Genomic DNA, 72,089 nt, shown 5'->3' on the forward strand with positions numbered 1-72,089 from the left:
GAAGAAATTACCATTGGAGATGTCAAGCACGGAGAACACTTGAGCCATTGCATTAATTTGTGACAACATATCAGGAGTCTCAGAGACAATGGGTGCCACATTTGGAGTATATTTATTTAACATTCCCATGTCAAAAAGCAATCTGAAAGAATTATCTGGTTTCTTTATGGTCCAAATTGGCGATGACGTAACAGAATTTGCTTTTCTAATTACTCCTTGTTCAAGAAACTCTTGAATGATTATTGAGAGTGGTTCAGTTAATTCAGGAGGCAATCTGTATTGTTTCTGTGGAGGAGGATCTTTACCTTCCACATTCACAATAGTATTCTTCACAAGTCCCACTTCATTTCTGAACTGAGAACACAACTTTGGATACTTATGAGTTATTTGTTGTAAATGCAAATTGTCTCCCCCCTCAGGCCACTTATGTTCTAAAGAAACTTTTTCAGTGACACATATACTTCCAATTGTGCTGTATTCTGAGGGATAAATCAATATTCATTTATGCTTAGAGGCATCTTTCCAGATAACACTATTGCCTAAATCAATAATCCGTCCTCTCTTTTTCCTAATGTCTGTTCCTATGATGTTCTCTGCACCTTGACAAAACCATATGTCTATGTCGGTATCCAAATATCCAGGAATTTCAAAAGAAACATCAGAAATCAATGTAGCATTTGAATTAATTTTGCCATCAAAACCCACAATTGTACATACTGTTGCATTTGATTTATATGGCAATTTACAACTTGTTACACTCAATCGTGCTTCACTGTCAATCAAAAACTGTGTGTTGCCCTTTTACACATAAAAAGATGACCACATTCATCTAGAGATACAGGGGCTATATACTCTAGAGGCTTAGGAGTTAAATCTAGTTCTAGTCATGGAGAGGGTAACAAACCTTGTGTCACACCTACCTCTTCCTCACTAAAGCACAGACATCCCTCTCCTGCACATGCTTGCAGTTCTGAAGCTGGGCGTGCCTCTGTTTCCAAGCTTTATCAATTCTGTCCAATTCGCTGGCCAATCAAAAGATAGCCTCTTGATCAGCCCTGGCTATTTAGCTGGCTCTCAGACTGCACTTTGTGTTCGTGCACCAAGTTGCGTCTCCTTTGTGCCAAGCCCTTAGTTCTGTGAACTAGTTCCTGTACACCTGCTGCTTAATTTAGTGTTTCCTGTGTCCAGCTCCTGTTAACCCCTCGTTGTCCAGTCTGTTGGTTCCCAGCCAACTTCCCTGTGCTGTTCCCGTCTGCCTGTGGATATGCCTGCTTCTCCTGTGCCTCCTGCTGTTTCCAGTTTCTCCAGTGTTCCCTGTGTCATTGCTGTATGTCTCCTGGATCCCTGGCTATTGACCCCTGGCGTGTGACCTGACCTCTCTTGCTTGCTGCCTGTTTCGACCCCGGCTTTCCTTGACTATCCACCTGCCTGGTGATTTGGTACTGTGCTTGCCGACCTTGGTGTGCCCAAGGACCGCAACCTGGTCGTAACCAGCAGCGCAACATCCTCACCATCAGAGGCTCTGGAGAAAACCTTGGGCCTTCTCAGGGCTCACACCACCTCCATACGCCCCCTAGTGGTCCTGTCTCTCCGTGCGTGACACCTTGTATGTTAATCCCCACATGTTTATTTTTCAAAGTGTAATTTTTGAATTGAATTGAACTCCCTTATCGGCCCTATCAATGGAGCATAAGGTGACTGAAAAATATGTCTCAGGATTTACAGGAGCGGATGGGACACAAGGAACCAATCCATTTTCCTTGCCCAAATTCTATGTTTGATTTACTCTTAAATATTTTCTACATTGATATCTCAAATGTCCAGGGTTTTCACAATAATGGCAAATGGGAGGTTTTGAATGAACAAAAGCTTATGACTTCCCTCTGTCTTGTTTTAACTCTTGCCTTGCCGTATGATCTGACATATGTTTGCTGTTAAACTGACCCCCTCCCCCTTCCATGCTCTGTGCTTTCAATAGCAGACACTCTGAGTTTGAAATGACTTGCCTTGTGCTGTCTTCTAACTTTTATTATTATTAAACTGGATTTATATAGCGCCAACATATTACGCAGCGCTGTACATTAAATAGGGATTGCAAATGACAGACTAATACAGACCGTGATACAGGAGGAGAGAACCCTGCCCCGAAGAGCTTACAATCTAGTAGGTGGGGGAATTTCACACACAATAGGATGGGAGATATGTAGTGGTGGGAAGTAGTGGTGGTTTCAAAAAACAGAAGAAGATGGGTAGGCAAGTTTGAAAAAATGGGTTTTGAGCGCTCTTTTAAATGAGCAGAAAGTAGCCAAGCCGAATAGGACGAGGAAGACCATTCCAGAGAGTCGAGGCAGCTCTAGAGAAGTCTTGTATCTGTGCGTGTGATGAGGTTATGAGTGAGGAAGTCATTAGTAGGTCATTGGAGGAGCGGAGAGAGCGGCAGGGGGAGTATTTTTTTACCAAGTCAGAAATGTAAGTGGGACAATAACTGTGTAGGGATTTGAAGGCAAAGCACAGGAGCCTAAATTTGATTCTAAGGTGAAATGGAAGCCAATGGAGAGAACTACAAAGAGATGCAGCGGAAGAGGAGCGGAGGGAAGGATGGATGAGTCTGGCTGCAGCATTCATGATAGATTGTAGAGGAAAGAGTCGGGTTAGTGGAATACCAGCAAGGAGGAGGTTACAGTAGTCCAGACGAGAGATGATAAGAGCATGTACAAGGAGTTTGGTGGTCTCTGGGGACAGGTAGGGGCGGATTTTGGAGCTGTTGCGTAGGTGAAAGTGACAGGACCTGGAAATGTTCTGAATGTGGGGGGCTTGATAATGTAAATATATTATCCCCTCTCAAACAAGGTTCAAGAAAAAAAAATCAATCTGGCTTGCTCGCCACTGAAGAAAATAATATCTCCTCTCAGAAGAAAGGATGTAGTGAATAAAGCATGTGTGCAGGAAAAGTCTTCTGTTAATAAATAAAAGGTATTTATTCAAAGACATACAAAATGGTAAGCAAGTTCACAAAGTAAATAAAAAGAAGGTGTATGAGGATATGACCTGCTTGATGTTACGGATCAGTCTGTGAGAGACTATGATGGAACAATCTCTACCTCACATCCAAAAGAGTAGTTCTTTTTATACAAAAGTTTAACATTGACATACATTGTAACTTTACTCTACTACATGTTATTGAAAACCTAAAGAATGAATAGACTTTACACAGCTGTTTCACATTGACCTCTGTTCCAATAGAGACTAGACAGTTCTTACATTCCCATGCTCCAAAATATGGAGGTCTTGAACCCTTACATAGATAACGTTAAAATACAAAGCTCTTGAATTAACATTCCATGACCTTTCATAGTTACATAGTAGGTTAGGTTGAAAAAAAGACATAAGTCTATCAAGTTCAACCACTAGGGAAATAAAAATATCCCAGATATAAAACCCTATAGGACATAGTTGGTCCAAAGGAAGGCAAAAAAACCCTCCATTCTTTTTATTAGTTTAGTTGCCCTTCTCTGCACTCTCTCCAATTCCACAATGTCCTTTTTGTGAACTGGTGCCCAAAACTGGACTGCATATTCCAGATGTGGTCTGACCAATGCTTTGTACAGGGGCAGGATTATGTCTCCATCTCTGCAGTCTATTCCTCTTTTAATACAAGAAAGTACTTTACTAGCTTTAGATATTGCAGATTGGCATTGCATGCTGTTATTAAGTCTATGATCTACCAGAAACCCCGGACCCTTTTCCGTTTCTGACTCCCCCTAGTCAGTATGAAACATGCATGTTAGCCCCCAAATGGATAATTTTACATTTATCTACATTAAATGTCATTTGCCACTTAGCTGCCCAATCAAACGGTACATTTTATTATTATTATACAGTATTTATATAGCGCCATCATATTACACAGCACTGTACAAAGTCCATAGTAGTGTCACTAACTGTCCCTCAAAGGCGCTCACAATCTAATGTCCCTACCATAGTCATATGTCATTAATGTAGTCAAAGGTGAATTTAAAGGGATGTACCTAATTGCATGCTTTTTTTGGGATGTGGGAGGAAACCGGAGTACCCGGAGGAAACCCACGCAGACACGGGGAGAACCTGCAAACTCCATGCAGATAGTGTCCTGGCTGGGATTCGACCTGCAAAGGCCGAAGTGCTAACCACTGAGCCACTGTGCTGCCCCTACATCCAGGTCTGCTTGTAGATTATAGACATCCTGTATGGACTTAATTCCATTACATAGTTTTGTATCATCTGCAAACACAGAAATGGTACTTTTAATCCCAAACTCTATATCATTTATGAAGATGTTAAACAGTAAAGGTCCCAACACTGAACCCTGGGGTACACCACTAAATAACCTTAGACCATTCAGAGTATGAATCAATAATTACAACTCCCTGGATGTGATCTTTAAGCCAGTTCTCTATCCATTTACAGATTGACTTTTCTATCCTATCGACCCTAACTTGCATAATAACAGTCTGTGGGGTACAGTGTCAAATGCTTTAGCGAAGTCCAAGTACACTATATCAACTGTCTACCTGTTTACTTATTTCCTCATAAAAGAAGAGTAAATTTGTTTGACAACTTCTGTCTTTCTTGAAGCCATGCGGACTATCACTTTTATTATTATTTTCTAGCAGAAACTCCTCCTATGTGGTTCTTTATCAAACTCCAAGACCTTTCCAACTATAGACATTAAACTAACGGGTCTGTAGTTACCTGGTAATGACTTTGCTCCCTTTTTAAAGATAGGAACCACATTGGCCTTTCGCCAATCCATCGGTACCTTGCCAGTGACTAAAGAGTCTCTAAAAATTAGAAATAATGGCTTTGAAATAACTGAGCTCAGCTCTTTGAGGATACGTGGATGTAATCCATCAGGTCCTGATGCTACCCTAATTTTTCCCAGCTGTTTCTCAATCATATCAATTGTGAGCCATTGTGAGCCACTCATTTAAGGCAGTGACATTGCTATTATGAATTTGGACTTTAGCTCTGCCATTTTCCTTTGTGTACACAGAGCTAAAAAAAGTGTTTAGTAAATCTGCCTTGTCTATATATATATATATATATATGTATACCCAGGAATATTGACAGCCCAGTCATGCGAAGAACAAATCCAGGATTCAGCAATACCAACTAAGTCAACATCCTCCTCACTCATTAATGCTTTTAACTCCCCTATCTTGTTTGCTAGACTTCTAGCATTGGTGAACAGACTCTTTAAATCATTGCTGCTTTTACCATCATTGTTTGCCAAATCCTTTTGTTTTTTAGTACAATTAGTACTGCACAATCCAATGTTTGTTTGTAACATGGGAAGCTCCTTACAATTATCCATAACCCTCCCCCCAACTATCCCCACTCCACCCTCCACTAGTGTCTGACCCCTGACTAACCTTTCCACCACTTTATTTAACTGTCCCACCCCCCTCTGTTCTAGTTTAATATCCCTCTACCATTCCCCTAAATCTTTCCCCTAGCACAGCAGACCCCCTTTCATTTAGGTGCAAACCATCTCTGGCATACAGGTTGTACCCCAAAGAAAAGTCAGCCCAGTGCTCTATGAACCCAAACCCTTCTCTTCTACACCAGGACTTAAGCCATGCGTTTAGCTGCTTAAGCTCCCTCTGCCTTTCCTGTGTTGCGCATGGCACAGGCAATATTCCAGAGAACATAGCCTTGGAGGTCCTTTTCTTCAGCTTGAAACCTAGTTCCCTAAACTGATTTTTAAGTATCCTCCATCTTCTATCTATATTGCCAAGACAGCTGGCTCCTGTCCAGCCCCTCCCAGTAGTTTGTCTACTCGGTCCACCACATGCCAAACCCTGGCACCGGGGAGATAACAAACCATACATACTCTTCAGTATATTTAATATATGATAATTTCTAACATGTAGCAAAGGGTGTAAATCCAGGAGATATCCAGTTCTTCCTTACTGTGGCAGACATTGCATTCTTACCTAAGTGAGTGATCCCATGAGAGGGATGAGCCATCATTGGGTAGCAAGGGATCTGACCATGCCGCCAGACATTTTCATTGTTTTTCTTAGCCCCCAGCTCCATCCATTTTTTCTCTTCCTCCTCTGAGGTCTGTTCTTGTAATTTTGCTAGGACTTCCAGGTTCGAAGGCTGGCTTTTTTTATTATTTTTATTAAATTAACATTTTTTATTCTTTAACAAGACAAAAATGCAATATACATACAACACAGGATACTCACATTTAGGTATACATTTAGTGAAATTATTATATTGAAGGTGTTCTAAATTTGGTTTAAATTCTTTACAAACAGTGTTACAAACTCTTTAAAAGGTGATTCCAAGGAGGAAATTCTCTATATCTTATATATTAATCTTACTAATACAGTTTATTTTAGGAAGGATGCTATTAATTCAGCAATCCTACATATAATAGTGCTCAACAACATTACAACCAAAACTGTAAAAGTGACTGTGTTAAGACATAACAACTCACACATAAGAGGATGTCACTATATTCAAATCTATTTATCATGAATCTAGTTTAAGTTTAAAGAATACATTGGGTTAAATTTAACCAAAATTACTCTCAACAGAAGGACCAAAACCAAGGCAACAAGTAGTCTCATCTTGATTTATAATATCAGAATATTGAACCTTATCTTTAAACAATATCCAGCGGGCCCAGATAGTGGAAAACCTTGAGGAGGTATCTCGATAATCATGATGACCTTCTTCTAATTTATATATTTTCCCCACACCATATAACCAGCCCTTTAATGAGGGTTCCCTCAAATCTTTACAAAACTTTGGAATCTGGGACTTGGCTACATTAGGAAGAATGGGCACGAAGGAACGTTTGTATCTACCCCAAGGCATTTGAGTGCAGTTATAAAGTACACTCCAAGGTGTGAACTCCAATGTAGAATGTTATTATCTCAATCAATTGGAGTACTTTTCTCCAATAGCTCTCCACTATTGGACAGGACCACCAAATATGTGACAATGTACCTCTCATTCCACATTCTCGCTGTTATGCAAGCGGGTGTGGACCCACTGTGCCACTGACCGGGTACACTCCAGAGGGGCGTGACTAAGCAGCTACCAGGTCTTCACTAGAGCCTCTGAGGGTGAGGATAGGTTTGGGCTGCGGGGTAGCTGCCAGGTGCCACTCCAGAGCAATCCCCAGGCCAGTGGCAGCTGACCACAGGAGTCAGGACCAGGCGGTAACAGGCAAAGTCCAAGAATGTATTCCAAGGTCAGGGACAGGCAGCACACAGGCAAAGTCCAGAAACGAATTGCAAGGTCAGGGTCAGGCAGCAAACAGGCAAAGTCCAGAAACGAATTCCAAGGTCAGGGTCAGGCAGCAAACAGGCAGAGTCCAATAAACGAAGGCAAGGTTCGGTACACAGCAGAGCAAACAAACAACACACCTTAGCAGTGAGAGTAACGCAGGTAAGCCAGAGATTGCTCAGGCAACTTCCTGTAATAGGAGGTGCCTTTAAATACCTGCAGGACATGAGCCATAGGCTGTAGGAAACAGAGGGCGTGTGTGTGTTACCTCAGAGACACACCCACGCCAGCTCACTCATCATAGCAAGTCCCAGCGTGAAAGAAATACTGACATGGAACATAGGTAGTGGGTTACCTGAGAGATAGGACCCGGCGCCCGTGCCTGCGATTGGGAGCAGCGGCACCGGCATGGCTTGCAGTGCTAACACTCGCCAGCATAATGGAGATTCTTGAGGGGACATCTGGTGTAAAATACAGGTACATATTACCATCTGGACAATAATTTAAAATTTCCTTCTTGTATCTTTGCACATATCGATGTTTTGTGGGCCAAACTTAGAATCGTCTTCTTCTGAGTCTTCAAAAGTGAGATATTAAATTCATTTTCCCACTTCACTAAATAATCCGGAAACTCTGGGTAAGCGAAGCCGATTAAAAGTCTATACAATATCGATTAGAGTATGAGGGGGTCTATTCTCTCCTCTAAACATAGCTTCTAACGGGGTGAGAGCTTTCTCAGTACGTAAGGGGCGTGGCAATGATCTCACAAAGTGGCATAACTGTATGTACTGCCACTGATGTATCTGTCTATTTATCTAAAGGAACCAGCCGTGACAGTGGACGAACAGAATCACCTGAGATAACCTGATGTAACAACAACCCCGTAACTAGGGACTGTCCCAAAAAATCATTTTGAAGCCCTAGAACGAAATAATGATGATCAGTAATTGGAAGTGGGAGCTGGTTAGATAACCACCCCTGTTATCTATGCAAAGCATCCCAACATCTCAATGTGGTTAAAGTAAGAGGCAAGGTATCCAATCATAAAGATCTATATTATTTGGGAACCCAAAATACCTTACTTAAATTAGTCGAACATAGCTCCATCTCTAATGTAACCCATCCCTTGGAAAGTACATCATACTTCCAATTAGGGACTCTATTCAGAAGTGAAGCAATGTGATACTGTTTAAAATCTGGAAGTCCCTGGCCTCCTTCAATTTTAGAACGAAAAAGTGTTTTCGAAGAGATCCTAGCTCTCCAAGGATGCCAAATAAATGTAGTTGCTAATCTGTTTAGGCACTTACAGAATGTGGAGGGTATCTGGATGGGCAACATTTAAAAGTAGAATAATACCCTAGGTAAAATATTCTTTTTTACCACGTTAACCCCCCCCCCATCCAGGAGAGCTGCAACTGTTTCCAGCGTTGAATATCTTCCTTGTTGGAATTTAACAATAACAAATAGTTTGCCCTATACAGGCCCTCCAACGAAGATGTAATCTCAATACCTAAATATGTTAATGATTTCTGACACCATGTAAATGGAAAGGCTGGCTGGTTTAATACACTATCAGTTACCACTGCATACTCAGTACCTGGTTCCCCATCATCAGTATAGTATCAGGAACCATCTATAAACATTTCAAAATCAGGATTCGTTACATATATGGATAGATGATACATTTGCTAATCTCTGTGCCTCGGTTTGTATAAATTCCTAGTAATCATGTACATCCACTTTTCTTGAGGCACCCTCAACACATGGAAATACTGTAAGATTTAATATATTACACCTTCTGATTGTTAAATTGGTAGGTGTAAGTAAAACAACCCCATATTTAGCCAATCTAACTGCTGACAAAAGCTTTGTATCATGTTTAATATTTCACATATAAAGTGAGTGTGTGATCCAAGACCAAGTCTGCTTTTTTTTACAGCAACAATGCGCATGCTGCCACTGCTCTAACACAACCTGGTGATCCATTTATCACATGATCTAGCTGACAGAAATATGCCAATGGTCCCTCTCTCTTGTCATGTCTTTGGCACGATACTCCTGTAGCATGGCCAGCATTCTTATGACAGAACAGCTAAAATGGTTTTCCTGTAGCCTTGAAGGGAAAGTGGAAGCTGACAATATAGCTGCTTTCAGATCTTCTATACCATTTACATGATATTTTAAGAAATTGGAAGTGTTTTTCTTAAGGTAATACATCATGAATAAAGAGGCATTTGGGATCCACTCTCAGCTGTACCCTACTACACCCCAGAAGGCTTGCAACTGTCTGACATTTATCAAATGTTTGTTAAAAATACAACTTTTACAGCTTACTTTTGCTTTATTACCTGTCTTAGCTAGGAAACAGTTTCTTTCATACATGTTTCCCCGTCATCACAGCACAGAAACAAATCATCCATATACTGTAATAATGCTGTACTAACTTTTTCTGGAATCCGTCTATTCAGTAGTGTTGTTGTTCGAATTCGGATCGTCCTAATGTTTGACCCGAATATGACCGTTCGAATTCGGGTGGACCCGACCCGAATTTTGCTGGATTCGAATACCCGAATTCGACCCTCCCACAATGCAGTCAAACAACTGGGGACCATGATGCACAGTGCCCTCCAATCGACCGAATCACTTTTATTAAAATGAATAAGGCTTGGATCGGCAATGACTTTAACACCCCCTCTGCAGAGTGTACTGATTAGTCGTCAACTGCTGTGGGGACATCTTGATGGGAAGAGCACGTTCACAGCCTTTCGGCATCTCCTTCTACTCCTCCCCCTAGTGGCCCTCTACCTCTACTCTTTCTCTGAGGCTTATAACTTGCAATGGAGCCGTGTAACTGGCAAATATTTTTTTACCGAGCACCCCCCTTAGGGCCCTCTGCCTTTATCTACTTTGAGTCCTATATCACTTGTAATGGAGCTGTGTGATTCATAATTAAGAAATTTGTATTTTTAGTTGAGAAATACATACATTTTTCTGTCCTTTTGGATAGATAGCAAGTGCTATCAAAAATAAATATCTGTATTTTTTTACAGAAATACAGAATTTTTTCTGGCTTTTTTGATAGGTAGCAAGTAGGATCAGAATTAAATCTCTGTATTTTTTTTACAGAAATACAGAAATTTTTCTGTTTATTTTCAAAGGTACCATGTGTTATCAGAATTAATTTTCTGTATTTTTTTTACAGAAATACAGAAATTTTTCTGTTTATTTTGATAGGTAGCAAGTGGTATCAGAATTAATTATCTGTATTTTTATTTTTCACAGAAATACAGAAATTTTTCTGTTTATTTTGATAGGTAGCAAGTAGGATCAGAATCAATTCTCTGTATTTATTTTACAGAAATACAGAAAATGTTCTGTTTATTTTGATGGATAGCAAGTTGCTATCTATCAAAATACACAGAAAATGTTCTGATTTGATTATGATTCATAATTAAATATCATTATTTTTTAGAGAGAAATACATTTTTATGGCTATTTAGATAGATAGCAAGTGGGATTAGAATTCAGTATCTGTATATTTTTTTTACAGAAATAAAGAAAATTTTATGGGTTTTTGGATAGATACTAATTGCTATCATAATGAAAGATCTGTATTTTTTATCGATATAGATTTTTTTCTGTTTTTTGTGATTTTTTACAAGAGGTAAAATTTAGGATACCTCTTGAATCTATCACAAAAAAACTAAAAATGTCTGTGTTTCTGTAAAAAAAAATACAGATATTTTATGATGATAGCACTTCGAATCTTTCCTAAAACCCATAAAAAATTCAGTATTTCTCTCCAAAAAATAAAGATATTTCATTCTAATCCCACTTTGCTATATATCTCCAAAGCCATAAAAATTTCTATATTTCTCTTCCAAAAATCTAGATATTTAATTCTGATAGCACTTATGATAAAAAATGTATGTATTTCCCCGCGTATTCCACCAAGTCCGTTACCTTTTATGTGGATTCACTGGATAGTAGGTATGGAAAGTGTGATTTTCGTTAATCCATTAATGTCCCAATTAGCTACAGCTTCTACACTGTCCATAGAGGTTATGGCCTCAACCACCAATGTGGTTCACGCTCCGTACCAGGGCCCAACGCCTCCTACTGTCTGTTACTGCTGACGCCTTCCCAGTACCCAACTCAACTGCAAGATACTAATGCAGTCTACGATCCATCTCAGAGCCCACCGCCTCCTCCTCCTGCTTGTAAATTATGCTGCCGCCTGCCCAGTACCTGACTTTAGATGCCAGACAATAATGGTGTCCATACTCCGTCTCAGAGCCCACCGCTTCCTCTTCCTGCTGTAAATGATGCTGCCGCCTGCCCAGTACCTGATTTTAGATGACAGAAACTAATACCGTCCATACTCCGTCTCAAAGCCCACCACCTTCTTCTCCTGCTGTAAATGATGCTGCCGCCTGCCCAGTACCTGACTTTATTTGCCAGACAATAATGCCATCCATTCTCCGTCTCAGAGCCCACCGCCTTCTCCTCCTATTGTAAATGATGCTGCCGCCTGCCCAGTACCTGACTTTATTTGCCAGACAATAATGCCATCCATACTCCGTCTCAGAGCCCACCGCCTTCTCCTCCTCCTCCTGTAAATGATGCTGCCGACAGCGCAAACATTTTTTTTAGGGCTATGGGTAATGTGTGTGCCATTAGAAAGAATGATTTTTTAGGGGAACAGTGACTTTTAATACAAGCTCGCCAGTGTAAAGCTGCCGGAGATGCGCGGCTCCGGCCGCAATCTTTTCCAGTTGCTGAATAGCGCGATCGCGTACGATTTCGGATCGCGAATACGAATGCGCGACCGATAATCCGATTCTGCTTGATGAATCAGGGGCATTATCTCTACGTTTCTGTGACTTTGTTTATGCTCTGATAATATTGGTCCATCGAACTTTGCTTGGTCTAAACTTGGTGTAACTTTGGTACTTAGTCTAAAAAATTTTTGAGTCTTCAGGATAATGCCCAAATTGAATGTAGTGGGTGGGGGCAGATTAAGGGTTATTGAAGGTGGCAATAGGGTGGGTTGGGGGAGAGGGATGTGGTCAGCGGTGGTGTAGTAGAGAGAAGAGGGGTAGTGTGGGAGATTTGCAGTGCTTGAAAGTTGAATGTTAAATTGTTAGTTTCTGAGGTTGGGGCTGGAGAATAAATGGATGGGAGAGCAGATAATTCTGTAGAGCTATGAGGGTGGCCATAGATAATACTGTGGGTAGAGATGGGTAATTGGGTGGACTTGACAAAGGAAGTTTGCACTGAGGTTGTGATGGGTGCAGACATGTTCGATACAAAGGAACCTTGGTGGAATGAATGTGGTGAATCTACATTAGGTGCTCTTTTTGGTTTCAAGGTGAGATCATTGTGGTCACTCTTGTATCTTTTCTTTGCCTTTAGTGTAGTTGGTAGGGAACATGGATAATGCTGAAGTGGGAATGTTATACTGAAACGGAATAACCCGGGTAGGGTTCAAGGTAGTAGAGGTAGGTGGATGGTTTGATTGTGTTGTATTGTTTTGTGTAGTAGCACGGGTTGTAGAGGTAGAGGTGTCCCATTTGTAGGTTTTTCTATTGATGAACGACCTCTTATCGCGATGTAGTTTCTTATCCTTTATGTTAAATACGTTAGTGTTGAATTTCTCAAGCTGCTTCTTGAGTTCCACAAATTTCTCCTGTAAACTGTTAAAGCCAATCAGAGTGATATTGTGGCTCTGGGGTGTCTGTAGTTCCGCATCTAGTTTGGCGAGGTCAGTCTCCGTAATAGGTAATCAATAGCCTCATTAATTCCTTTGAGCATCGATTCAAAGCTTCTTCCCATTTCTCTTTAATTAGTTCTGTATTTTTCAGATTTGAAAATATTTGAATGCATAATCCATATGCATTACATTTTTCAATAATATATTTTTCAAAATATTTGATGTGCAAAAAAAGTAGAGATTTTTTCTCATGCAAATGCCTAAACTTGAAAATGAATGTGTCAATCTGTGGTTCAGTATGTTTCTGCGCATTTTCTTCTATGCTAGACATAAAATTGTCCCATTCTGAGCCCAATATTTCCATTGGTGCTATAAGTAAAATGATCAATAATATGCTAGTAAGTGCGACTTTCTTAGCTTAATAATTCAATAATTCACAGGAATATTATGTGGGAATCTATACTTTATCTACATTAAGGTACACACCAAAAACTAATTTTCAATATACAGCATATATTCATAACAACACTAATACCATACTAACATAAACACACTTTCAATGAAGAACATCATTATCAGCGGTTTAAAATACAAACAACAATTTTATTATTAGGTATATTATTTGTTGGAATGCGCAACATGGGTGGCATGAAATTAGCACTCATATGCAAACTGGCTGTTGGTGGAACTTGATGGGGGTTGACTCTGAAAAAGCCTCTGGGAATGAAACTAACAGAATGATCACAGTGGGAGGTTGAGATAACACCTCTGTGAGCAGGAATATCCTGACAGGTGTGTAAACATCACTGTTATCAGATGACATCAAGGCAGAGAGGATTCACCCATCAGACTAGTCAATGTTTCTTGATGCGTCTAAAGGGAAAAAATGTCAAATTTTCTAGTTGTTAGAATTGTTTTGTTCCTTACTGTTATAGAAAGTTTTGCAACAAACCCCCAACTATCAATTATAAATAAAAATAAATAAGAGATGAATACATCATATCAAAAGAGAACAAAGAGATGTTTAGCATTTTTGAAATGAAACCAACAGAATGATCACAGTGGGAGGTTGAGATAACACCTCTGTAAGCAGGAATATCCTGACAGGTGTGTAAACATCACTGTTATCGGATGACATCAAGGAAGCCAGGACCAACTCAAAGGACTTGCCCTCAATACAGCAGCACCGCGTACTGTAGAATATCAGCGGACACCTGGGAGCAGGGTGTTTCCAGAATTGGGAGTACACCTGAGTAAGGGGTGGATGGATGGGTGTAACTGGATGTGGCCAGGGGTCCTAGAGATGTATAAAAAGGGACAACTGCCCTAAATCTCTCTTTTCTCTCTCAAAGGTGCAGGGTACAGAGGACGGACTCTTTGCGTAACGTATCATTTTACTTTGTCTATATGTAATTATCATTTAGCTTAATTGGAATAATTGTTGATTATTTGTTAATTTTGTTCTTTGTTAATAAATATCTTGTTATTTAAAATCTGTGTGATTATTAAGCTAATAGAGAATTAGTGAAGATACTGTCTTTCAAGAAAAGGGATAAGGGAAACAGGAATATTTTCTTACATTATTGGCACCCCAGAAGCAGGAACATAGAAATTTCTGTGTTGAACTAATTTCCCAGAAGCAGGAACGTAAAAATTTCTGTGTAGAACTCATGTCCTAACCTGTTTTCTCTCACATCCCTGAGAACCAAAGAAGTCCAGACCCTAATAAGGAGCACAGATCTGAAGACACCTCTCGGCTAAGGACAAGGTTTGCGCTGGATCGTGAGCTGAAAATCCAGGTGTGAGTTGTACAGAAGATCCTGTGAAATACTTCATCAGTGAGTGGACGCGTGTATCTGGTGAGTAGAAAATCTGTATCTTTGGCGGGTATATGTATTTGTGCTGCAGATTTTTGACTGTATTTTTGAGTACTAGGCCTGTTTAGCTGTTCTGTGTAAGGAGCCCACCGCATCTTCCTCCATCTGTAAATGAAGCTGCAACCTGCCCAGTACCGACTTTAGATGCCAGAAACAATTGCCGTCCATACTCCGTCTCAGAGCCCACCGCCTCTTCCTTCATCTGTAAATGAAGCTGCAACCTGCCCAGTACCGACTGCCTGTACTCTGAAGCCTGTGTATGGCTTGTAACGGAGCCGTGAAACCTGGTGGATATTTTTTGGACCAGAGGAACCCCCTCATGTCCCTCTCTGACTGTACTTGGATACCGTGTAAAATCCGGTATGTTCCCTTAGCCGCCTCATAAAATGGCCGTGCCAGCAACAGAAAAAAGACTTCCTTATTTTATTTTTACTTGTACAGTGTTGTGCAGAGATGGGAGAGTCTTGACATGTCTTTTTAAATGTATTTATAGGCTGTAGAAGCTCTCCACCGACCCGAATAACTACCCGAATTTTTCTCCCATTGACTTTAATGGGATTCGAATTCGGCATTCGACGACCCGAATAATTATGCATTATTCGGCCGAATAGCGGTCGAATCGAATAGCGACCTATTCGACCAACACTAATAAAGACGTACTACCCAACATGTACCAAGTACACACAAAATCAGGTACGGGCAATATACCAAATGGCTTGCTCCTAAAAGTACAAGAAAACCTATGAGGTCACGTAAGGGACGCTTGTACCTGAGGAACAACCGGGGGAGGAGAGATGCGGTGAGCACGATATTAGGGGGAATAGGAACTGGTATAGGGGTTCCTAATGAAGTGGATCTGAGAAATCTAAGAAATAAACTTTCGGCCCTAGCCTCGGATAGTAGGAGAGGGTTGGTGGCTTATAAAGAGATCAATGACATCATTGATAAGATCCAACAGCATAACATTAACACTCAAGTAAAAGTAGCAAGAGATTTTGTTAACCATTTTAAAGTATTAGTGAATACTGTGGTGGGAGAAGGTAAAAATGTATTGTGGGCTTGGGTATGCACACAAGGGCAGTTGGAATTATCTACTAATATTAAACTGATTGTACAGGCTTTACATAAGGGACAGTGGCCATATAAGTTAGCGACCCAGCTTGATAAACTTTTGCAAAGGCATATGCCATTTACTAATCCTAAATGGTGGGCAAATGCTTGGGTGGGTTGTCGTGATTTCGATTATGAAAACTGCTATGCTTCCTCCTTAGTGCCTTATGCAAGATCGCCTGTGGGAACCCTCTATTCAGTCGTATCAATAGGTTTGCTTACTGGGCAGTCCACTATATTGCATCCAAGGGTGAATTATCCACATGTGGTATGGGGGGAGGAAGGTTGGAAGCAGGTTGATGTTTCCCTCTGTTCTAAGCGATACAATGATGTCTTATGACATGCCAATATGAATCAGTAACAGGAAAATGTTGGGAAGATTCTTCAGTTTGTGTTCTGGGTGGGGAGATCATTGGCTGGAATAAAACGCCAATATATTATTTAGGACACAGAAGGGTTTGTTTCTTTGTCCTAAAGAATACAACTATGACGCTGATCATGGAACAGGGTTGATCAATGGAGGTAACTGTTGATAGAGGGACGTGGTGTACTCTGGGCAATGTCTCTGAAATCCAAACACCAGAGTGGAACTACATAGTTCCATCCAGTAGCAACATGTCACTTAGTATCAACTATAATAGCCCTGTAGATCTGGAAATCCTGAACCTGGGTATGGGTGGGAAACTACAGGAGTGGTTGGCAGAATGGGAGATGGATGAAAAACTTCTGACAAAACTGCAACAAGAGGGAGCCAATGTCACCTTAGTAGTATATCATAATCAGGAGGAAAAATTACCCAGGTGGTACATCAGTTCGAGAAAGACGCCGAAGGTTATTGGTGGGAGATTATTTTTGGACATTCCAGTAAAACCAACGGGTTTTGAATTATTTGATCCATCCTGTGGTGGTATTACTCATTTTTGCAATGGTGTTGTCAATAATACAAATTTACATGTGTTGCATAACCCGACATTTACCGTATTTTTCGCCGTATAAGACGCTCCGGAATATAAGACGCACCCAATTTTAAAGGAGGAAAATCTAGAAAAAAAGATTCTGAAAGAACACACGCAGGATCGGGTATCGGGTGAGTATAATATTTTAATTATTTTTTTTAACACATTTGTCGTATAGGACGCACTAACTTTTCCCCCTCAGTTTTGGGGAAGAAAAAGTGCGTCTTATATGGCAAAAAATACGGTATATAAAAAGGTAACGCTTCTGTCAAAAAGGGTAGAAGTACAAGCGGACTGTAAAGCCATTTCGTATGAGCTGGAAACATTACAACAGAGCAAAGATCCGGGAAAATGTCTAATATGTAGAAATTGCAGCAGGGCGGGTCATAATGAAAACAGTTGCCTGATACCAAGTCGTGGGTATAACTTAAACATTATTTGAAAATTTGTTATTAAACTAAAGTAGTAGTTTATTCAGTGAGGTTAGCGTGGTTATTGTTGGGTTGCATGTATTAGGTTAGATAGGCTTATGATCCAATATTAGGTTGTTGTTGTTAATAGTAGAATGTATGTATTAGGTTAGGGGTTGTTATAATGGTGAACCAGTCCCTCCTTTCGACTTAGCCCTAGGAAAGGAGCTAAGAACTGAGAATGTATGAATGATGGGTGAATGTGTATTCCCTACTTATGGTGATCCTGTGGCCCGGAAGATATCGACAGGGAGGAAGACAAAGAGTGACTCAAAGGGTGATAGTGCCCATGAGAGCTCCGCCTGAGGGTGATGGTGATGTGCCATTCAGGCACAAAGGGGCATATGTTGGAATGCGCAACATGGGTGGCATGAAATTAGCACTCATATGCAAACTGGCTGTTGGTGGAACTTGATGGGGGTTGACTCTGAAAAAAGCCTCTGGGAATGAAACTAACAGAATGATCACAGTTGGGGGTTGAGATAACACCTCTGTGAGCAGGAATATCCTGACAGGTGCGTAAACATCACTGTTATCAGATGACATCAAGGAAGCCAGGACCAACTCAAAGGATTTGCCCTCAATACAGCAGCACCACGTACTGGAGAATATCAGCGGACACCTGGGAGCAGGGTGTTTCCAGAATTGGGAGGACACCTGAGTAAGGGGTGGATGGGTGGGTGTGACTGGATGTGGCCAGGGGTCCCAGAGATGTATAAAAAGGGACAACTGTCCCAAATCTCTCTCTTTTCTCTCTCAAAGGTGCAGGGTACAGAGGACGGACTCTTTGCGTAACGTATCATTTTACTTTGTCTATATGTGGTTATTATTTAGCTTAATTGGAATAATTGTTGATTACTTGTTAATTTTGTTCTTTGTTAATAAATATCTTGTTATTTACAATCTGTGTGATTATTAAGCTAATAGAGAATTAGTGAAGATACTGTCTTTCAAGAAAAGGGATAAGGGAAACAGGAATATTTTCTTACATTACAAATTTAACAACAACATTACTATCATAGAATATGGTGAACAATACACTAATTTCAATAAGGCGCGTATATAAACAATTCTCATGCCTTGATATGTAATCTTTGTTCATTTTGAAGCAACTATTTGTATCATGAATCTATCATTGTTTATTTTGAAAAAAACTCTTTGTATCTTGAACTTATAAGTATCCTTACCTACTGTAATTTCATTATACAGTCCAATACAAGCTACTCAAATCCCTGAGGAAGCTGAATGGCAAAACGCATCAGGTATGAGATGTTAACTACTACCACATTAGGAATAATCATGTATTAGTTGACAACCACTTTTTCCACACTGACTGTATGGTAAAGTGAGCAAAGCATTGTATGTTCATGTTTTAATATGAATTGTAATCTCACTCAGCTATATTGATATGTTTTCACAATGTAATTTTTTGCCGCACAAAGAAACCCTAGCTTTCTTGGTCCTGTGGTCTATCCATTATGGTCACATAAAAGCAGGTAAAATAATTCCAACAAGTCTTTCAACTGGCAACTTGGTCAATGAAAAGGTTTTGCCAAGAGTTTTTTTTTTATCATTCTAGCAGCCAGTTCCACACCCTGTCAAAAACGTATACCCAAAGCAACACACAACAATGTTTTTTTTTTTACTTTTTTTTTATTTGTAATTTAAGGACCTCTTGCTTACAAAATTGGTAATTGTAGAATCAAATGGCCTGTCCAACATGCTGCCTGGCAGAGAGGATTCACCCATCAGACTAGTCAATGTTTCTTGATGCGTCTAAAGGGAAAAAATGTCAAATTTTCTAGTTGTTAGAATTGTTTTGTTCCTTACTGTTATAGAAAGTTTTGCAACAAACCCCCAACTATCAATTATAAATAAAAATAAATAAGAGATGAATACATCATATCAAAAGAGAACAAAGAGATGTTTAGCATTTTTTCTCATGCAAGTAATAATAATTTTTTTGTGTGTTTTTTGTCACTTTTCTTAATTTATTATGTATATAGTTTACATGCAAACATTAATTAATACAAAGTATGTTCAGTTCGGTCTGGTTCTTGGATGCAAAACAAAAGGTAGAGTGAAAGAGGCAACAGCTCCCACAGGCAGCTATTTTTTTTAGCAGGTAAGGTGCAAAGTGCCTTACCACCTATGCCAAGGAAAAAAAAGTAATGCCATATAACAAGCCATAACCACTTCTCAAAGTAACTGATTAACTAATACTACAAGGCTCTGATATACTATCTGGAGGATATTATATCATCCACAAGGGGAAATGTCAGCTTCATCTTTGTCATAGCAGAGGTCTGCAAGGAGTATTTTGAGGTCAAAACTACTTTATACAGCCTGTGGCTTTCAAGCTGTTAATAAACTATATTTTCCACGTGTTTCAAGTATTACTAGTCTTTGGCAGGTCTTTAGGGATCTAAGAAGGTTACACTGTTCAGAAAACCCTGCACTCGCATTCACACTGTTGATTTATGCACAACAATCCTCTTTTTTTACTTTCTCTCCAATAAACATAGTTGTTTTCTTTAAACAACTTTGTTTATTGGAGAGTTTTTTTTTGTAGCTCGGTGATTTAATTTTTGCAGTGTTTCATGTTGGCAATAGGATTGTTAGTAACAGACGCTTTTAGTTCACTGCTTTGGGACTACAAATCACAGGGCTGATTTACAAATCACTCTTCTATTCCATTGTAGCCAATGAGTGGTGATGAAAAGTTCACAAACTGCAAATCCTGTTAATAGTAATTCAGAGCAGCAAATATTAGCTGCTACAAAATCACCCACGTAATATGGAACAAAAGAAGGTCTGGGAACATATGAATCTTCTTCTGGGAAAATAAAAGTTCACCTTTCTCTTGTTTGATGAACTTTACAGTCAAAAAGTAGATAAAAATATAGAGCAGATTATATGCTCTCTTTAAGACCAAGTTCGGCATATCTACCAAAAGAGTTGGAGATTGTACAAAAAGGGGTTTCAGTTTTCATGTGTGCCTATGGTAGCTGGATGTCTAAATATAGCTCCTGGGTAAGGTATATTGAGCTTGTAGTTCTGATTTTACTCATAATGAGCGGAGATGTGTGTTTTACTTATTAGTGTTTGTTTTCTTACACTGTTTATAAAGTACTTCACACTGGGCAATCACCGCATGCACATTCTTTGCTGAATGCAAAAGGAAACACAAGAGTGAGAAAAGAGGGAGGAAGACACTGCAGTCTTTGGTGTAATCCATTTACATTGTGGGATTACGCCAGGTGAATAGAACAGTGTCAGAAAAAAAAAGTATCTACAAGTGCATCTATGAATTCCCTTTTACAACCCGTTTAACAACCGGGGTGGTTAACCCGACCTTAGTTCGGGGTAAAAATACTTGCAGAAAGCGTTAACCCCCGAACTATTCTCAGGTGGCTAAACATAGAAACAGGCGTCTCTTACCGCTGTCATCATCCCGTGTGCTGTTGTTCCATCCAAGTTCTCCAGCGTCGATCTCCGTCTCCAGCGTCGGGTGTCTGTCTTCTCCGTCGGCTGATGACGTCGTCGGCGCGTGTGCCCATCAGCGGGAAATTCAAATTCACATTTTGTATTGGATTGAATACAAACTCCTGTATCTAATCCAATACAAAATAATATAAAATAAATACAAAGTAAGTAACTGTGAAATTCAAATTCACATTTTGTATTGGATTGAATACAAACTCCTGTATCCAATCCAATACAAAATAATATAAAATAAAGACAAAGTAAATAACCGGGAAATTCAAAAATTTACCACACTAGGGAGGTGTTTTAGAATAATATAGTACTATACAATATACAGTCATTGCATTTTCAGTATTTTCAGTATTTTTTATGTATTTATGCATTCTTGTTTAAGCTGATTTTTGTGTTTTTTTAATTAATTTTATTATTAAAGTTAATTTTTTTTTTTTACATGATTGTGTGTTTCAAACTTTATTATATTCAGAATATCTACTAGACCCTTGTTCGGACATATTTCTGTAAATCACAGCTCTACAATTTAAAAAAATAAATTTCATGAAAAACAGTGTACCGCTTTTGGTACAGACATCAGTGAAACGCCCAGGTGGTTAAGCACAAACTAAGCTTTATATGCAGTCTAAACAATAACCCCCATCGTGCTAAATGGCTTTGGTTACAACAATGAAAATAGTTATTTTATAGTTCGTGGGAAAGAGCACAGACCAGATGTGACTATCTAGGTGAAAGTGAAGGCTTGTCACGCTGGCAGGGTGGTGACCGTGTCACCAGCCCAGATGGCAGAGACGTACACGGGGCGCAGCTTCTAAGCAACTGCCTGGTCTTCTCCAGAGCCTCTAGAGGTGAGGATGTTACGCTGCTGGCAGTTGCCAGGTTGTGGCCCCCATGCATGCAGAGGCTGGTGACTGCTGACATGTGCAATTGTGGTGCAGGAACGTGAGACAGGAGCGTGGTCAGACAAGCCAGAGGTCAGGGCAGGCAGCAAACAGGGGCAGTCAAGGGTCAAGCCGGGGGTCAGTACACAGGAGAAACAGCAGCAGGAAACAGACATGAACAGATGGAACTCCTTGTTTAGGCAACTTCTTCCCTTATTAGGGAAGTGACTGGCAACTAGGTCTTGTGATAACTGGAGACTGTGACCTGCAGGCATCCAAGCCACCACCAGAGGGAGAGCTGGAGAAGAGGCAGTTGAGACGGTGTTCACCTCTTCACCAATAGGTGCAGTGCGTTTGTAGAACACTCTAGTCCTCTGAGGTAAAGGGGCAGCTGACCGAGTCACATGATCTGGACCAGGAAGCGACCTGTGAATAAGATTCCTGAGGAAAGCTGTTGCTTGCAGCAGGGGAGTGCAGGGTGAGTGAAGCAGAAGAGGGCACAAATCTATTCTAATCTAATCTAATTCTAGTTCTATTTAGATTTTTTAAACAAAACATAAAAGTTGTGCCTATTTTTTTTCCTTGTCTCGGGGATGCAGAGGCACCAACAAGTAAGGAGCATTTTAAAGGACTGGGTAGTATACATCTGTCAAGTCATGAAAGGCCCAGATTTGTAGGTCAATGTTGGTTCTAATTTTTGCTCTTTCTTGCACAATACCAAATTTTTGTCTGCATGGAACAGAAATCTAAAGCATAATAGAACATTCTAAAACGTACATGTTGTTCAAACCTGCAATATTGTCTCAACTTGGGATGAGCGAGAATGCGTCTGACATTCTCGTGCAAATTTTCCTGAACTTTTGATGGGTCCGCGAAATTTCGGCAAACTGAATTCACGAATTCCATTGAAGTGCATGTTCCCACGCTCCCTGGGTTAATAAATACAGCCCAGGGAGCATGGGAACCTGCGGTCACAGCTGATTGGAGGCACTCGCATGGCCTGATTCGCCGCAAGATCAAAATTATAAATCGCTCGCTCATCCCTAGTCTCAACAAACATCAAATCTGGTGTTTTGACAACCCCCCCCCCAAAAAAAAAACACATTTAAGTGGAAAAGGGGTTACTTTGGCAAGGGCACTGCCTTTAGTATATACATCTGCCCTTGTCTCTTAAACAAATCCTTTAGTTTGATTTCAGTCACACCAAAAGGAATCCTGTGTTTTTACATTAATTTGCAAACACAATTGATACCTAAAGCCCTTTTCAGGTAAATGAACAATTATAAACAAGTACATGTGCTGCATATGTTTGGAATTCATATATGGGGCCACTTTTGTTTAAAATTCTTGCACCTGATCAGTCCCAATGAGATAAGTGAAAAGTCTAGATACATTGATGATTATTTTGATGAATATATTTTAAACCAAAAATTGACTGCAGGGTTCCTAAAACCCACTGACTACAGACTAAACTATTGACTGCGGTTTTCTTTCTGAAGAATACCACTGCCCAGATTTGTAAAAAGAAAAAAAAAGGTGATCCACATTGCTATTTTTGGTGATACGTTTTGCCCCTTTGGAATAAATATGGTTTATGTTTACATATCAAAATTTTGTTTAATTTTTAAGACAAGGGAGCACCCAACAAAGAATCTTTGTAAAAAATGTCTTAATGCCTTCTACCACAATCCAGGTGCTTCTTAACATAACAATGGCTTGCTAACATTCCTCAAAAGCCTTTTTAAACGGAGCATGTTCAATGTTTGCTATTGTCTAATACATGGAATTAATGGCGGCCTAAACAGGTACAATGACATGATTTAACACCATCTGAATTCTTAATATATATATATATATATATATATATATATACACAGTGTATAGTGTATTAAAAATATAGGTATATTAAAAAAGTTCATCTGTCACAAACCTATGTCTAAATGATCCACTTTGCACATGCTCAGTGCGTATCCTTACTTTGCACATGCCCAGTGCAAGCTCCAATCAGAGACTAGGGAGGCACTATCTGAAGTGTCCCTGTTTTCCTTCTAGTGCGAATTGATCATGGCAACTACCTGTTTCTGCTCCTGATTCCTGGTTCCTGCTTCTCGCTACTTATGTATCCCCTGCTTTCCACCTGATTACTCGTGTATCGATCATCACTGTAAGTCTGCAAAGCTATTTGACGTTGATCATTGCTGTTAGTCTGCAAAGCTATTGGACAGTGATCACCATTAAAGATAAGGAGAGGATAAAGAGAAAAGTGTGGATAGAAGATCAGTAATTGAGCTTGTACCCGAATGGCAGAATCGTACAAAAAGGGGGGGTATTGGTCTGAATACACTTGTTCAAGCTTGATTTTCCATGAAGGTAGTCCTGTTAAAAACACCTCATCTTTCTCCAACACCATAAAAGTTATCCTGGGTGTTTGACATATTACCCATATTCATTATCTCACTTTATTATTACACAGTATTTATATAGTGCCATCATATTATGCAGCACTGTACAAAGTCCTTAGTTGTGTCACTAACTGTCCCTCAAAGGAGATCACAATCTAATGTCCCTATCATAGTCATATGTCATTTAGGGTCAATTGTTAGGGAGAAGCCAATTAAGCTCACTGCATGTTTTTGGGATGGGGGAGGAAACTGGAGTACCCACACAGACATGAGGAGAACCTGCAAACTCCATGCAGATAATGTCCCGGCTGGGGATCGAACCTGGGACCTAGTGCTGTAAAGGCTGGAGGGTTAACCCCTGAGCCACCATGCTGCCCACACTTTGGAGAGTGAATATCTGTTTAGTATTTTACATCTCTCTATAGATAACTTATCCTCACCAAGCAGTCAATCCACCAAGTCTATTCCACCAGTGTTTTTAACAGGACTACCTTGAAACTGAAAATGTCTATAGCACGGACACCATTTCTGAAGAAGAGAGAGCAGGACAAGCAGAGGTTGTGAAGTGACTGTGTGGTCTGTCTTGGGTCATGTCTGCCTGTAAGAATAAGTTTTAGCTGAAATTCCTCTGCTAAGAAATGAAAGTTGGTGGAGAGTGAATGTGATGGCAATTATGACTGGTCTAAAATTTCTTGGAAGTTTGTGGAGTATGAAATAGAAAGGTGAAGAGCTTTGTCAATGATTACCCTTCTATCCTATAGATAAGTATAAATAAATAATAAAAAAAGAAACTTTAATACTTGTTGCTCATATTCATTTCTCTTCAACCTCCAGGCCTGCCATCCTACATCCCATATTTCGAAAACTACAAAAGAGGAATTGTTGTAACTCTTCCCCAAAAAAATTGCTGAAAATGCGACATATGCCAGAACAATTTAACATGAAGGCCTGCTCTGGCTCTACCCTGCTTGTTCTTTTATTTCTTCGTTGTTTTCAGTCTGCATTTTCTACTTAGGTCGTTGCTTCTGCTCTGGTAAAACATTCCCTGATGTCCCAGCAATCTGTTGGCGTATGATAAAACGCATCAGTAGTGATTGAAACAAGACCCCACCCCCCTCTCTGTCACCTATTTTCCCGTTGCTTCAGCTTCCTGGTGAAGTGAAGGGCAAGACTGAACATGCTTTGGCTCCCTCTGCTAGCACCAGTCTTCTTCATCTGGTTCATGATAATAGCTTCGAACTCTGGGAGCTTGGCTGGACCCTGAACTAAGCCCTAAGGTGTAATGGTAGCTATTATGGACCCTATATAGCTGGTGGGAATAGGAAGTGAGTGAAGACACATAGGAAGTCTGGGAGGAATGTCCAGAGTTGCTGACCAAGGCCTCCTCAAAGGTTAAGGTGTCCATTGGAACAGGGCAGTAGCTCTCTGAATCTTGACGTGGTCCTAGGTAAGGGTCAGAACCAATGCGCATGACTGTGCAGGCGGAGTGGCTTGGGAAATCACTGTACAGCAAGGTATTGTGCTCTGATAGACCCCGGCTCAGACGCCCAGGAGAATAAGTGGGGCCCCCGAAGTGCACAGGGGAAGCGTGAGCTGTGCGATATGTGACACTGGGTTGTGGCATCTGTGGCAACTGCCTTTGGACTCTGCAGCATGGGGTACTAGCACCGGAGCTGGTCAGATGCGGACTGGCTGCACCACTGCCCTAAATTGAAAGGGTGAAGAAGTACTTTAAAAAATGGCACAGGAACACGGAATGGAATAAAAAAAAAAACAGAACATGGCATACCATACACATGTGACAGGGAAAAATCCACAATGGGCTAATTTGTCAAGCGAATGCGTGTAAGTTTGCCAGGTGCATATTCAATCTGAAGCGCTTGGGGTATTACCGTAATTCGATGGCGAGCACTCGAGTGCTCGCCCGCCGGATTACAGCTTTGATAAATGAGCAAGTGGTCAAGAATTTGCCAATTTACGCCAATAATCTTTAGCTGCACGATTTAGGTAGGTCTGTAAAGCTTAGTTAATGGTGATGTCATAGCAATCAATTAGGGCACACCTGGTCCCTTTTCTGTGTGCACCTACAGTTCATTACAGGTCAATGTGATTCTTTAGTGCTTGTTTTTTTTTTTTTTTGTAAGTGCTAAACTTTAATGCTACATTATACTAATTCTAAAAAAAAATCATTTATTTTTTGATTTGCTGTAGTTTAAATCTCTTAATTTATGTTATTTTTTTGTGTATTGGTTACAACACTGGAAACTAATTCATATCAATCAATCTGTATATATAACACATAATATTTCAAGTTCAAATTGGCTCTAGTTCTTGTGATACAGGAATCAGAATAGATGATTTTTCCAACAAATGTTAACATAGTATGCTATCAATCTTATCAATTATTATTAATGTTATCAATCTTTATTTACACCAATGTTTTGCATTGTATATATTAAATGTAGCATTATTTACATGAAACTTTCATTTGCCTTCTTTGTATTCATGTATTACCTTTTTTTTTTTACAGAAATATTTGTTCAAGAAGAAAGAGTTCTTCAAGAAGAAGTTGTTTAAATGACCCCAATGTATTTTGTTACATTTGTGGTGAATATTCTCAGCAAAAACAGACCAGAAACATTACAGAATTTGTGAAACAAGCATATCTTGCATATTTTGGTATTAAACTGGGGGACCAAGATGAGTTTTGGGCTCCCCATATGGTTTTCAAAACTTGTGTAGAGTGTCTACATTAGTGAAACAGTATGAAATTTGGTGCCCCTGGCATGGCGAGAGCCTAAAAATTATCATAATTATTGTTATTTTTGTGCTGTGAATGTTAAAGGTTTTAATCGTTACAAGAAAACAAGTGGAAGTACCCTGATTTGGAATCAGCAAGATGACCTGTGCCGCGTGGTGCTGATGTTTCCATACCAGTGTTCAGTACACTCCCTGATATTCCTGTATTCAACATAGTTACATAGTAGGTTAGGTTGAAAAAAGACATAAGTCCATCAAGGTCAACTACTTGGGAAGTAGAGATATCCCAGATATAAAACCCTATAAGACATTGTTGGTCCAGAGGAAGGCAAAAAAACCCTGGTACAATTTGCTTCAATAGGGTAAAAAAAATCCTGATTCCATGAGGCAATCAGATGTTCCCTGGATCAACAGTCTCTGTAATCTTTACTTTAAATCCTTAGTATCCAGTTATATTCTGTGCTTCTAGAAAAGCATCCAGCTTTTTCTTAAAGCAATCTATATTAGTTGCTGAAACTACTTCACGAGGGAGCTGATTCCTCATTTTTACAGACCTTACAGTGAAGAATCCCTTACTTATCCTGAGCTTAAACTTCTTTTCCTCCAGACGCAAAGAGTGCCCTCTTGTTCTTTGTAATGATCTCAAAGTGAATAATTGGGAAGAGAGTTCTCTATATGGACCATTTATATATTTATACAGGGTGATCATATCCCCCCACTTGTTTTTTATTTATAGGTTGGGGCCATTTTTGAATTGCCTCAATTTTATTAATTTGGGGCTGAATCACACCTCGACCAATGACATACCCCAGGTACTTGGCTTCCTCCATGCCTATACAACACTTCTAAGGGTTGGCAGTCAGTCCCGCTTTCCTGAGTGCGTCTAAGACGGCCTGTACCCGAGGCAGGTGGGTTTCCCAGTCAGGACTGTGAATGATTATATCATCCAAATACGCAGCCACGTACTGGCGATGAGGTCCCAGTCTTGTCTATCATTCTCTGGAAGGAGGCAGGAGCACCATGCAAGCCAAAGGGCATCCTTTTGTACTGAAATGAACCATCTGGGGTAGAAAAGGCTGTCTTTTCTAGGACTGTCAGTCAGTGGTATTTGCCAATAGCCTTTTGTCAGGTCTAAGGTCATCAGATATTGAGCTGTTCCCAACTGGTCAATAAGCTCGTCCACCCGTGGCATAGGGTAAGCATCAAATTTAGACACACTGTTACGTTTCCTAAAGTCATAACAAAATCTGATGCTTCCATCTGGCTTTGGGATTAGCACAATTGGGCTTGACCAGTCACAATGGGATTCCTTCATTATTTAGACACACTGGAAGCATCAGATTTTGTTATGACTTTAGGAAATAAAGTCATAACAAAATCTGATGCTTCCATCTGGCTTTGGGATTAGCACAATTGGGCTTGACCAGTCACAATGGGATTTCTTCATTATTTAGACACACTGTTGTTTCCTAAAGTCATAACAAAATCTGATGCTTCCATCTGGTTTTGGGATTAGCACAATTGGGCTCGACCAGTTACTATGGGATTCCTTCATTATTCCCAATTGTAGCATGTTTCTAACCTCCTCGGCCACTGCTTTACGTCTTGCTTCTGCGATACGATATGGCTTTTGATTCACCCCAACCCCGGGTTTGGTAATAATGTCATGCTTGATGACTGTGGCTCGCCCAGGTATTTCTGAGAAAACATCTCTGTTTTTTACAAGAAAATCTTTTGCCTCATTTTTCTGTGACAATGATAAGGTTTCTGTGACTTTTACCTCAGGTACTAAGGGACCTGAAACGCTTTTTGGGACTGGCATGGCTACCAATGTTTCCTTGTTCTTCCAAGGCACCTCCCCTACTTTTTCCATCAATTCAAAAGGCCCCTGCCATTAGGAAGAAACTTGCTTTCCACAGTGGGTACTAAAACTAGTACCCTGTCTCCTGGGTTAGGGTTGAGAACTTTGGTCCCTCTATCATAAACTCGCTTCTGGGCCTCCTGGGCTTGCACCATATGTTCTTTAACAAGGGGCATAACAGCAGCGATTCTGTCTTGCATTAAAGAGATGTGCTCTATAACGCTTCTATAGGGCGTGGTCTGACCCTCCCAGGTTTCTTTTGCTATATCTAAAAGGCCATGCGGGAGTCTGCCATACAGCAACTCAAAAGGCGAATAGCCTGTGGATAACTGGGGAACTTCTCTTATAGCAAACATCGGGTAAGGTAACAAGAAGTCCCAATTTTTCCCATCTTTGTCCACCACCTTTTTTAAGACATTTTTTAGAGTCTTGTTAAATCTTTCCTCTAACCCATCAGTTTGTGGGTGGTAGACATAGGTGAGGAGCTGCAAAATTTTAAACAGTTTACAGAGTTTCTTCATTACACGGGACATGAACGATGTACCCTGATCTGTTAGCAGCTCATTGTAGTGGCATAGTTTATTATGACCAGTATATGCTGATGACCCTGAGCTGATCCAGCAGACCCACCAGGTCCATGCCAATTCTTTCAAAGGGTACTTCAATGATTGGTAAAGGTACCAGGGGGCTGCGATAATGGGGCATCGGAGCCGAATACTGATACTCAGGACATGACTCACAGTAATCCTGGACATCTTTGTGTAACCTAAGCCAAATGATCCAATACTGTTCTTCTATAAGGCTTAGGAACAATTAGTTGCTCAATTACATCATCACCTTGTTTCACAACTTGATACAGCACTCTTGATACTTGCTGAGCTCGGACCGCTAGCGTTACTCCCAAACGTGCAAGGATCTCCACTTTAAGTTTTTCACAGTCCAGGGCAGCCTCAGGTTCCAAATCGAAATAGGCTTTTTGGGGTTTGCCAGTCAAATATGGCACAACTATACCGGCCCATTGTTCCTTAGGTCACCTTTCACGCACCGCAATCCTCTCAAAAGTAGCAAGGTAATCCTCCACATCATCAGCAACTGTCATTTTCTTCAGAATGTGATTTGCACTAATAATCTTACTGACAGTTTGGACAGGTACAGCGGAGACCTCACTTAAGTTTGCCAGGCGTAGAGCTACCTCTTTAAGGACAGTGCGATCCAATTGCAGGGCCTCTGATATTGCAACAATCTGGGCAGACAACAGCTTTATCCTTTCACTCTGTTGGCGATTGGTGTCTTGTTGCACTGCACCATATCTGGTATACTACCTTTGAGGGATCACCTTTTCTGGGGTAAAAGGTACTCTCCGACTGCAGGAGAGGTAGGACTGTAGGAGAGGAAACGAGGAGAAATATATCTTCCTTTTAAGATGAACCCTTTTGCCATGTCACAAAATATATATATATATATATATATATATATGTAACGATCAAGGTTCAGGCTCAGAGTCCAGTAGCTGAAACAGCAAGTAGACCTAGGCGGAAGCAGTCCAGGATCTATGCACAAGCAAACCGCAAACACAAACGTAGTCAAAGTACAAGCAGAGGTCAGTAGTCAATGGTGTAAGTTGGAGACGGAGTGCAAGGAAGAGTAGTCGTTTAAACAGAAGCCAAGGGTCGGTACACAGGTAATAGTTTGGAGAGCGCAATGTAACAGTAGCAGAGCACAATATTCCGGCAACAGGAAGTTTAGAGACATGGCTTAAATAGGAAGTTCATGGGAGGGGCCAGGAGTTCAAGGTTCAACAAGAAACTAAGTATCAAGGTATCTTTGTCCAAGGAATCCAACAGTGTGCAAAAGGCAAACCCTCAAGTGGCACAGTGAACAGAGCTGGAGCCAGACACCGAAACATCCCTGGGTTTGGATCCTGACAATATATATATGATCTATAGATATATAAATATTTAAAAAAGTAATGAAATATTAATATACTATAAAAAATAATCAAAAATGTTAAAAGTTACACTAAACACATACCTTTAAAAAATAACTTGAACATTAAAGCCTACTTTGTTTTAATGTAATATTTATTTGATAGCTGGTCATTGGTGTACAAATGTAAAGGATCATATCAATAAATGATTATTGAATGTCAAACTGTCAAAAAACAAACAGCCAAATAGCATAGACTGCACATGTCCCAATTACAAGGATTTGTATCAGCTGTGCGCTTAAACATAAGCATATATAGGAGTGTTGTCTGACTTGCTTTTTCCTTTGTCTGTTTTCTTTGTCTTGGGGAGGAGAGTTGTTGCTGTGTTCTACTAATTTATGTTGCTACAATTCATACTTTGCTTACCATTTAGCACAATAACTGCTTTTGTTTTTTAAACTTTGAATGTTTTAATGTCCATTTTGCAATTAGGAAGTAGAGATATCCCAGATTAGGAAGTCAATGTTAATGCTATGTTATTGTGTTTGTGGCCATATTGTTTAATTACTACCTTTTAAATGTTTGTCCTGCATAAATATTTTCTAATCCAGTTTTCCACCCTTGATAGATACAAATTGCATATTGGTTTGGTAAGTATTTTTTGAATGCAATATTTCTTGGGCTATTTTTTAACCATTTTGGCCTTATATGGAAATGTGGGTTTACATGTTTGTTTGTTTTTTTTGTCATGTAAATTTAGTGGTGTCTGTGTGGTCCTTATATTTTAATGTGATATTTTAGCAAATGTGTTTATTTTGAATAAAGTAGTTTTCCAAATTTTGTAGATTTTTTTTTTATGGGGGGATTTGTTTTTGTGATCTTTTACAATCTCCCAAGAACTTTTAGCCTTGGGTGATCCAACAGACCTCCAATTTAACAAGTCAATTGTGATTGTTTTGAAGCAGTTTATTTCTCTGAATTGATCAAAAGCTAAAAACAGCACAATTGTCCTTTTAAAACTGTTGTTTGATGCGCATAGTTGTGCTCCAAACCACAGGAACCTGATGCACATAGTTGTGCGCGAAAGTGGACCCGTGAATTGTGTTCCCGTGAACTGTGTTATATCAGGGGAAAAATGTACCGGCCTCTTTTGCAGAGAAGGATCCTCATTCGGGTAAGTTTTTCTTTTTAGGTGTATATTGTTTGTTTGCCTTCATGTGCACTCATGTATGTACATACATGCCTAAATGTATTGTAACAGCTGGCCAAATAAATCACAGGGTTTCGTCCAGGATGACAGGTACATTTGCCCCAGATACAGGTTATACGCGGAGTATTTTTCTGTTTAGTCAGTTTTCTTTTTAACCTGACGGTGGGGTTGAAGTATCAGGCTTCTTGGCCAGGTGGGGGAGTTAAAGAGGCCTGGGTATGATCAGGTGTAACTGTCTCACCTGCAATGCATCCTGATAATTAGGCTGGGGATATAAACTACCAGCCTGCTTATTCCTGTGGCTCTGTCTTGACTGGTGAACTGGGAACAGGGAACAAAGACAGACCATTGCAAAGATATATGGTTAGGGCCTTAGAGTCCTGAACAACACTAGGTTGGGCTGGACTGCTAGTTAAGGGGAACTAACAGTGAATTAGTGGCCAAGTGGCCAGGCTTTCTTTTTGCCGTTTGTTTTATTTTGCCTGTTTTGTGTGTAAATAGTGAAGTGAAATAAACCCTTGGTTGCGCTTAAAACCTGCTGGCCCTGTTTCCTGCTTTGAAACACCCCCCCGTTGCTACAAGGCGATCTCACAGTATGTACACACATGCCTATACGTATGTACATACATGCTTGCTTATTGCTTAACATGCTTCAAATTGCAAAGATTGCCTATTTCTTCCTATTATTTCTGATGTCATGGGGTTGGCTTCAAGCAACATTCATTGAGGATATTGTTCTTGGTTTAAAGGAGGAATCCACCTTTATATGCTTGCATTACCAAGGTGAGGTGAGTAAGTAAATATATATAGTGGGCCAAGGTCTAAAATGCCATTCAAACCTGCATAAACCCCCTGAAAGGCTGGAAAAGCAAGAAAATATGTTTGGCACAAAGTGAATTAGTCCATGGAAGTTTGATATACTAGTACTATTTGATTTTTGTAAACACCTAAAAAATTGTATTCAATCCAGTATTTAAGGTGCAAAATTAAGTGGAGCAACAACACAACATCTGTTCATTTCTAAGAGTGGGAGACCCTGCTTGTGAGCTTGGCAATCAATGTGCTTTGATGTTGTGCTTGGCAACCTGGACCTCCTTCCATCACCATCCGGTGTGTTAGAATGAGTATGCAACTCAGCTGGACAACTAATTGACAACCAGTTTGTACAGCAAGTGGAAGTGTGTTTGTATACAATAGTGGTAAGATCAGCCAGCACAGCACAATGACAACAAACCTATAACACTACTACAAATGAACAGAGGAGTTGTGTGGCAGCAAATGTGTGCAAATGTCAGGCTATAAAAAAAACAAAGAAATAAAAACCATGACAATTTATTAATAAAAGGAATATATACATAAGACATTCAAATACCAATAGGCAACCAAGGGGATAAAGTAGCAGTTTGTAGTGGAGACCATGCATACATTTTTGTACTCATTATTTGTGGAAAAAATGACAAAACATTGCTAAAGAATTGCTAAACAACAGAAACCGTAATTAGAAACCAGGCCCAAAAACATTGCAGCAACAGATGAATCCAACAATAATGAAGATTACAAAAAGTCACATCAATGCATACCATCCAAGCATACAGTACTTACTTGATTATCTCCCCCCCCCAAACCAGTCCAGTTAAAATAGTAATAATGAAAATGCATACAGTTAGGTTCATAAATATTTGGACAGAGACAACTTTTTTTCAAATTTTGGTTCTGTATATTACCACAAATTGCATAAAAATGTGAGGAACTAAAGCCTTTTTTTACATAATCACTTCATTTCAGGGGCTCAAAAGTAATTGGACAATTTACTCAAAGGCTATTTCATGGGCTGGTGGGCAATTCCTGTGTTATGTCATTATCAATTAAGCAGATAAGAGGCCTGGAGTATGTGGAAGATTTTGCCGTGAACAGACAACATGCGGTCAAAGGAGTTCTCCATGCAGGTGGAACAAGCCATCCTTAAGCTGCAAAAACAGAAAAAACCCATCCGAGAAATTGCTACAATATTAGGAGCGGCAAAATCTACAGTTTGGTACATCATGAGAAAGAAACAAAGCACTGATCAACTCAGCAACGCCAAAAGACCTGGACGTCCACGGAAGACAGCAGTGGTGGATGATGGCAGAATCATTTCCATGGTGAAGAGAAACCCCTTCACAACAGCCAACCAAGTGAACAACACTCTCCAGGAAGTAGGCGTATCGATATCCAAGTCTACCACCAAGTATTAGAAATGAACATTTTATTTTCAGCTTTTTAATTTGTCCAATTACTTTTGAGCCCCTGAAATGAAGTGATTGTGTAAATAAAGGCTTTAGTTCCTCACATTTTTATGCAATCTTTTTGTTCAACCCATTGAAATAAAGCTGAAAGTCGTTTGTTTCAAGTTGTTTCATTTAAATTAATTGTGGTAATGTACAGAACCAAAATTAGAAAAAAGTTGTCTCTGTCAAAATATTTATGGACCTAAGTGTACGTATTACTATTCATTTAAATGTATTTTGACATACACACACAAGTGAAATCACTAAATGTTTCTTGATACATGTATTATAACATCGTTGCCAACAATCCTTTTTTGCAAATATTTGATTTCTCTAAAACCAAACTAGAATGAAATTTGAATCAGATCCAAAATGCTTGGTCATATTTTTTTACAGTCATACTTGTTATTATAAAGTGCTAATTAGTATGTATACAGCTTGATATCAACTAGTTTGCAGTGTTGCAACTAAACAAAAAAGCAGGAATCCAGCTGGCAAGTGTAGGCGAGTGTACTAGTATTCGGCTCCGGCTCGCGGCAATATGCCTCGTATATCGGCGCAAGCTTACACAAGCTCCCTTGATAAATCAGGGCCTATGTGTGGATGATCTAGTCCGCTGGCAAAAGCGAGGTCTCGCCTGCCAGAGTCCTTAAAATGCGTTGTTAAACAGGTTGGAGGTTTCTGATGTCGGATTGCGAATATGTGTGCGCAAACTTCAGATTTTGCTTGATAAATTAGGGCCAATGACTCAAGTAGTCACACAAGTCACCCATGGCACAAAAAGGACAGGCAAAAGAAGGGTGAAGGACTACAACCAGAAAAAACATATCAACATCCCAAAAAACAAAGACACCAAGGGACAAAAGAGTTAGCAGAAACACACGATCAGAGGATAGGCAATGGGCATGGAAAGAAAAGTTTAGAAAAGCAAAAAAAGGCACAGATTTGTGTCGAAAACCTTAAACTCACAACATGCAACATTTCATATCATGATTAACATGCCAATACCATTTATTCTCACAATAGCCCCTTATGAAAGCTCTCCAGGGCTGGAGAGGATACACTTTCATCAGTGAAGCTGGGTGATCCAGAAAATCTGGAATGGATTTCTACTAGCAAATGTTTTGAGTCCTGAACCAGATCCATTCCAGGTTTGCTTGATCACCCGGCTTTACTGATGAAAATGTATCTTCTCCAGTCTTGGAAAGCTTTCATAAATCAGGCACATTGATTTTTTTTTGCCACATACAGCACTTTACGTCTGGGTGCCATATTGGTACAGTTGTTAGCGCTAGTACCTTGCAGAACTGAAAGCCTGAGTTCAACCACCAGTGTTGTGTTTGTTTCTAAAAGGTTTCTACCTCATGTGCTTTTAACCTGAGACAGAAACATAAAAAATGATTTATATCCATTGGCTATTCTTTTAAAGTGCAGATTTGTTATGAATTTATTATTTGACTACAAAAATAACGTACTTTCCACTTTAGGGATAAAAATTAGATAACCAATTAAGAATTTACACAATTCCTTATTACTGTTCCAAAATGGTTCTTGCATAGAAAATCCCTTCACAAAATTGAAAATGGTGACGCGTTTCACAGGAAAACAGCTTCCTCAGACGGATAATAACATACGCACTAAATTAATAAAATAAGATATCATAGTAAGTTTTGTTAGAATATATTTACATATATGCTAATTATGATATATTTTATTCCATGAATTTAGTGCATATGTTAATAAACATAAAAACACAGAAAAAACTTTTCTTATCCCTAAAGTTGAAAGTGTTTTTTTTCAGTCCTTTATCCTATATGTAAAATACTACTACATGTATATTTTTGGTTCCTAAAATACTCAATTGAGATATTGGGGCATACTTTTGTGTTTTTTTAGAAATCGTTGTAGTAGTGGAACTTCTTTGGGGTGTATGTTTAAAGGTGTTTGGATCCAGGTATGCCAAAATATTTAAATGTCCCTATGTTTTAATTTTATTTGTCATCCAAACTAAATTGGAAGAATTCCTCTAATCTTTAAATCCCTTTAAACCACAGAGAAATATAGGTAGATAGGAAGCATTGTGCAAGTATAGAAAGCCTTGGGAACATCAGCTGGTTGGAGAACAATGATCACATTATTGGTATATGACATAAAACATAGCCAACATGTTTCAGGTCATTGGGGTTTTCCTTCCTTCAGGGCTTTGGTAGTGCATCTTTTAGTTGTGTTCTTCAATTAAGTTATCTTTGTTCTTCAAATGGAGTTTCCAAGACTTTCTGTTCATGCAACGTTCTGCTCACCCATCTCCACAATTTGAGGTGATAACAGAGGATGTGAAAGAAAGCAATAGAGAGTTGGCATTTTTCTTTCTGTAATAAACTGTTGTGTTGCTGACCGTATCCTTATTTTACCTTCTAGACAGAAAGTAAAGGGAAATCTCCCTATTGGGGCAAGCAATAAAAAAAACAACACAGTGCAGCTTCTAAACCTTTGCCACCTTTGGATTTGGAGACAAAGCAGTCTGTTTTTTTTTCAGCAGGCACAGTGGTAAAATTCTCCCCTTCTTGGACACACAGTGAAAGTAAGGGTTTGTACATTATCCTCACCTGTCTGGAGGTAGCATGATCCTGTCCAGAAGTGGGAGAAGGGACTCGGCTGTGATCAGTGTGCCGGGGGTAGCCAGAATCTCGGCTGTCATATCGGTCACATGAGTAAAAGGGCTGTTTCTGATGGGGATGGTGGTTGCTGATTGTGTTCCTGGGATCTCCCTCTCTCCTGTTGATTCCCCCGAGGAGCAGATTCTGCTGACAGAAAAATGCATCAAGCAAGTTAGTAAGCAACTTGGCTTTTATGTATTTCACTACTGAACGTAGTGGCAGAGAGATACTCTATAAGAAGCTGTTTGGGCACTGTACAATGGACTCCACAGTCCATCAGACAGTGCCCAACTCTAACCAGAGTTTTTGTATAGACTTAAAATAAAGTAAATGCATATTTTTTTGTGGGATTCATCCCCACTGAAAAAGTTTAGTTTAGTTCTATGTGAACAAAACCTTTAATTAAAACCATCTAAGCACAAAAACATTACCAGGGTCGTTGTTCTGTGGGGATCTCTCCATAGACTTTTGTTTCCTCTCTTTGCGCCGATGACACTGATGGTGGTGCCGATGGCTGCGGTCATGAGGCACCCGTTCTAGGGAGTATTTGTACAACTAAGGGCGCTGCTGAGGTGTTAGTGTTGACACAGAGCGTTTCATCAGACTGGTATCTGTTATAGGCTACAATTATAATTTGTAAACATTCAATAAAACCAAGACCTTCCATTAATTTATATTTAAAATGATGTTAGAAGGCCTACATATTTTGGAATAATATTTTGGATATTTATGGGGGCAGGCAAACAGGATCTAAAGCCGAGGATAATGGGAAATGCAAACGTGGGGGCCTCTTGTAAGTTTCCTAGAAGCTTACAAGAGGTACTTTGTGGTGACCGATTTACAGGATTGGTCCGTAGTAGGTTGTCTGCCTAGGTTTTTTGTTTTAAAGCAAACCTGCCTGAATTAAATACCAAGCTAACTTCTATCTTTTGATGGGCATCCTCCAAGGTTGGGGAAAATTAATGACAACATTTAATCAATGGTAGACCTAATGCCCCTAATGTACCAGTATTGGGGCTGGCAATTGGCCAGGCAAGGAGGGTTTGTGTGTTCCTAACACCCAAAAGTACCAATATTAACACTGGGCAACAGCAGGGATCTTTAAATTAGTCAAAGGCAATCATTCCTAAACACTAACTGGACTGGATAATTAAAATACTAATTTTTGAAGAATTTTCCTTAAAAGCATTGCAAAGTACAGCCTTTATACAGCAGGTGTTTACTGTTACCATAAAAAAGTGCCCACTAGTGCGTAAAACTGATAAAGCAAGTGCAAGGGTCTTCAAAATTTAAAGGAAATATCGTTTTAAAGGCAACCTGCCTGAAGCTGTTAAAGCAGAGTTTCCCAGAAAGGGTTCCTCCAGAGGTTGCTAGGGGTTCATCGAGCGACAAGCAATTGGTTACCAATGACACCAATGATCTTTTTAGTTATCTGTAAGGGTGACATTCTGTCACGGTCCCTTCCGTGACAGAAGGTTGAGGATCTGTCAGACAAGCTGCATATGTGATTATCTGACAGCCTCTTTGGTTTTATTTGTTTCTGTGTTGTTGTTTGTAATGACCACTCCCCTTGCATCAGGTGCAGCTGCTGGTCATTACTGCTCCTCCTTTTAGTCTGGCCTCACACTTCATGCTGTGCGGTTAATATTCACTGCTGGGAAGTGAATAGCTGGAGTGTCCTGCCATTCTGAGCTCCTGTTGATTTCTGCTTAAAAGATAAGTTGCTTTTCTTTTGGTGTTTGGGTGTTTTGGTTAGGTATTTAGTTGCTCACTAGGCCTCAGGGAGACACTGGGTCCTTCATAGGGGAAGGGACCAGCAGTCTCAATCCAGACCCCACTGCTAGGGCTGTGCAGGGATAGTAGGGCCTAGGTTCCTGAGTATGAGCATTCCTACCATCAGGGGATGCTCATATGGTTAGGAGTCAGGACTGGATTAGGGTGTATGCAAGGGGTGACCATTCCCTCTTCCTTATTCATTAGAGGCCTAGTGGTGTGTAAGCCTTTCTGTTACCCTCCCCTCCCTATCATTCGTGACACATTCTTTCCATTTGCCAACAATGTAAGAAGCATTCATGCCATTGACCACTAGGCTAATGTACCATAAAATGGGCATATAATAAATAATGGCAGGGGTTCCCTAAGACCTAAAAATTATTTCAAAGGTTCTTCCTTATAAAAAGTTTCAGAAAGACTTTGTTAAAGGTCACATTCAAGTGCTGGAAGCTGACTTCTAGAAGCCTCTCTAGCTTCCAGATATGATTCCAGAGGGGTCGGCTCTACCCTGGAACTTAAAAAATTACAAAAAGCCTAATCACTTTTTTTGAGTAAAAAACAAAAATACAGCTCTTGTTAATACAATATCAATAGTAAGTGATAGATCAGAAGCATGGGGTTTGTTTGTTTTTTTTATTTTGATAGTCTGTATTTTACGGTTTTGCTTTTGTTTTTATTACATGGACCTTAAATTTGTTTTGGCATTTGTGCATCCACAAAACTCAAAATAAGACCATGACATGCCTTGCCCTGTTGAATTATAGAATCCCTTAGTGTCCTAGGCATTTGGTCATTGGATCTCTGAATTCCAATCCACCTCTTCTGTTGATGATGAGACAAATACCTAAGCCACTGGCCCTAATTCATCAAACAGAATCGGATGATCGCTCGCGCATTTGTATTCGCGATCCGAAATCGTAAGCCGTCGCGCTATTCAGCAACTGAAAAAGCTCGCGGCCGGAAGCCGCGCATATCCGGCAGCTTTACACTGGCGAGCTTGTATTAAAAGTCACTGTTCCCCTAAAAAATCATTCTTTCTAATGGCACACATATTACCCGCTTAACAGATCCTCCTTAATCGCGCAGCTGAAATCTAATCGCCTTAATTGGCAGATTCGCGCCCTCTATTGCTCATTATTATGAAGGCAGGAATCCGGCTGGCAGTGAGGAGGCGAGTGCACGAGCACACTCGACTCCGGACCGCGGGAAACCGCGCTCGCTGGTCGCACGTACTTTCGCGCTTCCAGCGAGCGCGGATTTTATTGATGAATCAGGGCCACTGTTAGATCTTTGAGTAGTAGTTTTTACAAAGGTATCTTCCATATTCTGCTAATTGCTAAAACCCTTCAGTGAACATATATTGGCAAATAAATGGTAATTTCCCACCCCCTATGTAACAGGATGAACTACCTGCAGTTTGTTTTCTAGAAAACTTCTAGTGTTTCCAAATCTTGCTGAAAAATGCAAATATTGCCTCTATCTGTGTCCCATCTTTTAATCAATGGGGCCATCTATCATACTGCTGGACCAAATATTAGGTAACGGATGTGGGTGACAACACTAGGCACCCATGTCCTAGATGAAGTGAAGGTTTACATATTCAACTGCCATAGGTTATAAGCCCAAGCAAACCCAATATAAGAAATATAAAAATAACCCAAAATAAGAAATTTTAATAGGGTCAAAATAATATTTAAATCTAAACAGTGTATTTAGGTAATGTGGTAGACGGAATACCTGGTTTATGGGCCAGCTGTGTGTGCACACTGCACTACATCTAATTTCCTCTCGTCTCTGAAAATAATGGGGCAGAGGGGAACCAGTCTTGTATGACAACATAAAACCCAAAGCAGTAAGAACAATAGTTGCTGGACTGCATCCCTGCCCTGCATTGAAACAGTAAAAACCATTGGGAGGTGGTCACAGGAAGTAGGTAGTAACCAGGTGTAAAAACCTCAAGCTGTTCACAGCAAATTAAAAGACAGGAGAGGTCATATAGTTGTACAACTAAAGTTTTTGAATTAGAAAGGTAATACTTCCTATTTTACATAGATTAACATAGTTGCTTAAACAATTGCCCTTGGCTTTATTCAAGTGTGTAGCCCTGTTATGGGGGGGGTCTCCCACAAACCAGGCTATGGTGCTAACCTGTAGATAACAGAGAGGATCCTGAGCCTTCGCTATGTGGAAGGGTGAGGATACTAATAAAGTTGGCAGTGCCTCCACCCAGGACAGGGTCTCTGTTAGCAGAGGGGCTCCTTTCCTGGGACATTAACCAGAAATAATAACAGTAATATAAAACAACATCTGAGGAACCACTACACCCAGCATGCAACATTAACCATTGCAGCTAAATGAACACACAGGTTGGAGTATTTTCTAAGCTTTATATCTCAAAACAGTAATAACAATATATACCATCAATAAACAGCAATGAATACACGTAACAAGCACATAGCAGAGTCCTGAGAAGAATTGTGCACAGATATACCCGGGTATATATACAGTCTATTACCACAAATACCTCCAGTTATGATAAGTGTCAGGATGAGTTGCAGAGGCCTCTGGAGTTGATTGTAGAAAAGATGTCCTGATGAAATGATCCTGAAAACAGCAAGGAGATCCTCCAACTGACAATTGGGCTGTGTATGCTGTGATCCTGTATTGCAGGGATGCAGGCAAAGTCTCTGGAGTTCAGGAACAATCTATCTGCGCTACCACTTAGACCCTAGCAATCACACTAATCTGCCAATGCAACCGGACCTCTGCTACCTATGGGTCATCGGATGCCTAACCTATGCTAGATGTAACTAGACAGAGGGTGCAGATCAGCAAAGATAACTGAAAAGGGCAGAGCACATATATATTTGTATATATAGCTGATACACTGACAGTAGGGATATCCCAAAGTGATCTCTGATAAGATATCACATATACCCTTTTAATACAGAGGGAAATCATATAATACAGCACTACACACAGACAAGGCAGTCAGTGTGTTCTGGAAGGAATGCAGGCATCTAGCCTGGCTGAGCACATGTTCTCATCTCTGTCTCTGTACCTCCTGCATTTCTCTAAATCCTGATGGGGTTTCCCAGGCCACTATCAGGGGCAGGAAAAAGTTACAACTCAGCAAGCAGATAGAAAAAGGCAGACCCCTACAAGTGTTTTCAGGGAGGACTCTAAGAAAGCTTTGAGAATGCATACACCTGTATGTGCCTGCCATTATCCTGTATTTGAGTGACAGATCACTAAATTTCATACTATTATATATGTGCATCGGAAACTGAAAGGGTTTAGCTCCACCTCTGTATGCCATTATTCGTACTTTGCCCTAATTTTTTTAGGTGAGCCCAATCATCTCTAAGAATCCTCTTTGGTGTAACAGCGATGATGATATTAGAAAGCTTTACCTGTCAAACAAGATATCTCTGTATATGTTTTCATAGTTTGGACTTCTAGTAAATTCCCTCCTTATTTTACTGTATTGTATCCTACAGACTCTACAGAAAGAAGGAAAGGATACAAAGACTTTCTGGGAGACCATGATCACCCATAATCTATGGTGACGTCTACCTAATCCAGGGTATAGCACGCTAAACAAATAATCAATATATAACAGGCTCCTGCGAAATGCACAGATCTTCAAAAGACTTCTTGAGATGCTTTTGAACATGACTGTAAGAATAAAATCCAGGGGGTCTGTATATGGCTTATAAAGTAGGTCGCTTATATGAATATAGCTTATATGAACATAGGTTGCTTCTATGGAAAACTTATGCCAATATGTTGCTTTGCAAAACTTGGTGTGGTCATTGCTGCCTACACAGAGGAACTTGTGACATAGAGACCTTTCGAATTTCTACAGAGGATATGACTGAAAAAGCAAGTTGTGGTAAACCACTGTGAAAGGACCAGACAGATGGCAAGTCAACGGCTGATATGTAGAAACTGATAACGGTTGACATTTCTTCTGTCAAAAGGTCAACTATGGGACACTATCACCCTATTAACTGTTTATGGACTATTGTACTTATTTGGACTTCCGAGTATATGTTATTGAATCTTTCTACATGATGACGGCATAGGCCTTCCCTTAGGGGAATGACACTGTATTCCTATAAAGATTAATGTATTTCCCTGTATTATTCAGAATTTCTATGCTTTAATTGCTAAGCATTTGGTTTTCTCTGTTGCAACATTAAACCTTTATTTATTTAGGATCTACTGTCTCATCTCTGATGGTCTTGGAGACCCCCTAAAAGAACCTGACAGCTGACATGTTCTCTGATTTCTCTATTCCTAACAGATCCTTAGATTAGAAGTATGTAAATGTCCAGAACAAACACTCTGATGCTGATGTTTCACACTTAAAAATGTCTGATTAGTTTAAATTAGACTCACTGGGCTTGATTAATTAAAGCTCTCTATGAAAGGAGAACATATACTATCATGAGTGAACCTGGTTGATTCAGCAAACCTGGAAAGCATCTGGTCCAGAACTGAAAACATTTGCAAAATAATAGCAAAATAATTTTTAAAAATGCATTCCAGGTTTTAGGTCCATTCTTACTGTAGGTTTTATTCACAAGTTTGATTGCTAGACATTGACATGAGCTGCCAGAGCTAAATGCGAGACGTTGACTGGTTAATGACTGGTTAATGCACATAGGTTCAAGTTACCTGAAAACTATACACACACGTGAGATGTTGTTGTATTCCTGAGTGTGGCTCGGGGTCAAGTTTCAGTACCAAAAGCCCGTCCAGCATCCACGTCCCCCGGCAATGCCCACTTTGACATTTAAAAACCGCAATAATAATCACACCGCCCGTCATGGAGGTTAATAACAATCATGTCTCACCAACAATGCTTTACCAGTATATACTGGTATACGTATACATTTTGAGGTCATCCCAAAGGAATGCAGCTCATCCTTTAACCAGCATTTTACCTTTTTACCATTTTGCCTATAAGGATTCAATTTAAAGGATGATCATTGGTCATTACTGGTGAAGCACTGGTTATGGTTTCAGTTCCTGGATAGTTTAAAACACAGTGCCACACCTAATGGAGGAGTCTCAACTATAATTTACTGCATGCAACATTAAAATTGGGAGGCTGAATGCAACTCACTTCCGCAGCTAAGTTTTTTTGTTATATCTAAAGCTACGTACACACTTCCAATAATTATCGTTGGTAAACGAACGACGGACGATCCTGCACTATATCTGCGAACGATCTTATAGCACCGATCCTGTACATACAGATAACGACACGATCGTTCGCAGATATTGTACACACAATAGATGCGATCGTTTGAACGATACAGGAAGTGACGTGCACCACAGGAAGTGAATACTGTGCACGAACGTTCGCATCAAACGAATGACATTCTATCCTCGTTTGTCGGCGTCGTTGGTTACTTTTTTTACGAACGATTTTTGCCCAATCGATCGTTCGTCGTTCGTTCGTCGTTCATTTCCAACGAAAAAAAATTGGAAGTGTGTACGCAGCTTAACTTTTTTACTGCATTGTTTTATCTATCTGTCTTTATTAATAAATTGTATAATCTTTACATTTTACTTGCAAGTCTCTTTGTACACTTCAAATTTACTCCATAAATGTTTACATAAACTGCCACAAATTATATCCGTGACATAACAGATGTAAAAGAGGTAAGTCTACATACGGGCAAGTAACTGTTCCTGGGGGATGAAGCACAGCTTTGTGGCTGATAAAAGACATAAATTAAGAAATAAATTAGGGAGAGAATAGATAACGGAGGACAGAATCACAAAAGTGGCACAAACACAAGTGAAAGTCAAAGTGCAGACAGTGCAGTGACAATGAGGGCAGGAAGGGAGAGTGGTACCGAAAGGATAAATAAAGATGTCCATATGTGTTATTTTATATATGTCACGTAAAATTGTGACGATATCTAGAGTCCTTCTTTCTCATACACACCAGTATAAGGGAAATAATAGGGGTCTAGGATGGTGGTGTGCTTATTACCTACAGGGAGGGATATTTTGTGGTATGCACCAATGTTTGAGAGAAGACAGCTTGTTTTATGGTCAGTTTCAAGAAACAAAGTTGTTAAAAACATAGCCATTTTCTAAAGATCAAAGACATTAACATTCCAAAGGAGTCATCTTTGATATGGACCAGTATGGCTGACAATGTCTATCCATTTTCTAGAGTCAATGTTATAACTTTAGAGAACTACTGAAGAGAAAGGTTAAAGTATAGACCAGTGTTGGTGACAACTCGTTGCATTCTTAAAGGTCAAAGGCATAAATTCATAGGAGCACAGTAGAGGTGGTGACAATGCATTTCCTATGACCAAACACCATCACTTCCTGAGGTATATTGAGGTGCTGGACTGGTTTGGAATAGTATTAATGAAACAGTCTAGGGATTCATCAAAAAATCTAAAATATTTCCTGAGGGCTATGGAGGTGGACATGCGTTTTGTACCAGTGAATGTTACTGTAATGCGCCTGGGCACACAAACCACAGCCAACTCCAACAATCCTTTTATCAAGCTTTATTGTCGTCATATAACAAGGCAAAGGTCATTCACAGCAGATCAGTCCGATAAGCGTGGTACATGCGAATAAGGCAAAGGCAGGTCAGGAACAATCAGAGGTCAGGGCAGGCAGCAGGCAAAAGTAGTCAGAAACAATCCAAGGTCAGGGCAGGTGGAGTTCAGGCAGAATCAGATATCAGACCGGGTCGTTATTGGTAATGACACAACAGGTTAATATGAACCAAAACACAGAGAACGCACCCAAGCACACTGTACATACAGAGGCTTATAGCGGGCATACATAAAACCCCTTACTCATTCCCTGAAAGGGTTATAATATGTGTAAAAAATAGACAAGGCTTTAATGTTAAATTATTTTATTAAATGTGTGTGTGTTTGTGTATTGTGTGTTTCTAATGGGCTGCAATGAACACAGCCCTGGAAATCCTCCTGACAGTGAGGGATCGCAGGGCACTAGGGGTTAAATGAGGACAAGCCTCTCCATTCACCCCTAGTGCTCTGTGATTGGCTGAGGTTTTACATTTCTCAGCCATTCAGTGATAGACATGAATGGGGAGACTTGTGCCCATTCATCTCTAGTGCTCTGTGATTGGCTGAGAGATAGGAAACCCTGATGACAGCTCAAGCATCATCAGGATTTCCCTTTCCTCAGCCAATCAGGGAGCAGAGCAGTCAGCGGAGCTCTGCTATACTGACAGCTCCACTCCCCGGATTACTCCCGCAGCCCTAGAGGAGCTGTGACATGTGTTCTGTATTTTTTTTTGTTTTGTTAAATTATGTAAATGTGATCATCCAATTGCATACAACATCACCTATACTATTTTAAAAAATTTGTTTATGCAATTTTATTCCTTTCTTTAGATACCCATGTAAGTAATCTTACTCATGTCTATCAATCAAAAAATATTGTTTTTATGTGTAGTTTGTAAAAATTGTTTTTCAAAGTTCTATAGAAGAAAAAGCTGGATGATTTCTACAGGCACAGAATATAACTGGATATTAAAGCTTCAAAGTAAAGATAACAGACTGTTGATCCAGGGAACATTCCATTGTCTAATGGAATTAGGAAGGAATTGTGTACAGCAGTCCCCTGACTAGGTCTGTCAATTCTCCCTGTTAAGTTGATGAATGCTGACCGAGCTGGGATGACTGCCGTATTTTCCTACTACTCAAGCGATCTCCTCGCTCCCTTCCTCATAGAGTGTAACAGCACTTTGTGTACAGTGCTTATTTGTTCTTCTATCACTGGAAACGATCACAAAAGATTGCTACAGGCAATCTGACCTTTGTACAAGACTAAAGCCACATACACACATGCAATTATAGTCATTGGAAATGATCTTTCACAATTCTTTCCAACGACTAAGCACTGCACGATGCATGAACGAGTGTTGTACATACAGCACTGTTCTGCCTTAAAAAAAGGGAAGGGGGAGAACGACGGAGCGGCACCGCGCTGCGCGCTCTACCCCTGCACTTGCATTAGCATAATTCGTTGTCCATCGTTCTTGGATCCGGCGGGACGGTTGATCGGACGGTGGACAACGGGCGCTGTACACACGCCAGATTCTCGTCTGATATCGGCCCTGAGTCGATTATCGAGCGAGAACTGTTGGACGTGTGTACGTAACTTTAATTGTTTGAGCTGTCTGACTCACTGAAAACATTGCTCTCTGTGTGGCTTTTGTGGTAATTTATGTATCCACTGTAGATTATTGGCTAATCTGCACATTTCTATATTTATTAAAATAAATCAATTGATTGTTCAAATTTAAAAATATACTTACTTTTGTAGTTTACCAGTCCTTAGATGACCCACTTTCTGTCCTAGAGTGACAAAACTCACTCATTGTAGTGTATCTATGAATGAACAGTGATGCACTGCTTTAAACTACAGAGTGCCTAACCCTCTCCATAAAATAGAGGAAGATGTTCTCTAGTTCACTAAGGTAAACTGGAGGAGGGGGGGGGGGTCGCTGATAACACTGCTTAAGCTTTTAGTGCAGTATTGGAAGTTAAGAGTTTATTGGATTTTTAGCCTGGGGCTCAGTGAGGCAGCGAGTAGGAGGGGTAAGGTAGGATTGAAAAGGCTGGGGTAAGGGTCAAGTTAGTTGAGGTTAGTGGAAAAAAAGTTTCCTGCCCATCTGTCCCTTTTTTTTGATGTTCTGAGGCATTGTGGAGGGAGGCAGCTAAATTTCTGGAAGGCAGTTTTTGAAGCGCTGGGGAGTGGTGGTGGACCCATCTATGGTATGGTGTCCTGTGGAATTAAAAAAGTGAATGGTAAAAAGTGACTATGGTTGGGCCAGAAAGGGGGGTCTGTGTAAGCATGATATCAGCACCATCTTTTTTTTTTTTTAAACCCCTATTTGGCCCTTTCCCCCCCCCCCCCTTTTTTTATTTTTTTATTTTTTCTCTTTCTGGTATTCTATGCAAATTTGTTGTGTACTGTTATTGTTTTATTTTATTTGAAAATTTCAATAAAAACCTTGAAACAAAAAAAAAGCATGATATCAGCACCCAAGTCAGGGTAGGGCATTTGGGAGCCAAAAATACCAGGCTATTGCAGACTCAAATGGCCAAAATATTGTGGTGGTTAGGTAAGCCTTCCAGAAACAACAGCCAGAAAAAGGGTTTTGTTGTTAGTTTATGGTAATTTATTATAGGGTACGTGCAATAATTAAAGAAAATTTATTTTCCTAGTTAAATTTTGTACAATAAATGGCTGTACAGCAAATTTGTTCTAGTTTGGTGTGTGAATTGTGAATTGGCAGCTGTTGGGGGCAAGAATGGGGTGCATTATGGGCTACCCTGCTCATGCTGCAAGTCTTAAATGGCCCCAAAAAGATCCAAATGGTGCAAATAGGAGAAGTGCAGTGCTTGGGGTTTACATGCACTTTATTGTTGTACAAATATACATATCTTAATGTTCTTGTGCATTAGGTCTACTTTAAGAATGACAGAATACGATCTCTTTCCGTAATTCTGCATCACATTCATGCTGCCTTATTCCACATGTAAAGAGAATTTAATCTGTTTTGTAACCGAGATTCTTACATACAGCAGGGGCACTGACTTCTCTGTCTGACCTACAGAAAGCCGTTGCTTCTAGGGCTTTCATAACTGTATGAAACAACAATTCTATAAAATGCACAGGCTGTTTTTTCCATAACTGGGGAGCAGTAAACACCCTACATTGTTACTACCCACCATGTCCTTCAGTCCTGGGGTATGCTTTGAGAAAGGCATGCTACTAGTACTGTGTATCTATTAATAATCAATAATATTAGCTGTTCACTAATCACAACCAGGGATAGAGCTTTTCAAACATGGATCAAGACTCCAGTTTTGAAACTAAATCTCTGCTGGAGATTTCCCTCATTTTATGTTTGGTATAATAATGTTTACTTGGACAGAAAGTAAAAATTTCCCCAAATGAGTTTCTAGCTCAGTGTTTCTTGACCTTTTTATAATGAGGGGGAACCCCTTGAAAACCCTTTCAGGTCTTTATGGAACTCCTCCTATAATTAATATATCCACAGCTGACAGTACATTAGTGTGGTGGTCAGCAGGAAGAATGCCCCTTACATTGCTGGCCATTGCAAAGAATGTCATCATTGGTGTCAGTTAGGTTCCTTTGGAGGAACCCTGGTTGGGAAACACTGCTCTAACATTTGTTTGCTATATTAAAAATATTTAAAGAATGTTTTGGTTGGAATTTGGTTTAATCAGTCTATAAGCAGCAGGTCCTCTCTAGGTAGCACTCATTTCAGCAAGATGTATCTATGTGAGCTCCTAAGTGCAGGAACCCTACAATATTCTGAGAACCCTTCTTCACTTTGAGGTCTAAGATGAATTAGTGGCTTTAACCCTAGTGAGAGGAAATGGTTTGTTGTTGTTAGCAACAAAATGACCAAACAAATACATATCAAGTTGGAAAGGAGCAGAACATTTGCATTAGATGCCTAATGCCCACCTGAGGCTAATTTAATGTTCAACGCTGTCCGAATTAACGCCATCAGGATGGAAGTGAAGTGGACAGTAAGGTCTGTATTGGAGATTGGCATGTTCATCCTTACTAGGCGCTGTGGAAAAAGCCAAAATGTCATGGCGGCCAAGGCCATTATCAAATTATTATACAACCACTGTTCAAGGTGGGCCAGTCTGCCACATTTCAACCAGACACATGACATGCATATTTTTGTATGCCTTCAACTATTTAATAAACAGGAAGTACATTCTGGCATAACATGTAAAAAACTTTTCTCAACTCCTTATTGCCTATATAGTTATCCTACATGCATTTGTCATCTGTGTATAAAATACAATTCCCCTATTTCACAGGACAATAGTGTTGCAGCAGTGTTGCATGTTGATGGCATGTCCTGTTCAAAGGGAGAGCTGTACATGTCAGAAATAAAGCATTTTGTTCATGCTGTCATTTAATTTGCCACCGGTAGTGTTCCTTGTTTGTTGGCACTGCAATTAGAAGCTTATTCTCTCCTCAAACATTCTCCTGAAAACCAAGAGAGTTTAACTCTTTTATGTAGTCTTCTTTTTTTAAAGTTTTGTGTTTAGATTAACGGCATAACAAATCTATAGAAACAGAGGGGAAATTTTGTATTCTTTTTTAAGTATTTCATAGCCATACAATATATTATTATATATATATATGGTATATTATTGACCTTACTTATACCTGCCGAGAGGTAAAGCAGTCACACTTTATGGAACAGGTAGTGAACAGTTATCTACAAAGAAACAGAGATGCAAAAACTATGGGTACATTTTAGGTGGCACTGTGTATCATAAGGTAACATTCTGATAATTTGCTGAACTTGTTTGATTATAGAACTCTGCAATTTAACTAACACAAGTGCCACTCAAGCCTAAAAATAATAGAATTCTGCAGCTAATAGAATAATTAACTAATGGAGTTATCTGTCAGATTCCTGTATTATTAGGAACGTCCAGGAAAATGGCTAATGAGAAGGTTAAGACTTCATAGGGAAAAGTCAAGAAAAATGTATTTATAATAAATTGTCAGCCTCGGGTGACAGAGGGGTTCTTTTCAATGATTTGTCAGAATATCTTCATTTTACCAATGTACAATCTATCTAACCTGTTAGCAGAGGTGGAATCATTTTTATCAGATATATCATTATAAGGACTACATGGCCAAACACCAGTTTGTAAAGGAGATAAAAGATGAGCCAGTTACAACTACTACATCTAGTGAGTGATGTGTAGTGACACATCCTTTGAATGTGGTCTCCTGTGACATTACACAGAATTGTGACAATACTCTAAAAGGCAATGTTATTAATGTGTCTGAAAAGTGGATAGATAAGACAATTTAAATTTGAGAATTAAGGCTAGTTAAAAAGACTGTGAAGGCCTGAATGTTAGATAATCTTTACCTTTATTAGTTATAATGCAGAGGTATCTGGACAGTGAGCCTCTGAACGAAGTGATTGTGTAAAAAAAAGGCTTTAGTTCCTCACATTTTTATGCAATCTTTTTGTTCAACCCACTGAATTAAAGCTGAAAGTCTGCAGTTCAACGGCAAGTTTCATTTAAAATTAATTGTGGTAATGTACAGAACCTAAATTAGAAAAAAGTTGTCTCTGTCCAATTATTTATGGACCTAATTGTATCTTAGGCAGGTAGATCCATCAAATACAGAAGACATGCATCCAAAAGTCATGCAATAAGATATGCAAAAAACAGCATGCAAGACACATCACAGTTGTTCTAGAGGACTATACAAAAGAACCTGGAATAATGAAGAAAAGAAAGGACATAGTATTGTGAGTATGTTGGGTTTGTAACTAAACTTTGCATTCAAACTCTGATGCATTGTGGGACTGCAACTGGATTCCTGGTTAGTTACTGTAGCCAAAAGCTTTACACCGACCACAGGTTAAAGAGATAGGAGGGGATGTACAGAGTACAAGGATAGAGCACAGCCACAGTACATAGACCAGCGGGTCACTGGCACAGAAGAGGAGGAGGGTCACATCTCTTCTACCTTATATGCCACACATGCAGGGCATTTCTTCCCCAGGCCAAGGGGAGGGGGCATATGTTGCAGCATCTTGTACATATCAGTGTAGACAATGCTCCCACTACATCGCCAGGGAAGGAGGTGACACAAGTGCAGCAGCAAAGTACAAGGATGAATGATGTACACAATGAATGAATGCCGCAAGATTCAGAATATAACAAACAGGGATGGCAGGGAGACAGGAGGGTGCCCATAGATATTGACAAAATAAATTAAGGACAGCAATGGCAATTAATATAAGGTAACAAAGGCAACAGAAAGAAAAAAAATGTGTCCAGATTTCCAGACCAAGGTGTTACACAAGAAACATGGAAAAGACCCAATAAGGCATGACATAAACAATGTGACCCATGACAAATAAAACAAAGTAATAAGAGAAGAAATGTAAGCAGAAAAGACAGACACCATTTGAGGGAGAAGGAAAAAAAATTAGTGTAAATTTGAAAAAAAATTGCAAAAACAAGCATGAGTACAGAATGGAAAGCAAGGTACGTACAAGGAAAGGGAAGATGGCGGGCGTTTAAAATGGGATGAAACTGTACACCCCTGACACTCAAACACAAGTATGTTTTTGTATAGTTAAGGGTTTGTGAAGGTTAGTCAGGTGGGTAAGGGGGGGGGGGGAGCTTTGTTTATATTCTACTCATTTTATTTCACTGATGAAATGGATGTCAATATCAGCCCCTCAAAATCTGATGCGTCACATTCTCCTGCAGCATTGAAGTAGGGGGTGAAATTTCTAATCATCATGCTTGTTAAGAGGGTCTAGGCAGCCTCACTATGGAGAACACAGATATATAAATCAAAAATGTAGCAAATATTATAAGTGGATACCCTAGACCCAGCTCATGACCGCCTCCTAATGAGACTGCCTGCATCTCTTGATGACAGGGTTAAGCACGATGAGTTGGCAGCAGGCAGTGCTGCTGGCACATGTAGTTCATTTTTAGATATCCCAAGCTTTGGATGCAAACTGGCTTTCAGTTACAAACCTTGTAGGCTACCTGTGACGGGCAGCGTTTCCCCAACCCCAGTGGAGGGGCAATAATATGTAATAAATTGTACATATCCCTATAGTGAATTCAGCAACTAGAAAGAGAATAGCACAGTTTATGAAAACAAAAAAAATAAATAAATAAATTGCCACCTTTTCTTATCCCGCAAAAAAATAAATAAATTATATATATATATTTTGCACAACACAAAAAATAAAATTTGGACCACAGGAACACAAATATTTTTTTTTCTATAGGTATAATTTGCCTTAGCCACATGAATTGTTTTTTTGTGAAACAATTTTAATGAATGTCCCAAATTATCAAATATGCACTGCTGTATATATGATGCAGTCTGCCAAGTTTTAAAAAGCCCAGTCCAAATGGACCTTTATGTTTACAGTTGAAGTCTGGCAGACTATATTCCACACTGGCTTTTCCATAACCTAAGGACCTGAGTGGGTCCACTACAGCTTGTGGATCTACTGTATTCACCTTATTCCTGCTACTATTTATTAAAAAAAAAAAAAAAAAAAAACACACAACAGTATGGCTGCACAAGTTAGATATAGGAAACCATGAGGGGATTTAAAGGGTAAAATTACAGGTTGCTTACATAGCAGGCACCCTCTATTGTTGACATATTGCCAATCCCCAGCTAAGTTCCATATCAGGTCAGATAGTTAGAGCTAACACAGGCTTAGGGAAAGACTCTCCCAAAAATAACATGTAGTAGCACTGAGACCAGGTCATGTGGTTGCCCATATCTACAAGTACCTGAAATTCGGCTGGGCAAAGGGGGTAAGGGGGACAAATACCAGCAGTGAGGGGGGGGGCTGCTATGAGCATTGTACAAATGTATAACAAATAGATACAATACTATATCTGCTGGATTGAATTGACCAATATTAATTTATTAGGTAGTTTTTCCAGCCATTGCTCTCAATTGTGTAATCACATTGTGTAATTATTTTACCTTTCAATCATTTTAGGTCTATATTATATTACCTTACTAATATACTATATTACTTTAAAAAGAAAGTCTGGCTTTTTTTTTTTTTTTAGAGAAGGGAAGGGTTAATCCTTCATGATTTTATTGTTGTCTGAGGCCTTTTTGGGAAGGTTTCCACACCACTTAGGGGAGAAAGACACGGACAGCAGTAAAAAGTTCATATTCATATCAGATAAACAGATCCACAATACTGTATATATTGTTTTAGGGTTTATTAAAATAACAAAAAAACAAAAAACAAAAATGTAAAAACATACATTATATGCAACCTTGAAACCTTGATGTATTTTGCAAACTCATAAGTAAGAACCCATGGTGAACCGAAAAAACAATTATGAAAGCCAGAGCAAAAAAAAATATGAAAGCTTTGTGGATGAATTTATATCTTATATTAGGACTTTGCAGCAGCAGGACATCAGCCATTTGGGCCCGTAAAAATCTGCTGAAGGTTACATCCTTGCTATTTGTTTATCTAACCCTTTATACAGTTTAAGGTCCCAGTCATATTAGTAAACTTTAATGCCCTTTAAACTGCCCAAACTGTGTATGTTAATTGCAAGTGCAATCCTCTACTTCTGCTGTCCATTGTAACTCTTAGCCTAAATTAAGCTTAAAATGTAAGAACACTCTGTGAGAAGCTTTTGGTAGCAGATGTTACTTTCAGGTAAAACAGCCTATATAAAAGGATCAACAGATTTAGGTAAATCAGGCAGCAAAAATACCTTGTATATGTCAAGATAAATATTAGTTTAGCTTGGTCCCTTCCATCTGCTGAACCTACCTAATGGTCCTGTAAAATGTCAGACAACATTGCTGACCAGTAGTAAATTTCAAGAAATGGGGAATAAAGGTTAACTTTTATATAAAAAGACAAACATTTTGTATAATTTAGCTAACTATAAAAGCTCAGAATAAACTGAGATTTTCAAGCATTGATATTTTGGATCACTGTACAGACATGTAGCAAGTAAAATCAGGGCAAAAAGGCAATAAAGAAAGGAGCGGATGGGGTGTTAAATTTGGCAATACAGTTTATAATGATAGTTCATAGATTACATATACATAGCAAACAAATCAAAACACCTCACAATTTAGACAAATTTGAATTAAAGACAGTAATCTGTTCGCAAGAAATCTAACACTTAAAATCATGTTTGAAAAACAATAAGAAGATACACTCTTCACCATCCCACCTGAATTTAAAAACTATAAAGCTCATGACTTTAGAGGCCTTAAAAATCTTTATTTTTTACTATCAATGGAGGTATCCCCTATCCCTCCCACTGAACACCCCACACATATAGTACCTTCAAACCCCCTACAAAGGAACAACAACAAATTCTCATATTCAATTTTTTGTTGAAGTGGTAACATAGGAGATACTAAAAACCAATATAATGAAGGAAACACCCTTACTTAAGTTCACCCAAACAAAGAAAGCAGACCTTTCTTTGGATCCAATCTAATAGGAATATTGTTATTAAACCAGCTGAAGGTGGGAATGTTGTCATTATGGACACATCCCAATACAAGGAAAATGTGTCAATCAATACTTAGAAATGAAGAACGGTATTTAAAGATCCCACCTAACAAAACTGAAGAATTCACAAAGGAATTCCAATCTATAGTTTGGGAAGCATACAAATCAAACATCAGTGACAAAATCAGCAAGGAATATTTGTTGATACAACATCCCATGATCCTTTTATACTCTTCTGAAAGTCCACAAGAACTTAACCAATCCTTCAGGACGCCCTATTGTTTTAGGCCTAAACTATCTCCACACACGCAAGCAAACTAGTGGACAGCCACTAGTAACTCAAATCTCTTCATATCTAAAGGATACAATTGACCCTTTGAAAAAAAAACCTAACAACAGGGCTAACCCACCAAATACAATTGTCACGGTAGCTGCACAGCAGGATAGTGGATCCTCGGTGTCATCAGCTTGGTAAGTGGAAACATGCACAGGGCACAGAGTTTAAGCAGCTGCCCAGTCTTCACCAGAGCATCTAGAGGTGAGCGTATTGCGCTGCAGGCAACTGCCAGGTTGCGGCCCCTGTGCACGCAAAGGCAGGTGACTGCTAGCAAGCTGGAACAAAAACATAGTGCCAAAGGGAAATCTAAGAGAGTAATCAGACGAGCCAAAAGGTCAGGGCAGGCAGCAACAAGGTTGTTCAGGAAACAGGGAAGAGGTCAAGACGGGCAGCAAACAAGAGTATTAAGGAAACAAGCCGGGGTCAGTACACAAAGAATCTGGAGCAGGAGAAACAAACAACAGGCACCTGGAAGAAGAGCCAAAGGAACTCCTTGTTCAGGTAACTTCCTGTTGCCCTTCACTTCCTTTTGAGGGCAGGGCCTGAGATGAATGGAGCCATGTGACCTGTTGCATTGTACTCTACCACCAAAGGGAGTCCAGGAGACTAGAGGTTGGTGGTGTTCACAACTCCACCAGCAGGGGGAGCACGTTGGCGAAACACTCTGATCCTCTTGGGTAGTGGAGCAGCTGACTGGGAGTCACATGACCTGGACCAGGAAGTGTACTGAGGAGATGATGCCTTAGCAGAGCTGGTGCTGGCAGCAGGGGAGTGAAAGGTGGGTGGCACTGAAGGAGGCACAGATCCCCTGGACCTGCAGGGATATGTGACAACAATACTAGTTGCAATTGATGTGGAAGCTTTAAAAAGTAGTATCTTACATGAACAAGAACTTCAAATGATTTCAAATTGCCTCAGTTGGAACCTACTATCAGTAACTCATCAGAACTTATTCATTCTGTCATTACTACATTAATCCTTGAAAGTAATATCTTCACATTCAATGACACCACTTATCTAGAAATACAAGGAGTAGCCATGGGCACTAAATGTGCCCTGTCTTACACCAACTTATACTTAGGCGAATGGGTGAAGGATCTCTTCTCATCACCACTTATGAGCCATTTTCGCCACCAAATACTGTCTTGGTGGCACTATATTGATGATATGCTCATTTTTTGGACAGGTTCTATCACATCTTTAATGGACTTCTATAATTCATAGATTCAATAGAAACATCACAAGGAACGCTTATAATTCTTAGACCTAAACATAATAATTCAAAAAAACAATAGAATATCCACAACCCCATATAGAAAAGATACAGCCGGTAACACTATCCTCCATGGGTCCAGTGCACACCCCTGGCCCCTCATTAACAGTACTGCACTGTGATACCTATATGTAATGTGGATAGCATAAATCCCACTGTGGACTCTAAGAAGAAATTAGCTTGGTAAGACATGAAAATAGTGTATAAATATATATATATATATGCTCATACTACCTTTATCTTCTTTTTATTTAGCCATTGATAGATATGTTACTCAACGCCATATAGTGACATAGCATAGCAACTGGAGTTCCTGAGTTTCAATTTCTGTAACTCTACAGGAAGTGATGTAGAAGTGAAGCCTGTGCAGTGACATGGGGAGGTCATGCGCTGTCTTATCAACATAAGGAGGAGGAGGGGGAAGCACCATCCACTTGGATTACAGCTCCTGCCTGGATGCCATAACACAGAGTCAGTGTGTCTCTGTCCTCTGCAGAGGGGTTATTGGTGCCCTGCATTTCATTGAGATGGCCTTTTCATTATATCTTGGAAGGGTAAGCTAACAAATAGAATTAATGACTGATCAGTATAAAAGGGCCAAATAGATCCTAAGGATACTTACCTTATGTCTTCACAGTGAATTGCGGGTCCCAAGCGATGTTTATTACCTAACTTGTGTTTGATACAAAACTGTATGCAGATTTTCAGTGCTAACACACAGGGGTGAGCTGCTTTTTGTTTTTCCCTGTTTGCTATAAGCAGGTTTGGAAATATGGAAAACTGTTGTCATACTTACCTGTAATTTTCCTTTCCTGGCAACGCCTCCTGACAGCGCACACATGGGTCAACCCTGGCCCCTTTGACCCTCCAGGACCAGTATCCAACATAAAAAGCCCTTACCTCTTCACCTCCCTGTTCAGTATCAAGCCTTGCAGCAGGACAAAAAAAGAGAGGCAGGGGACTGCGCTGTTAGGAGGAGTTGCCAGGAAAGGAAAATTATCGGTAAGTATGACAACAACTTTCCATATTCCTGGCACTCCTCCTGACAGCGCACACATAGGATGTAGCAAGCAAAAAGAATTCTAAGGGAGGGCTAAAAACACACCACTCCAGACATTAATATTGCTGCAAAAAGGAAATTCTTTTTACTTTCCTTAGAGCCGAGTGTCTTATTGATGAGCAAACGTTACATCTCTGCCCAAGAAAACATTCAATTTATAATGTCCAATGAACATATTGGGGGACTTCCAGTTGGCTGCTTTGCCAATTGTTTCTGTTGGAACTTTTGCGTGGGCAGCCCATGATGTTAACATGCCCCTCGTTGAGTGGGCCCTGATTTCTTGGAGGTTTTCATAAGGGGAAAGCATATTTGATTGTCTCCAGAATCCAGAAAGAAATGAATTGTGCAGGAGCCGCCTGACCTTTCTGAGGTCTGCTGATATAAAAGAATAAAATATCCGCTTTTCTGAAACCCTGTTTTCTTTATAAATAGGTGAATATTAACCGAACCATATCCAACTTTTCCGGCTCGTCTCCCCCTTCCTCAATTTCTGCTTGTGTTGCATTCATTGTTGGTTATACTGCATCCCAGTTTAGGTGAAACACTGATGAGACCTTCGGAAGGGACTGTGGAGAGGGACGTAAACGTACCCTTCCTGAAGATACAAAACAGTCAGGTTTTACTGCAATTGAAGCTCTGAGACTCTTTGAGCGGATGTGATTGCTATCAGAAAAAACGTTTTCCCCCGTTATTTTTTCCATAAAACACACTTCAATGGGATAGAAGGGAGCTAGTAAGAGCTTTTAGTACCATTGGCAGGTCCCATGCCGGGAATAATGATCTTAACAATGTTCAGATCTTAATTGCTGTCTCCAGAAAATGTGAATTAGCATACTCTCCGTTCATTTTGTCGCCGTCAGTACTGATAAGGCAGGTACCTGTACTTTTATAGTACTGTAACTTTATTCTGTCTAATTGTAAGAATTCCAAGATTTGGGATGGGAACGGTTCTGTTCTGAGAAAATCCAACTTCTTGTACTATATGTGAAAAAAAAAATTTCCATACCCTCAAGTATGTTTTGTTAGTTGTTGGCTTACATGCCTTTAAAATTTTCAGCAACTCCTGACACACCTTCTGCTAGATACCTGTTCCCTTCCACAGAAAAACAGTCAACTCCCAATGATATGGTGCAGGTTTGCCCCAAATTCTCTGTACCAACAGGTCTTCCTGATCAGGTAGGAACCACAGCGGAGCTACTAGCATCTGGTTTAGCATGGAAACCCCTATTCTTCTTGGCCAATGCAGAAAAATTATTATTGTTATCTTCGCTTCTGCCCTGATTTTCAAAAGGATTAATAAAATAATAACGGTATTGGAGGGAATACAAAAAGCACTGGGAAGTTCCAACTGATGGAAAAAGCACCCTGTGCTCGTGTTATGGATCCCGGTACAAAAGATTGGTACGTGAGCCTTGAGTAGAGAATCCATCAGATCGACCATTGGAGTCCCCTATCTCTGGAATATCGGCTGTATCTACTTAGGATTTAAGGACCCTTCCTTGGAATCTGGGAAGGATTCAACTGATATCCCAAATTCCTTGTTACTCTGATCAGTCCATCCATAATCAGAACCCATAGCACTTCTATTTAAACAACAGGCAAGGTCAGGTTGGGACCCTGGTCACGTGCCCAAATCTCAAGTGCCCAAATTATAAGTGCAATGGGAATTCTAGACCTGGCAACAAAGTAGGGGGTGGTGTGGGTCTCCTTCTCTCACCTAACTGTACATACAGAGTCCTTTCTACCCCACCCTCTCTCATTTTCACTTCATTTGAACTCCACTCTGTCCGACTCTTTAGCCCCTTACCCCTCATTGTTGCTGTCCACCGCCCCCCTGGCCCAGTATCACAATTTGTGGACAACTTTGCATCCTGGCTCCCACACATTCTTTCCCACGACCTGCCCACACTAATCCTTGGTGATTTTATTGTTGCAATGGATGAACCCAACCTTCTCTCCTCAGCCAAACTGCTCTCCATTACCTCCTCATTAGGACTCACACAGCACATCAATGGCCCCACACACATAGCCGGACACACTTCAGACCTGGTATTTTCTAAACTCTGCAACCTCACCCTCCTTGACAACTCACCATTTCCCCTCTCTGTTCATAACCTTATCACTTTCAACCTATCAAACCCTTGCCCTCCCTTGCCACATCCCAGACTTGGTCAATGGCAGAGAGATATCTGTAACCTTGACCACAACCTTTTCCAAAACTGCCTTGCATCCCTAACCCCCTCCCTCTCCAAAATCAACTCCCCAGATGAAGCTGCCACCATGTTAAACCCCTCTCTTTCCCTGGCTTTGGATAATGTTGCTCCTGCCACCTTCCGCTACCCCCGCCCTGCCAACCCCCGACCCTGGCTCAACAACCACACCAAACAGCTACAAAAGTCTGTTCGTGCAGCTAAGCGTAAGTGGAGGAAATCTGGCCTCAACGCTGACTTCATGAACTACAAAGCCAAGCTTCAAAGCTTTAACACAGAGCTCACTGTCACCAAACAAAATTATTTCTCCGCAGTCATTTCCTCTCAAGCCTCCAACCCACGCAACCTCTTCTCTACAATTGACTCCCTCCTAAGCCCCTCACCTGCTCCCCCCACAACATCCTTCTCCGCCCAAGACATTGCCACCTACTTTAGAGATAAAATAGACAAAATCAGACATGATGTCTCTGCCCACCGAGGCACTCCCACCATACCCACCCCTTCCACCTGTAAATCATCACTGGCCTCCCTCAGCCCTGTTACTGTGGACAAAGTCTCTTCTCTTCTCTCATCATCTCCAACTACTACCTGTCCCCTTGACCCAATTCCCTCTGATCTACTCTGTGCCCATTCCTCCACCCTGGCCCCTGCCCTAACCGAACTATTCAACCTCTCCCTTTCTACTGGTAAATACCCCCTCTACACAGTGCTGAAACAAACCCAAATTTTTCTCCCATTGACTTTAATGGGATTCGAATTCGAATTCGACCACCCAAATTTTTTTGCTATATTTGGCCGAATAGCTGTCGAATCGAATAGTGAGCTATTCGACCAACACTAATTAGTACTGCACAATACAATGTTTGTTTGTAACATTTTTGTAACATTAAATAGCAACACATTTTCTAGCTGTTTTGATGGCAGAGACTGTTGCTAGTGTGTTGAGTTCACCCTTTCTCAATGTTTATGCTGCCTTCTGGATGCTGTCCACCACGCAAAAATCCTTTTTGCCTGCTGTCACTTTGCCTGCCATTTTCTGGAAAACCACAACTTTATGGGTGGCATTCCTAACACATTTCATCCAGGTCATGATGCCAGCTAGCAATTATTATTATTAATATTTATATTATTATTAATAAACAGAATGTATATAGCGTTAAGATATGCAGCTATGTAAATTCAATAGGGGTGCATACATTAAATAGCAATGCGTTTTCCTGCTGTTTTGGTGGCAGAGACTGTTGCTAGTGGCTTGAGTTCACGCTTTCTCAATGTCCTAATGTTTGTGCTGCATTCTGGATGCTGTCCATCACGCAAAAATCCTATTTGCCTGCTGTCACTTTGCCTGCCATTTTCTGGAAAACCACAAGGTCTTTTGGAACTTTTGTATTTTTCCCTTTTTGCCACTGTTCTCCTACACATACCTAGCAAATTTGGTGGTTCTAACATGTATAGGGGCTTTGCTATTAATGTTTAAAGTCGGCCCATTGACTTTAATAGAATTCATGAAATCCGTTCGCCAAAATTTCGTAGACCCATCGGAAGTTCGAAATTTTCGCGAGACTGTCAGAGGCCTTCTTGCTCATCCCTACAAGTCAGGCTCCTGACAGGTGCAGTGAACCAACTGGCACAGCAAGTAACTGTGCAGGAGATTCAAAGACAAGACATCGCTCCTGCTTTGGCAGCTGCCACTCCTGCTGAAACCAAAGTTCTATTGCCTGAGAAGTTTTCCAGTGAGCACCACAAGTTAGAATATATTTCCGGCTGCGACCACTATCATCAGGCACGGAGTCTCAGAGAGTGGGTCTAGTCATATCTCTTCTCCAAGGAGACTCCCAGACATTGGCTTTTAACCTGTCAGAAGGGGACCCAGCCCTTTTCTCTGTGGACAACTTTTTCAAAGCCATGGAAATCCTGTATGCAGGCCTGAAAGTGGCTTCTACAGAAGAAGCAAAATTGCGAAGTCTCCGACAAGACACAGACGGGCAGAGGAATGCGCTGCGGAGTTCCGCTGCTGGGCTGTCTGTTCCCAATAGAATGATCCTGCACTTAATAGTAATTTTTGTTGGGGGCTATCTGATGCCATCAAGGACGTTCTGGTTAACCACCCCATGCCAGAGACTCTGGATGAAACAATTATGTTAGCGATTAGAATTGATCGCAGACTTTGCAAGCACTGTTTGGAGAGACTTCCTGCACCTTCCTGCACCAACTTCAGCACCTAGGGGGGCCCGGGGAAACCCCCTACATGAGCAGGTATTTTCTTTAAAATCTGATCGCATTTTGTTACCTGTGTATATTTCCTGTGGTTCCTCTATGGAGGATTGCCAGGCCTTTCTGGATAGCAGTGCTGCAGGCAATTTTATGGATGAAGCACTGGCACGCTCTCTGTGAATATTGTTAATAGTCTTAAATCTTTATGTGTGTTAGCAATTGATGATTCTCCTTTGCAGCTGGGTGAACCTATAACAGTTACCCCTGGGATTTTGGTGAAGGTGTGTGCCACCCATTCTGAAATTGTAAAAATTTTTCTGCTAAATATTCCTATCTCATGTGTAATTTTGGGACTACCTTGGTTGCACTGACATAATCCTATAGTTGACTGGGAATCTTGGCAGATTATTAAATCGGTTGAAAAGTGTTACATATTCAGCTTTTTCTGATGTTTTCTCTCCTCAGGCGGCTGATGTCCTTCCAGGCCTTATGACTGCCCAATAGATTTTCTCCCAGGTACAATGCCACCCCGAGGGCACCTCTACAATCTTAGAGGCCCTCAAAATTTAGCCATGAAAGCTTATATAAAAGAAAATTTGGAAAAAAGGCTTTGTCTTCTGTTCTACATCCCCTCCTGGGGCTGGCTTCTTTTTTGTTGAGAGAAAAAAAAAGATGCCTAAGGCCATGTATAGACTATAGAGTCAAAAACAGGTACCCCTTACCTCATATCGATGACTTGTTTGGCCAGGTTGTAGATGCCCAAATTTTTACCAAACTAGACCTGAGGGGGGCATACAACCTCATCAGAATAAGGCAGGGGGATGAGTGGAAGACTGCACTTAATACGAGGGATGGGCATTATGAGTACCTGGTTATGTCATTTGGTTTATGCAATGCCCCAGCAGTTTTCCAGGACGTTATAAATGACATTTTCCATGATTTTCCTGGGAAGTTTGTGGTTGTTTATTTGGACTATATTCTGGTCTTTTCGTCTTCTTTGGTTCAGCATCCTACTCATGTTAGGGCGGTCCTCCAGAAACTTAGGGAGAACCATTTGTATGCCAAATTAGAAAAGTGTGTTTTTAAAGTCCCTTTTCCGGGTTACATTGTTTCTGATTAGGGCCTGACAATCGACCCAACCAAGGTCACTGCTGTCCTTGATTGGCCTCAACCCACCAACTTGAAAGCCCTACAGTTTTTCCAATTTTTACAGGAGGTTTATTGAGAATTACTCTGTCTTGGTCACTCCCCTTACCGATCTGACCCGGAAAGGAGCAGATCCTTCTCAGTGGCCTGCTCAGGCTTATGAAGATTTTAAAAAAAGCTGAAAGAGGCTTTCTGCTTCGCCCCTATCCTTGTACATCCAGACATCCAGCAACCCTCTTTGTGTAGGTGGATGCATCCAAGCTTGGGGTCAGAGCAGTTTTGTTCCAGTACTGTGGAAATCCTGAACGTTTACATCCCTGTGCCTTCTTTTCCTGAAAATTCTCTCCAGCAGAATAGAATAATGATATTGGTAACTGAAAACTTTTGGCAATTAGGTTAGCCTTGGAGGATTGGAGACATTGGTTTGAAGGGGCAGAGCATCCAGTGACTGTATTTACAGACCATAAAAATCTGGAATACATAGTGAGGGCCAAAAATATACATTCCCGACAAGCACGTTGGGCTTTATTTTTTTCACGATTTAATTTTACCATCACATACAGACCTGGGTCCAAAAATGTTAAAGCTGATGGTTTATCTCATAATTTTTCCTGACGCAGGCTCCCGTGCAGATTATATTTCTGAATCTATCCTCCCCTTTCATCGTGTGCTTGGGGTATTGTCCACCAAATAGCTCTCACATGATTTATCGGCTCTTTTAGAGCCTCACCAGTCTGACCCACCTCCAGGAAAACCCCCGGGTCGGGTATATGTGCCACTGCTTTTTTGCCTGCAGGTTCTCCAACAGTTTAACTTCCCTAGCGGTTCATTTCTTTCCGGTTTTATATGTCTAAAAGTGGTACATTGCTTTTCATGAAAATGTATTTTACAGTATAATATAAATAGTATGTGTATAATAAAGTTTGAAACACAAAATCATTTAAAAACAATAAATTGAATAAATTAAAAAATCTATATATTAAAAAAAACTTTAATTAAAAAAAAAAAAATTTAATAAAAAAAAAAAAAAAATACATATTATACCCATTGTATTATACATACTGTAAAATAAATGTTCTTGAAAACAATGTACTGCTTTTACACATAAAAATCCAATGTATTGCATTCAATACAGTTATTTTGTAATGAATGCAATACAAATGGATTTTGAATTTCCCGCCCCACCCGGCCGGGACGTACACACGCACCGACGTCACCGGGAACTCCCCTGGTGACTCATGGGAGCAGAAGCAGGAAGAAGACAGAGATCACAGTGCTGGACGGCGCGGGACCCCGGCGGATCAGGTAAGCGCTCTGGTTACTAACCTTCCCCAGGTGTTCCAACCCTGAGAGTGGCTCGGGGTTACCACTTGTAGCAACTTTTTTCAACCCCGAGTCACTCTCGGGGTTACCGCTAGGAAGGTTAACGAATCTAAGGTTACTGGACACCCAGGAGAGTAAAAGACATTGGCACTTCTGGCACGCCATATGTAGTGGCCGTCACTTCCTGAGGATACTCGAGCATTTGTAAAGGCTTGCATGACTGTGATAGGGCAGAAAACCGCATTCAGTAATCTTTACCCCCCTACATAAATACACAACAACAATATTGGTTAAATGGCCCGTAGGCCTTTTATTACAATTTAAAAAACTTTAACTTAAATCAAATAACAATAAATTAACATTACCATAAAAACCAAATAAACAATAACAACCACCTAAAACAACCTAATTCTTAACCTTCTACCCATTTAACCCTTCTGGTTACTGGTCCTCAAAGGCCCACCCTTAACCCCATCATTAAATCAGGTCCACACCACTGATGCTATATATGTTCCATGTCGCAACCACCCACCTTGGGAACTATAACACCAGTACTCACAGCCCTTAAATCCAAAACTACTCCATCCTTTCTTTTATCAACATAATCCAGAGACTCCATACCATAGATGGGTCTCTCACCCACACTGAAACCAATACCCCAGACCAATTTCCTCGAGCACTTCACCACCTGAATTCCTTTCCTTAATCCTAATCCCACTAACAATTACCTTACCCCTTTCGTTTGCCCTCTTTATAACCACTCATTTTCCCACCCACATTTCTACGTCACCACTTCCTTTATTAAACTACCTCCTCTAAAATTATCCGAGCTTAACCCTTCCACTGCCTGCTCTCTAACCCCTCCTAGTCATGTAGGCCTTCCACTAATCCTCACTCTGTTCCCCTGTTCCAGGCCTTTCTCTACTTGTGCTCATAGTAAGACTCCTCGCTTAGCCCCGGGCGGGACCCTTCAGTCACTGCCTGTCCCTGACAAACCCCGATCTCATATCGCTAGTTCATAGTGGATCTATCGGTTTCCAGAGGATGCACTGTAGTATGGGTGGTAGTGGATCAGTTTAGTAAAATGGCACAATTTAAACCCCTTCACAAATTGCCTACTGCCAAAGAATTATCACAACTATTCATTTAGAATATCTTCCGTTTGCATGGTATCCCAGACAATGCCTCAGATAGAGGTGTGCAGTTTGTATACCAATTCTGGCGTTCGTTCTGTTCACGTTTAGGCATTTCCCTTTCCTTCCCCTCAGGTTTCCATCCTAAAACAAATGGCCAGACTGAGAGGACAAATCAATTTTTGGAGCAGTATCTCTGCTGTTTTGTTTCAGGTTGTCAAGAGGAATAGGCAAATTATCTGTACATTCCTCTACTAAGATGTCTCTAGTTCAATGCCTTGGTGGACGGAATCCAAAATTCTCTTCTCTTTCTGCCCCCCCCTCCAACCTGCCTTTGTTGGAAGATTGGCTCACCCACATGACAGCAATCTTGTCTCAAGTCCAGCAGAAATTAAAGCAATATTGCCCTTCGCCAGCCCTCCTTACTCCTTCCATGTCTCCTAAAAAAATCAGCAGCTAATGCTGCACCTTCCTTGGAGCCTCCTCCCCAGTGGATGTTGAAGGTGACCCTGAGTATGAGGTTGAGAAAATTTTGAACTCTCGTTGGGTACAAAATTCTCAGTATTTATTAGATTGGGAAGGTTACAGTCCAGAGGAGAGGAGCTGGGTTCTAGCCCATCATGTTCATGTGGAAGAGCTAGTTAGGAAGTTTTACAGTGAAATCCTGAAAAACCACAGGGGCCCCTCTTCGGAAGGGGGTTAATGATAAGAGGTGCTCTTTTGGGCCAACAATCCCAGGCGGTGCCCCACCACAGAAGGGCGCGCTTGGCCTATTCCCTCCGGCGGCTGCGCTCGCAGTAGCAGAGAAGTTTCAGGATTTAGTTCTCGGGGGGTTGCAGCATCCTTGTTTCCCTCTAGATGTGTTTTTCCTCTTGGTATCCCCTACACTGAGACTGTACAGCTGAGGGGAATTTGGGGCTGTGCTGTAGCAGAGTGGTTCCTGTATAATCCCATGCTCTTATTGGCTGCTGGGGCTTTATAGCCTCTCTGCTTCCAGTCATCTGTGCCTGTTATAGCCTCAGCTGGGCTTACCTGTGCTGGAGAATTAGCAGGGGATTAGCCTGTCTTTTATTCTGTAACTTATTGGAATGGGTGCTTGCAATAATCTGCACAATAATCTGAAAAAACAAGTAGAAAATGAGGACTTTGATGTCTGGGAGTTTGTACTTTTGTACTCACAGGAGGAAGTGTTATTAACAACCCACTTTTATAATCCGTTTGTAAAAGAAGCTGACATTAAAACCTTCCTCCATAATTACTGTTCCTCTGTATCTGAGCCCAAGAAAGTTTACAATGTCTGTGATATATGGAATGGCAAAATTCAGTATAGAGTCAATCTCAAGTCTGACCCTGGGGGAATTGGAGGCTTGAAACACCCTCCCTCCTCTTTTTCTCTGGGGCGGGATTTAGGTTTGCTGTTCTACCCTGGGTGCCAGTTTTTTGTGGAAAGTGTGGGTCGTATTCACATACAGTAAGATCATGCACCTCAGAATTTTCTCTCTGCAAAAGATGCAACAAAACTGGTCACAAAACTAAAACCTGTCCTTTGAAACCGGTGTGCAACCTGTGCGGAAGTTCTGCTCATCTGTTTAAAGGGTGTCCACATCGGAGTAAGAGGTCATGGGCAAATGTCCTTGATTCGGACCAGGCAGCACTGCCAAGATTTCCATTTACCGGCACACCTGGGATAAAAATTGAGGCTGAATGCGACGACCCCCTGACATACCTGAAGTTGTTTTTGACCGATGAAGTTATCGAAAAAATTGTTGTGGAGACAAACAGGTAAGACACTCTTGTGTTTGCTAACTTTTTGAAATTTTTTGCTAATTGTTTTTTTATGCCAACATGTATGCTGCTCTGTGTTTGCTAACTTTTTGAAATTTTTTGCTAATGTTTTTTGCCAACATGTATGCTGCTCTGTGTTTGCTAACTTTTTGAAATTTTTTGCTAATTTTTTTTGCCAACTTGTGTGCTGCTCTGTGTTTGCTAACATTTTGAAATTTTTTGCTAATTTTTTTTTGCCAACATGTGTGCTGCTCTGTGTTTGCTAACTTTTTTGAATTTTTTGCTCATTCACTGAGATTTACTCATCTTCAGTGCTATCCCTCATTGATCCATTGCTAGGTCAGGGCTATTGTGTCATAACTGACAATTTCTATACCTCTCCTGAGCTTTATGAGTTCCTTCTGCAACACAGAACAGATGCGTATGGAACCGTTAGGGCTAACCGGTGCAACCTGCCATCACTGTTTGCAAAAGGAAGCTGAAGACAGGAGAAATTGTTGCCTGGCAGAAAGGAAAGATGATGGCCCTAAGATGGCGTGACAAGAAAGATGTGTGCCTGATGAGTACTGCCCATGATGCCTCCACCATTCTGGTACACACAAAACGTGGGAAAGAAGTGATGAAGCCACAGGTGGTGATTGACTACAACAACACCATGGGAGGTGTCGACAGAGCTGACCAAGCCATGACATTCTACCCAGCGATGAGGAAACAGCAAAGGAAGTATTACAAGAAGATTTTCAGGCATCTTGTTAAGCAGTGCCTATGGAATACCTAAGTTCTGTACAAAAAAAAATCAGAGGCCTGTGAATCATTCAGACCTCATTTTGCAAGTTTCCGAATCCATAGTCAAGAACCACCAAACACCATCAGTGGCTATGAATAGACCTGGACGTCGTGCTTCCACCGTTGTCAACCCAGAACGCCTGACCGGTCGTCACTTCACTGAATACATCCCACCAACCCAGAAAAAGGCAGCACCTAAAAGGATGTGCTGCTCAAAAACCGATGACAGAGGAAGGAAGAAACACAAAGAAACCAGGTTCTACTGTCCTGACTGTGATGTTGGGCTTTGTGCAGCACCCTGCTTCAAAATCTACCACACCCGGGATGTCTACTAAAAATGTAAATATTTTTTTTTCTAAAATCTGCATTTAATTTATCCTATTATTTATCAATAATATTGCACCCTTGTTTGGAAAATTTCAGTTAGAAATTTTTGATAAAAATTTTTTTTTTTGATAAATTACACTGTTGTGGTCTATTATTTCATTATTTTTTTATAATAATGATTTATAATTATGTATTATATTATAATTTATGATTATAATATAATAAATAAATATAAATATTATACCCGGGAGGTGATCCTAAGAATTACAGGCCCACAATATAAACAAAAATTTCTATGCAAAAAAAATAGGATCACTTTATGCATAAAAAAACTGACAGAATTAGAATGCTAGGGGGTTAAACATTAAACCTGTTTTATCTTAGTACTGGCCTCTGGCCCTCCTAGGGGGTCTTTAATTCTAGGACTTCACAGGAATAACAAAAGTTAGTAAATACCAATACAGGGTTGGGTTTGCCAAGGAACAATAAACAAACAGATGATAAAACAGATCACCAGTAGGGCCTTCAAGGGGCAATAAATCCATCAAGCCTGAGTCAGCAGAAGATGGATGCATAATTGAACAGATGGGTTGGGGTGATGACCCAGCTGGACCTCTTGTTGACCCCTAAACTTAGATTCCAGCTAGAGATTTATATATCAAATATAGTTGGGATGTCCATCAAATTACATTAACCAATCCCAATCTAGTGGGGTGTGTGGCAACTGATGGTCATCGTACAGAACACACCCACTAACCAATCCAAGAGTCCCCAATGTTACCTAATGGAACTTAACTATATAAAAGGGGAGCTGGAATAATAACAAGAGGGAGTTCCTAGGGAATCAGGCTCCTGGGTACCCATCTACATCTTTACAGGTAGCTATAAGACATTCCTGAATGCATTCCTATATTGTCTATTATATGTCTATAGTATTATTGCATTACTTTGCCATTTTGTAATTACTGTATTGTGTACTAAGCATTATTAAATTATTACAGGGGTTTACTACTAATAACCTTATTTCCATGTGCTGTATATATCACTGATTGACGATCCTATATCTGTATATCAGACAATATTGCTGTGTACTTTATGTTTCACCTTGTTTTCTTAATTAAACTGTTTGAGTGACTAGCTATCATTTGTGCATGAACCTTCTTTTTATTGAATATCTATATGCATTGATAGGGGATATAACATCCATAATTATGCAGATAAATATTCCAAAATCAACAACCTAAAATTATCAGTTACATCCAAGGGACAAGGGATCTGGAGGCTAAATACCACGCTTCTAGAGGATCCTGGGATCAAAACACAATAGACATTAGCATACAAGTCATGACAGAGGGAAAAATTTCCAAACCTCATAAGTTGGTAGGATAACATCCAAAAGAAAACTAGGTCCTTCTTTATTCAGAAAGGAATACAGGAAGCAAAGAGGAAAGTAAAATGGTTCCAGAGGCTAAACACACAGCTCAAAACTTTTATTAGGTTTAGCAAAAACAGCATCCCAATGGAGGAGGAAATTAATAATTTAAAAAATGAAAACACAGTGGCCATCACTACTAAAGGGAGACAAATTATTTAGAATGCAAAAGTGGAAAAATTGGAAAAAAGCAATCCGTTTAAAACAAAACATACAAAAAATCAATGATAAGGTCACAATATCTGACATATTAAAGGAGGCCCAGAGTTTCTACTCAGAGCTCTTTAGGGAAAAGGAGATAGATCCAACTGTCACCAAGGAGGTTGTAGGTGCCTTGGAGCGTAAATTAGATTATGTTGACCAACAAGTCTTTTCTGAAGATATGAGTGAAAAAGAACTATTAGTTACCATCAAGAGCTTTACCAAAAATGTCCAGGTTACGATGGTTTGCCAATTGAATTTTATCTTTCATTCTGGGATATCCTGAAAAATTATTTGTGTCTGAGGCGTTTTCACTCTGATCCCCAAAAAAGGTGACCTATCAAACCTGGAGAACTGGCGTCCCATAACCTTGCTCAACACAGATTATAAAATCTACTCCAAGATTCCGGTAAATAAAGTTATCCAGGGTGATCAGGTCTGTGGGATCCCTAGTAGAAGTGCACATGATGGCCTAAATTTACTGAGAGATGAGCTATGGTACTCAAACGAGAGAAAGCAAAAATTGGCCTTTTTGTCCTTAGACTTCCAAAAAGCGTTCGATAAAGTTTCACATATCTGTGGAAAGTGTTGAAAAAAATGGGTTTTCCTGGTACATTATTTACCCCAAATCAAATGTCTTTACAGTGATGCTTCAAGCAAAGTCTTAGTTAATGGGCTTCTTATCGGATGATGTTTAACTCAAGTCCAGAATTAAACAAGGATGCCCTCTCTCTCTTGCTCCTCTTCTATTTATCTGTGCCTTGGAACCACTTCTGTCATCATTAAGAAAGGACAAGGTAACCCGGGGAGATCTATACCAGGGGGTGGTGGTCAATTTGTGCATACATGGATAATGTTACTGTCCTCTGTACCACAGAGGCTGCTCTTAACAGGGCAGTTCTAATCACTGATTTTTTTTGTACAGGCTCAGGATTCAAGCTAAATATCAACAAGCGTAATTGTCTTTATCTTGGCCAATGGCAGCTTCAACATCTAAAAATTGCAACAGCATGTCACGCTATCAAATTTTTGGGAGTGTTCTTTGACCATCAAAACAATGGGCACCAAAGCTGGAGCATTGTCCAAGGAAAAATAAGCCAAAAATTTGAATTCTGGAAACTATGTAACTTAACATTAGAAGGTAAAGTGCTGGTTGTAAAATCAATATTTCTGCCTCAGTTACAATACATAAGCCTTGTCTATCCACCATCACTTTGAAATATCTTCAAATTTTTCTGGAGCTCAACTGTTGAAAAAATTAAACGGTCAATTGTGCACAAAAGCAAGGCAAATGATATAAACCTGGGAAGCTACTAGTTAATAGGCTAAACCCGAGAACAAAAAGTTTTACCCTTCCCAAGGTTAAATTAACAGATGGGAAGATTTCACAAAACCCAGAGAAAATTCTATCAGCTTTTGAAAAATTTTACTCATCTCTATATAGGGAACAACATAAGGCCCCTCTAGGAGTACTGGACAGTTTCTTTAATGCTCTCCATGTACCTAAACTTAAGTTCGAACATGTACAGATTATGGAAAATCCAATTACGGGGGAGGAAATTCTTAGGGCACTTAAGGGCTTAAAAGCTAGCAGCGCTCCTGGTCCAGACGGTTTCTCTTACACCTACTATAAATCTTTTGCATCCAACTGAAGCAAACCCTGCTTTTATTAGCGTGTTCCCAAAACCGGGTAAGGACAATACCGATGTGTCTAACTATAGACCGATTTCCCTGATCAATTGTGATCCGAAATTGATGACCTAAATACTTGCGAATCGTCTGAGTTCTTTCTTGGAAGTAAGTAAGTTCACCCTGATCAGGTGGGATTTATGCCCTCAAGACAAGCCTCAGACCAAACAAGACGTACCATAGATCTGATCTCATTATTGGAAAATAATTGGGATGGAAGTGGTATAAGGGAAGCCGTGTTGTTAGCTTTAGATCTCCAGAAAGCCTTTGACAGCGTCTCTTGGACATATATGTTTAAAGTTTTAACGGTGATGGGTTTTGGTAATAACTTCTTGAATATCTTGAGAGCACTATATGACAAGCCCTTGGCGAATATCTTATTAGGTGGTTTTCTTTCATCTGATATGCATATTAAGAGAAGTACA

General features: G+C 40.1%; 1 long non-coding RNA gene across 1 annotated transcript; it reads right to left on the reverse strand.

Annotated features, from left to right (window-relative positions):
* Positions 1–19,043: 19,043 nt before the first annotated feature.
* LOC140342861 (uncharacterized) lies at positions 19,044–56,668 on the reverse strand. Its single transcript, XR_011923181.1, has 3 exons — positions 56,593–56,668; positions 36,823–37,020; positions 19,044–19,186 (listed from the first exon to the last, which is right to left on the reverse strand). It is a non-coding gene; the product is annotated as an uncharacterized lncRNA (long non-coding RNA).
* Between the last annotated feature and the right edge of the window lie 15,421 nt (positions 56,669–72,089).

Source organism: Pyxicephalus adspersus, chromosome W, assembly GCF_032062135.1.
Source record: "Pyxicephalus adspersus chromosome W, UCB_Pads_2.0, whole genome shotgun sequence".
Lineage (NCBI taxonomy): Eukaryota > Metazoa > Chordata > Amphibia > Anura > Pyxicephalidae > Pyxicephalus > Pyxicephalus adspersus.